We start from the raw sequence: 62,125 nt of genomic DNA, 5'->3' as shown, positions 1-62,125 counted from the left end.
ATTTTAAATATTTTATTAGCTATATAGTGTAATATGTACTTGCATGTATGTGTGTGTTTTCATATATATATTAATATCATTAAATATCAACCGTGCAAAAATATCATTAAATATCATGATGCTGATTTGCAAAGCGTATAATTAACAAAAATATTGACAGTGTTCTCTAGTGTGTTATTAGGCAAGTTCGTATAAACTTCTAGGGTATGCCAAATGTGTCCTGCAAGTTGGGTTCATTACTAAAAATCAAAAACATGTGCATGATTTGTATTTTCATTTCAAATAGCTCATGTAAACAATTAGGGCTGTCTTAGAGGTATTATTCCCAGTGTTCGTAAGTTTTCCCATTTGACCATCATTCATTCTCATATGTGTAGAGGTGGGTTGTCCTAAATGTCTTTGATGTGAGGACTGGTAAAGTGATGTGGAACTTCAACGAAAGATGTTGTCATATATGTTTCAATGACTTCATCACCGGTGGAAGAAACTGTCATTCATGGCCAATCTTCAACTAAAACACACACCGACAATCCGCTTTTTAAAGGAGCGCCCAACTTCTCATTAAGTTGTCACATATAGTCAGATGCTTAATGTATATAGTTCTGTATGTTTGAAGGTGGAGCGGTGAAGGAGATGATCAATATTTTTCCACGCTTGGAAAGGGTACCATATCTGTCTATGAAACCGAAACGTTCTCCCTTGTTGACAACACATCCTTGGAGGTAGAAAACATGATAGACTTCAGTTGGTCACCGATTGATTCCATCTTATGCCTTTTTGTTCAGGATCCGAGTAATAGAATCAAGCTTGCCAGTGTAAGCACAAATCTCTACGGTTCACATTATTTAAGATTTTCATTTGGTAGATGGTCCGGTGCAAATTCCCAGCAAAGTTGAGCCGTGGTGGAAATACCTTTTCAGCGTCAGCAATTGCAAAATGCACTGGCAAAACAATGGAGAGTATCTTGCCATCCAGGTAGATCGGTACGCAAAATCAGAGAAAATAACTTGCACTAGTTTTGAGTTGTTCATGATCAAGGAGAGGGGCATCCCAGTTTTTGAATTGGACACCAAGAATGACAATATAATCGCCTTTGCGTAGGAGCCCAAAGGCCGCCGGTTCGCAGTTATTCACGGCGATGGGCTTAATCACAATATGTAAATGTTCTTTTTATTTAATTTATTAAGTCACTGTTATTCAAAGTTCAATTCTTCTTTCTTTTGTTCAATTCAATTAGGAGTCCATGTTTTGTTTTCTCATGCCTAGCTAGCTACTTCTGTTTGCTGAGTTTGGTTGATGTTGCTCATGTTACTTAGGATTCAGTTTGCTTGGTTTGGTTTCTTATTTTTTTCTGTTTGATTTTGTGTGTGCAGGAGGACACCTGAGCTGAGCTGACCAGGAGGCCATGGTGCAATGCAAGCAAGCGCGGGGGAAGCCCCGGGAGCCCGCCGGCGTACCCGCGGTGTCGGTCACCGGCTACATGAGGCCAACGAGCAGCTCCGTCACCAGGGAGATGGCACTGATGGAGCGGGAGGCGGTGTTCCACGGCAGCACACCGCGCACGGCCAGGGCGACGTGCTCCTCAGCATAGAAGAGCGCCCGCCGCTGCGGTGGCGAGGGGCACTGCACCTGCCAGTACGGCTACTGCTCCTTCAAGGGCCTCCAGGGGTCGTCGTCGCCACCACAACTCCGCCACTCCTCTACCACTACTGCTCCTGACCTCCCACTCCCAGCAGCTGCGACCCCTGTCCTCCCCGGCCTCCCGAACGAGATAGCCATCTGGAAGATCCTCGTCCGCGCACCCCCCCCCCCCCCAAACCCCTCCTCCGCTGCCGCGTCGTCAACCACGCATGGCGCCGTGCCACCACCACCCACAACTTCCTCCTGTCCCACCACGCCCACCAGCCTGCCCTCCCCCTCCTCTATAGCGTCAGAGGGTTCGCCGACGGCGGCACGTCCCTAGACATCGTGCCCTTCGACCACCGTGCAGTAGGAGTCGCCGACCAGTTCCAGTCCGTCACGCGTCTCCACAGTCCTTAATACTATTATCGGCTACGTGCCTCCTGCGATGGCCTCCTCCTCTCCAACACCTCTGACAGCATCAACGTGTGTGACGACCTCTACGTCTGCAACCCGGCCACTCGATAGTACGCTTCCTTGTAGCAGCAGCTCCATGGCTTCGATCTCCTGGAGATGTACCCTCACCCCCCACCGGTGAGTACCGGCTGTTGTTGTACCGACCGAATGATGATCAACGTGGCACCTACGTCTTCACAATAGGCTCCAGCCAGCCGCCAAGGCACATAGGGTGCCCTGATCTGAGCGAACTAAGAGATGACCCCGGACTCCTGTTTCAAGGTAACATATATTGGTACTTAGGCCATTGGATAATGGTATTCAACACCAACAATGAGTCATGCTGGCACATCTGCGCCCCCGTTTACCATCCCCTCGCTCATCTGTTTGAGATGGATGACATGCTTGCCATCTTCTGTGATAATTATGAAGAGACGGCCATTGACATCTGGGTGATGCAGCACAACCACCAACGTGAGGTCTAGGATTTCAAGTGCTGGGTTGAATTGCCGGTTGCAGAGACCAGGCAGCAGTGTCAGTGTCCTTACTATGAACAGCATGTGATGGTTGTGCCGGGGAATGGTGAGTTCATCCTGCTGCTCAAATGTGATAACTGCCTCTTTCAGGGTGATGCCGATGGCAAGTTGATTGATAGTTTCCATCATACCTGGAGAAATGCTGGTTTTGTGCTCAAGCAAACTCTTGTTCAACATACCTTCTTTCCGGCACTAGAGGGTTATTGTCAATGCCTTGCCTTTCATCTGACCCGATGATTATGTTGGCAACGCTTCGAGGGCTGCTTAGTGTGCTGGTGTTTCTTATGGGCCTAACTCTCCGTACCCACATGAGCTGCAGTATGTATTAACTAGATCCTTTGGGTTATGTTGTGAACACTTAGCCTTTTATCTTAGAGGTGTCGAGTGCGCTTGTGTTTCTTATGGGCCTAGCTCTCTGTACCCACCTTTTTTTTTTTAAAAGGAGGATGACCCCCGGCCTCTGCATCTGTGAGATGCATGCGGCCACTTTATTGATTATTCTCGAGGACCTTGCAAAGTATTACAACAATATGCCTGAATCCGCCATCTTGACAACATATGCCACTACTCCTATCCATATGATGAAGGGGTGCTAGCTGGGCCAAATACCCAGACCACTCACCTAAGCCTATCATCAAAAGCCAGAAGCCCCAGCCGAGCCACATACCGGGTCTGGGGTATAAACTGGTCTGACGCACTCACATGTGTCGTCGCCGCCATCTTCCACAGGTCCGTCTTCAGAGCAGATATTGAGGCTTCTACCTTGTCAGGCCACTCTGCCATCGACGCCACCATGACGCCAGACAACTACCTCCTCCTACGCGAGTCCATCACTGCGCATCGGGCGCCGAGTCTCCACTGCGCCACGCTGCCGAGATCCGCCGTCATCAATGTGTAGGATGAAGCACCGCTCCACCAAAAAAGCCGCCCACTGGTCCCTCGATCCCGTGTACGCCTCCAAGAATGACGCCCCCAAGGAGGAAACGACACCAACGCGCCACCGTCATCCGATCTACTGACCTAGGGTTTCCCCCAAGGTAGCGGATAGAGGTCTGGAACTTCTCCACGGCGATGCCTTCAAGAAGGTAATGACACAAAAGAGTGCCGCCAACGCCGGTCTTGAATCAAGCCGACAACGAGGTTTTCACCCGGATCCGCTCAAAGAATCTCCATCAAGCATCGTGTGCACGGGTCGCCATCGATCTGAGCCGCCGCACATCGAGCAAGCTGCACCGGCCAGATCAGATCTGTCCGGAGGGCAAACCACGCATGGCGCCGACCCACCACTAGGCCCTCCATGCCGCCACCGCCGATCCGAGGTCAGATGGTCCGTCGCCGCAGACTCGGCCGCCGCCGCCGAACGCAGCCAAGGCCACTGCCTGAAGCAGGGCCGGCCGCCGCACCCACCACCATCGCCGCCCTAGGCTGAGGCGGCCGCCGCCGGTCAAGGCAGGCCCGCCATGCCACCAAGGCCAGATCGGCCGTGCCACCACACGCCGCGGGGCTCCGCACCGCCCCCATGGCGCAGGAGAGAGGGAAGGCCCCCGCCACCGCCGTCAGCCCCCGGGCTATAGGCCGGCGGCGTCCTTCGGCGGCGGCGGAGGGAGGGAAGGAAGGACGGGGAGCCCCCGGCCGCTAGGATTGCGATCCTCCCCGAGTCGCCCAAGCGGGGGCGACGCGGGGGGCGCGGGGGAAGCTCCATACACACATGAGCTGCAGTATGTATTAACTAGATCCTTTGGGTTATGTTGTAAACACTTAGCCTTTTATCTTAGAGGTATCGAGTTTATCGGCCTAGCTCTCCGTACCCACATGAGCTGCAGTATGTATTAACTAGATCCCTCGTGTTATGTTGTGAACACTTAGCCTTATCTGATATGTGTCGAGTGTGGTGGTGTTTCTTATCGGCCTAGCTCTCCGTATCGACATGAGCTCCAGTATGTATTAACTAGATCACTGGTGCTATGTTGTGAACATGTAGCCTTTAATGTAAGAGGTGTTGAGTCTGGTAGTGTTTCTTATCGGCCAAGCTCTCCGTATCAACATGAGCTGCAATATATGTTAACTAGATCCACTATTAGGCTTCATTTTGATGTATAACAAAAGGTATGCTTAAGAAGCTGTGACTTTTAGATGTAAGTTTTCTGTTATATTTCATTGAACATCCTTTTGGGTTGGAGTGTCTGCCGTGAATGTTGATGCTAAAATTACAAGTCATTTGCCTATCAAAAAAAATACAAGTCATTTGGGTCAGGCTTTAAAATGTTTGTCAATTGATATAACTCATGTTTTCTTCACCTCAATACTGGATTACTTTTCCCCCATTATATATTGTTTATCTTTGTATACTTACTAGATTTGTTTATTGACGTAAAGAATTGACTTTTCATTTATTGAGGTCTTTATTTTAGATAGTATCTGGTGCTCTTAATAATACTTAAATTTTCTAAATATACATGTGTTTCCTATTTTGTGTTGTGTTTGAGGTGATGATGGAACGAGTCTAATTATCCTCAGCACCTGATTTTTTTATAAGAGCTCACAGAATTAGTTTAATTGAAAGATTTCATTATAAGCAATTTTTCCATTAAATATTCTGTTTGCAATCCATTCTTATTCATGATTCCATTGTCTCTGGGTAGGTATTGAAATATACTTCTAGAGTTCTACCTTTGCGTTGCATCGTTTGTATTGTATCAATCACTTCACTTTAGCTGCTAACCACACTAAGGAATCAATGCTGCATGTGAAACTTGTACTGATAAGGATATCATGGTCAGGCTCATCAGATTGTGCTCCCCTTTTGATTCTGTAAGTTTCAGAACATGCTCTTTTTTAAATTTGACGGGCGCAATATGTATGGATTAGGTCCACTATGAGCTGCTTCGTTTCGTTTTGATGTAGTCAAGTTATGATCACAAGAAGCTCTGACTTTAAGTCCCAGCCATGCTCTTTTTCTCTTTGACCGGCGTAATGTGTTTGAATTTGGTCCACTATGAGCCAGATCGTTTCTTTTTTATGTAGACGAGTAATGATCACAAGAAGCTCTGACTATTTCATGGTTGCTTGAGATTTATACTCGTTAGAATATCCTTTTGGGTTGAAGTGGCTAGCATGTTGATGCTAAAATTATTCAGTCGTTTTGGTCAGCGTATGAAATATTTGCCTATTGATCTGCCTCATGTCTCTGTTTTTACCTGAATTGAACAATTGCCTTGGTTTTCTTTTATCGAATCTTCTTCTTTCTTAAAGATCATCCTGTTGTTTTCTTGATGTAAATATTTGCTATAATCTGTCTTTGCTGCTGCATTGTTTGGGACTATCTCTGTCACGGTCAGGCTTAGGTCCCAGATTGTGTTCCCCTGGAAATACTCTTCAGACAGTCTTAACTGTCAGCCATGTTCGTTTTTTCTCTGTGACCGGTGCAAGGCCACGTCAAGAACAGCACGTATTATATGCCATTCCTTCAGGGTAATTTGCTCAGCTCATCACATCACTTGTAGGCTACTCACAGTTAATTATCTGTTACTTGCATCCCCCTTTTGGCGTGTGTGATAAATATACCTGCTGGAGACAAAAGATATATGAGTGTGTGTGGTTACAGTTTACCCTGTAGATTCAGTATACAAGTTCCGTAATCTTCATACCAATTCTTGATTATTGATAAAAGAAAAGGAAAAAGTAGTCAAATTTTGGTGCAACTTCACGATATGATTTGGGTATGCAGCAGTTCATCTTCCTGTGTTCTTCATAGTATTATATAGCCTCTGCCTCTAGGACGCATCTAATGTTGTTGTCTGTAGACATCTAATTTTTCCCAAGTCATCAGTTTGCCATAGCAGAGGATTTTTGAGAGCTCCTCTTACTGAGCCCGACCCCCGCGTCGCCTCCCTGGCGGCTCGGGGGAGACAACCCTAGCCGCCGCAGCTTTCTAACCCCTCCTCTTCTCGTCCCGCCGCCGCAGCTTTCTCCCCCCTCTTCTTCTCGTCCTACCGACGCCAGAGGGCTCATCCCAGCGAAGCTCGGGCTGGCCCAAGGAAGGTGGCGGTTGGGCAGATTTGGGAGCGGGGCACGGGCGCGAAGCGCTGGGCTGCAGCGAGGTGTCCTTCAGATCTACGCGGCGACGCGACGGAGGCATGGAGCTGCGGGCGGCGGTGCTGCGGCAAGGGCTCCGCGCCAGGAAGCTGGGGCGGCGGCCCCAGGGGCTCTCAACGGTGCCGCCGCAGCTTTCTACCCCCTCCTTTTCTCGTCCCGCCGCTGCAGCTTTCTCCCCCCTCCTCTTCTCGTCCTGCCGTCGCCAGAGGGCTCATCCCAGCGAAGCTGGGGCTGGCCCAAGGAAGATGGCGGCTGGGCAGCTTTGGGCGCGGGGCACGGGCGCGAGGCGCTGGGCTGCAGCGAGGTGTCCTTCAAATCTACGCGGCGACGCGGCGGAGGCATGGAGCTGCGGGCGGCGGTGCTGCGGCAAGGGCTCCGCCCCAGGAAGCTGGGGCGGCGGCCCCAGGGGCTCTCGACGGTGCCGCCGCAGCTTTCTACCCCCTCCTCTTCTCGTCCCGCCGTCGCAGCTTTCTCCCCCCTCCTCTTCTCGTCCTGCCGCCGCCAGAGGGCTCATCCCAGCGAAGCTCGGGCTGGCCCAAGGAAAGTGGCGGCTGGACAGCTTTGGGCGCGGGGCACGGGCGCGAGGCGCTGGGCTGCAGCGAGGTGTCCTTCAGATCTACGTGGCGACGCGACGGAGGCATGGAGCTGCAGACGGCGGTGCTGCGGCAAGGGCTCCGCGCTAGGAAGCTGGGGCGGCGGCCCCAGGGGCTCTCAACGGTGCCGCCGCAGCTTTCTACCCCTCCTCTTCTCGTCCCGCCGCCGCAGCTTTCTCCCCCCTCCTCTTCTCGTCCTGCCGCCGCCAGAGGGCTCATCCCAGCGAAGCTCGGGCTGGCCCAAGGAAGGTGGCGGCTGGGCAGCTTTGGGCGCGGGGCACGGGCGCGAGGCGCTGGGCTGCACCGAGGTGTCCTTCAGATCTACGCGGCGACGCAACGGAGGCATGGAGCTGCGGGCAGTGGTGCTGCGGCAAGAGCTCCGTGCCAGGAAGCTGGGACGGCGGCCCCAGGGGCTCTCGACGGTGCCGCCGCAGCATTCTACCCCCTCCTCTTCTCGTCCCGCCGCCGCAGCTTTCTCCCCCCTCCTCTTCTCGTCCTGACGCCGCCAGAGGGCTCATCCCAGCGAAGCTCGGGCTGGCCCAAGGAAGGTGGCGGCTGGGCAGCTTTGGGCGCGGGGCACGGGCGCGAGGCACTGGGCTGGACCGAGGTGTCCTTCAGATCTACGCGGCGACGCAACGGAGGCATGGAGCTGCGGGCAGTGGTGCTGTGGCAAGGGCTCCGTGCCAGGAAGCTGGGACGGCGGCCCCAGGGGCTCTCGACGGTGCCGCCGCAGCTTTCTACCCCCTCCTCTTCTCGTCCCGCCGCCGCAGCTTTCTCCCCCCTCCTCTTCTCGTCCTGCCGCCGCCAGAGGGCTCATCCCAGCGAAGCTCGGGCTGGCCCAAGGAAGGTGGCGGCTGGGCAGCTTTGGGCGCGGGGCACGGGCGCGAGGCGCTGGGCTGCAGCGAGGTGTCCTTCAGATCTACGCGGCGACGCGACGGAGGCATGGAGCTGCGGGCGGCGGTGCTGCGGCAAGGGCTCCGCGCCAGGAAGCTGGGGCGGCAGCCCCAGGGGCTCTCAACGGTGCCGCCGCAGCTTTCTACCCCCTCCTCTTCTCGTCCCGCCGCCGCAGCTTTCTACCCCTCCTTTTCTCGTCCCACCGCTGCAGCTTTCTCCCCCCTCCTCTTCTCGTCCTGCCGCCGCCAGAGGGCTCATCCCAGCGAAGCTCGGGCTGGCCCAAGGAAGGTGGCGGCTGGGCAGCTTTGGGCGCGGGGCACGGGCGCGAGGCGCTGGGCTGCAGCGAGGTGTCCTTCAAATCTACGCGGCGACGCGGCGGAGGCATGGAGCTGCGGGCGGCGGTGCTGCGGCAAGGGCTCCGCGCCAGGAAGCTGGGGCGGCGGCCCCAGGGGCTCTCGACGGTGCCGCCGCAGCTTTCTACCCCCTCCTCTTCTCGTCCCGCCGCCGCAGCTTTCTCCCCCCTCCTCTTCTCGTCCTGCCGCCGCCAGAGGGCTCATCCCAGCGAAGCTCGGGCTGGCCCAAGGAAGGTGGCGGCTGGGCAGCTTTGGGCGCGGGGCACGGGCGCGAGGCGCTGGGCTGCACCGAGGTGTCCTTCAGATCTACGCGGCGACGCAATGGAGGCATGGAGCTGCGGGCAGTGGTGCTGCGGCAAGGGCTCCGTGCCAGGAAGCTGGGACGGCGGCCCTAGGGGCTCTCGACGGTGTCGCCGCAGCTTTCTACCCCCTCCTCTTCTCGTCCCCCCGCCGCAGCTTTCTCCCCCTCCTCTTCTCGTCCTGCCGCCGCCAGAGGGCTCATCCCAGCGAAGCTCGGGCTGGCCCAAGGAAGGTGGCGGCTAGGCAGCTTTGGGCGCGGGGCACGGGCGCGAGGCGCTGGGCTGCAGCGAGGTGTCCTTCAGATCTACGCGGCGACGCGACGGAGGCATGGAGCTGCGGGCGGCGGTGCTGCGGCAAGGGCTCCGCGCCAGGAAGCTGGGGCGGCGGCCCCAGGGGCTCTCAACGGTGCCGCCGCAGCTTTCTACCCCCTCCTCTTCTCGTCCCGCCGCCGCAGCTTTCTCCCCCCTCCTCTTCTCGTCCTGCCGCCGCCAGAGAGCTCATCCCAGCGAAGCTCGGGCTGGCCCAAGGAAGGTAGCGGCTGGGCAGCTTTGGGCACGGGGCATGGGCGCGAGGCACTGGGCTGCAGCGAGGTGTCCTTCAGATCTACGCGGCGACGCGACGGAGGCATGGAGCTGCGGGCGGCAGTGCTGCGGCAAGGGCTCCGCGCCAGGAAGCTGGGGCGGCGGCCCCAGGGGCTCTTGACGGTGCCGCCGCAGCTTTCTACCCCCTCCTCTTCTCGTCCCGCCGCCGCAGCTTTCTCCCCCCTCCTCTTCTCGTCCTACCGCCGCCAGAGGGCTCATCCCAGCGAAGCTCGGGCTGGCCCAAGGAAGGTGGCGGCTGGGCAGATTTGGGCGCGGGGCACGGGCGTGAGGCGCTGGGCTGCAGCGAGGTGTCCTTCAGATCTACGCGGCGACGCGACGGAGGCATGGAGCTGCGGGCGGCGGTGCTGCGGCAAGGGCTCCGCGCCAGGAAGCTGGGGCGGCGGCCCCAGGGGCTCTCGACGGTGGCGCCGCCGCTACGGCTGCGGGGGCAGCGTGGTGGCCGCCCATGGTGCCTGCTCGCGGCGGATCGGGCGTCCCCTGCTCAGATCTGGTCCGGCGAGGGTGGTGGTGGACTGGGTGCTCGCCGGCGGCCCTGCTCGTCCGGCATGATGCTGGGACGTCGTTGGTGCTACGGGCGTGGTGGATCTGGAGGTGGTCCAGATCGATGGCTGGCGGTGTTGCTGGGGGCGCGGGCAGGGGGCGGCCTCTGGCCTAGAGCAGCCGGATCCGGAAGTTGGCGGCCGGAGGCCCGGAGGTGAGTCGGCCGGCGACTGTGTGCGGTCAGGTTGCATGGTGGCTCCTGGTCGAGATGGTGGTCCGCAGTGGCATGGTCGGGGCATGGCCTTCGGGTTGCTCTGGCTTGCGCGCCAGTGTTGCTTCGGCTGGTTCTTGGGCGGTGTAGCAGGTGGCGTATGCTGCTCCGTTTTGGTGGTGGTGTGTTGGAGACGCCGTCTCCGGCATAGGTGCTCGGCTCCTTGATGAAAGGCATGCTCGACTTCGGTCTGGGCTGGTGGCGAATGATGCCTTCTAGTGTGATTTTGCCTTGTTGGAGGTGCCATCGAGGGGATCTCACACCTCTCCCTGCTTCGAGTTCTTGTCTCCCGGTGAAAACTGTGTGTAATGGTGGCGCCATTGGCGTCATTACTTTGTTGGAAGCATTGCCTTGGAGTCAAGTCGGATGCCGGGAGCACTTGGTAGTGGTGGTGCGGTGGATCTAAAGTGGGCAGCATATTGGTATGCTTGGAGCCGTTGGTGGTGCATCCATCTGGGGCCGGTCGTTGGTCGGCAGGAGTGCGACAGGAGCTCCCCTCGGTGGCATGTCCATCAGAGGCGATGGTGGTGGGCACTTGGAGCACACACGACATGCTTGCAGCGCCATGCGAGTCAGGTTGGGCGCCCTCTCGGGATCGGAGAGGCACATGTTCGCTCCTCTTTCGTCGGACATGTCGTTTCTCTCCGGCGACGGTGTTGTCGCCTTACATGCTCATGGCGGTCTTTTTGGCCTTTAGGCGTTTCCTGTATGTTCTGTTGTGCTCGAGCCTAGGTGTGGTGTGCTCTATGTAAAGGTTTTAGCTCGGTTTCTTAATTACCCGAGCATCGGTTTCTTTACCGCTTCTTCTAATCAATCAAAATACGCAGCTCTCCTGTGTCTATTTCAAAAAAATCAGTTTGCCTTAGCAGGCAAAAAAACAAGCTACTGAGGAGAAAAAGAAAGTTGGTACTTACTGGAAGAAAAGAAAGCCGGGGGAGAAGAAAGAAGAAAAACTTGGCAAATAGGGGGCAACAATTCAGAGCTAGCAAATAAATTGAAGGCTGAAGAAAAACAGAGGATTGCTGATGAGAAGAGAAGAATTGCAAAGCCCTCACATGAACAAGAGGAGGCCACATTTCTTACAGAGCAAGACGAGTAGTTTGAGAGGCAAGAATTTTTGAAGAAAGAGGAGGCAGCAGGGCAGCAGGCTTGGGAACAGCAAAGTCATCAACAGGAGACAGCAAGGATTGAAGACTTTTTTTTTGGAAAAGGAGGTTAAACCCCCAGCCTCTACATCAATCGATGCATGCAGCCATCTTTATTAATTATTTCACAAAGGTCTGACAAGAATATACATCAATCTACCCGAAGCCACTAGTCACACCTACAAACTCGATAATGTGGAGTGCTCTCACTCCCCATATTTAAAATATGTGTCGTCGTCGATCCATCCACATAATGTATTGGGACCAACAACCGGTGCAGCCTACCTAAAGCGCATGCCATATGCATACGTTTTAGAAGCCACCACCATCATCGGACCACTGATCCATCTTCAGGAGAGAGATCCGCATCTTCCTTGCCAGTCCGGAAATCTGTCGACGCCACCACGACGCCCAACGATGCCACCGCCCTGCGCTCGTCCGTCCAGACGTGAAGACTCTGAAAGATCCATCGTGCGTAGCACCTGCCAACCAGGCATGACTCAGCGTAGCACCTGTCGGCCAGGCATGACTTGACAGCTCCATCGAAGCTCCATGTAAGACGAAGCCGCTCCACCTCCTGCCTCTGTCTTCTATCGCTACTCCACAAATGATGCTCCCAAGAGAGAAACGGCACCATAGTACCGCCATCGTCCGATCTGGAAGACCAGATCCTAGGGTTTCCCCCGAAGCAGCACGAGTGGGTCGACAACAGTTACGCGACGATGCCTTCATCAAGGTAACGGCGCAAAACGCCGCCATCGCCCGCCAACGGCTCGGTTTTCACCGGCAACCATGTCTTCCCGACTCGTAGCCGGGACTAGATGACGAATCTCGAGATCCAACCACCCAGCCGCAGGTCGGCCACCTCTGACGAAAGAGATGACCCCCACCGCCGGCTGCACCGGTCAGAACAAATCTAACCGGAGGTGCCGCCGATGAGACCACCAGGCCCTCCACACCGCCGCCGCCGATCCAAAGGCAGATGGCGCGCCGCCGCCATCGCCGCCCGAACAGGGCAGGCCGCCGCGCCCGCAGCCCGCGCCGCCTTCGACGCTGCCATGCCACAGCCATCGTCGTCGCCAACACTGCCACCATAGCCGCCATTAGGACGCCGGCCGGCCGCCACACCGCAGTAGTCTAGATATAGGCCGTCATGAACCAGATCGGCACCGCCGCAGTCCAGATCGGGGTCACACCCTCTAGCCAGGGCGCCCCGCGTCACCCTATGACCCGCGAGAGAGAGTAGTGCCTCCGCCGCCGACGTCGCACGCACAGGCTAAGCCCGACGCCGAGCACCGGCGGCGGCGGAGGGTAGGGAGAGGAAGGAGCGGTGACCCGACGGCTAGGGTTGGAGCCCCTCGGTCGCCCGCGCGGGGGGGGGGGCAATGGAGGGGAGGGAGAGTCAAGGTACCGTTATGTATTAAACTCTGTGGTTTGTCCACAAGCAAGTGATTCTCACCAAAGATAATTTACTAAAGCGACGGTGGGTAGGCAGTACACGATGTTGTTTTTGTGATCATGATGAAACAATACAACACCTTTTTTTAGATTGCCCTCTCACGAAATTACTTTGCCGAATGATTCATATCTCTACTCTTATAAAAGACTGAGTTGGTGATGATGGTGTGTCTGCCATCGTGTAATATAGACCGTCTGATCTATATCTAATGGATCGAAAGCAAACTATGGTAATTTTGCAAAAAGACACCCGCACCTCTCTCCACACTTGTAGATAAGCACTTCCCTCGTTCATCCTTTTCTCTCACAAGATAAACTACTCATACAAATGCATTTTGATGTTTCGTGCAACGCACGGGCATCTTGCTATTAGCCTTTAACATTACTCCTCCAGTTAGCATTGAAGCTTTATTTGGGACGTGGTTAGCTGGAGTTGAATATACTACTGCGTCTCGTATTCGGATTGGAATATGTGTGCTTATTTGGGCTATATGGAACTGCAGGAAAGCTTTGATTTTTAATAGACAACATACTTTAACTTTCTTGCAGGTCATCTTTAGAGCTACATCATGGATCCGCACGTGGTCCTTACTCACTCCTACGGACTCTAGGAAGCCTTTGGTTACTGGGTGCAACCAATGAGAGATGGTAGCATGGGCTATATTCTACCGGTTTGGAGGACGGTCTCATGACAGGATAGGAGTCTAGGGAGCTTGTCCTTTTATACATCCCGGTTGTCATATGGAGCTTTTCTACTTTTGTTCTTGCTCCGCTTGCGAGCTATATTTTTTTTATGACTTTATAATACTTTGAGACTTCTAATAATATGGCTACATGCATCGTTTAGATGCAGAGGCTGGGGGCAAGCCTCCTTTTCCAAAAAAAAAAAAACCTCCCGGAGGCTCCATTTAGCCAGCGTCTTCACGACCTGTTCTCCATTTAGCCAGCATCATGGTATCTCCAAAGCTCTGATGAGCTCCTGAATCAGTTGCATCTATCTTAGTGGCTGGAAGGTTTCTTCATTATGTGTATATTTATTCCTGTTATGCCATATTGCCCACATGACCACTAGATACAATGATTGTGGCACTGTCTTTATGTGATTCAAAGCATACTGGGCTAAATCTCTTATGTGACTCAAAGCACTGTTGTTCTTTCATTGTATGAAATGCTCCTGATGTTGTCGTCGCCGTCGTCTCCGTCCTTCCAGTCCCGCTTTAATGAAGCAACCATCAACAGTATAGCTCGCATCTAACTGCATGAGCCGATGGCACATACCGTGCTTCGTAGCGGCTGTGCGCTGAAAATTGGTCCGATGTTTGTTACCCTTGATTACATGCTGGACTTGGATCAATTCTAATGTATACGTAATGCTATTAAGCACTTCCAAGTTTCTTGTGTACTCTGTCTTTCCTATAAGAAAATTTTCATATACTAATTTAAGTAATTTTCTCATGATATTTTCACATCCAATGTGTATTTTTTTATTGAGGATAAAACCAAATGTTGCATGTTTTAATATTACTCTTTCTGTAATATGGACTAGATTGTATGCAACACACGAACATTTCCGCTAGTAATAATTAGTTAATATGGCAACCCACACTTGAGCGACAAGGCCACCGTTGTACGCCGCCTCGAACATTGCACCGACCCCCAATTGGTAATTAATAAGCTCTTACTTTTTTTGGTCGGGCTTGAAGAAAAAGGTGTGCCCGATAACCTCGATGGGTGTACTCCAGGATCTGCCACAATCTATCAATCAAGAGTTCAAAACAAAGGCAACGCCGCGCGCTGCTGAATCGGAGACAGACAGAAATTAGTCATTTTCCTTCTAGTCTGCAAATGTTTACTCCAGTTCGTATGCTGCTAGATAAGTTGTACTCTTAGAGGGTGCTTGGATCCAAGAGATTTATTTTAGTCTGACTAAAAATAGTCTTTTTAAAAGGCTAAAGTTTCAAGCACCCTTGACTAAAGAGGGGCTAAAACTAGTCTTGAGACTAAATTTTTTTAGTCAGGGTACCCCTACTAAAATATGGATTAGTCCTCTCTCTCCTCATTTAACTCATCTCCTTTAACAAAGACGAGTTCTGGATTGGAGGGTTTGAAGGATAATAAATGCTCATTAACTTGATTTTAGTCTCTTTAGTATTTGAATCCAAGCATGGGTGAGGCTAGCAAGTTTTAGTCCCACTACTTTTAGTTATGGGACTAAAACGTATCCAAGCACCCTCTAAAGCAACAACAGGTAAAGCATACATACGTACGTACGCTGCTGATATATTTATTTTTGCTACTACTATACGTAGGCTAGCTTTAGCTCCCAACTTCTTTATATTAGGAATCAATTCATGTTTGCCTCGACAGCAGGTAAAGGCGTTAACCACGCATGCAAGCAAAGCATCTGATTCATTCATTCATTAGGAATCCAGGCTGCTTTCTTACTTTAGGCAACATGAGGAATAAAGCAACATGCATATGATGCCCAAGCCAATAGCAAAAGCCTAACATACATATCAAGATCAACATCTCCTCTGCACGCACCTCGTAGGTTACTCTCGCGCTCTATTATCCCCCACAGGCCACAACCAATCCACAACTCACCAATTAATCATGGAGGCGACGGCGCTGAGCGTCGGCAAGTCGGTGCTAAATGGGGCGCTTAGCTACGCCAAATCGGCGGTGGCCGAGGAGTTGGCTCTGCAGCTGGGCGTTGGACGCGACCAGGCCTTCATCACGGGGGAGCTGGAGATGATGCAGTCTTTTCTCATGTCGGCGCACGACGAGGGAGACGGCAACAACATGGTGGTGAAGACCTGGGTGAAGCAGGTCCGCGACGTGGCCTACATCGTCGAGGACTGTCTCCAGGATTTCGCCGTCCGTGTCAACAGGCAACCATGGTGGCGCACGCTGATCCACCGGCACAATGTGGCAAATCAGATGAAAGAGCTCAGGGCCAAAGTGGACGATGTCAGCCAGAGGAACATACGCTACCAGCTCATCAAGGGCTCGTCAGCTGCTTCAACTTCCTCCTCCAACTCCAAGCGACCAGCAGCTGGCAAATCTGGATCAACGTTAATGTTTGGCATCCATGGCGCCTCCAAGCAGCACAACCAATCAAACGTGGATCTTACCCAGTTGCTCATGGTCAGCTGCAATAATGATGATCTTGGGCTTGGGGTGATCGCCGTGTGGGGAACAAGTGCTGATCTCGGGCAGATGTCCATCATCAGGGCGGTCTACGAGAATCCAGATGTCACAACAAAATTCACATGTCGAGCTTGGGTCAGGCTGACACATCCTTTTAATCCAAAGGACTTCATCCAGAGCTTAGTGGAGCAGTTTCATCATACTACAACAGCTGCTGTTATGTTGGAAATGGACCAGAAGACGCCGCAGCAGCTGGCTCAGGAGTTTAATGGGTATGTGAACAAGAAAAGGTATCTGATTGTGATCAATGACCTATCCACCATCGAGGAGTGGGATCGGGTCAAAAGGTGCTTCCCAAACAACAACATGGGGTGTAGAATCATAGTGTCCACACCGCAAGCTGAAGTTGCGACCTTATGTGCAGGGCAAGAATACAATGTATCAAAGCTCAAGCAATTGTCAGCTCATCAGTATATCTATGCTTTCCACAACATGGTAATATTATTCAACTAAACCTCTCCTCCTATATATGTACATCCATCATTGCTGAATCAATATGTTATGCCTATAGCTAGCTAGTTCATCAGCCAGATAAAATATACTTCTTAGTATTAATAGCAGTCGTATTAATTATCAAGTAATTAACAGGAAACTTAATGGATTTATGAAAAATATGTCCTATAAAAGTAGTAATTCATCTTTATACTCCTTTTATCAATAACCAGAAAAAAAATCAATAATACTAGTGGTTTTTGGAATGTGATGTGCATGTCGTACATAAACCCCTGTTTTACAAGTTAATTATTTTACAAGCTAATACATGTGTTTGCTTGTGCACAGCGCTCTGAGCATGAAACATTAGACTTAATTGGGACAAGTTCATGCTCAAACGAAGACATTATGAATAATACTGACAACTCAACAGTGCCAAATTCTGAGATAATTGAGGATACATCTACAGAAGCTGCTGATGGAAAGAGCCTCACATGGAACAGGAAGATGGAATCTCATATTGTTGGACGAGCTCAAGAAAAAAAAGATATTATTGAACTAATATCTCATCCAACTAGAGAAAGTTTTGAGGTGATATCCATTTGGGGAATGGGTGGTCTTGGGAAAACCACTATAGTGAAGGACATCTATCAAAGCCAAGAACTCATTGGCACGTTTGAGAAGCGTGCTTGTGCCACAATTTTGCGTCCTTTCAGTCTTTTAGAGCTTCTCAGGAGCTTATTTATGCAACTTGACACGGAAACTTCTGAAAAGAAGGCTGATGTGGGTTTGCCTGCAAGCAAAACGGAGAGATTAACATCCTCGAAACAGGCTCTCGCCCCTGCAAGCAAAAAGGAGAGATTAACATCCTCGAAACAGGCTCTCGCCCCTGCAAGCAAAAAGGAGAGATTACCATCAGTGAAAGAGAGATTACTATCAATGACAGTTGATGACTTGATCAATGAGTTAGCAATATTGGTAGACAAAAAAAGATGCCTTATTGTTCTTGATGATGTATCATCTACTGCAGAATGGGATCGGCTACAACCAGTAATTTTCCAGAAGATGGGAAATACAAGCCGAATCATAGTCACTACAAGGTTGAAGAGTATTGCTCTACATTGTTCAGAGAAGAAACAAGAAAATATATACAAGCTTGAAGATCTAGCGTACGAGTATGCGCGTGAGCTCTTCACTAAAAAGGTAGTTGCTAAGTATTTTCATGTTCATTTGTTTGATTCAATATGTCTTATTTCCATTTGTGGGGAAGATTTCCTATTCTACAACCATGGTCCATATTTCCCCGCAAAAATAAATACATTGTTCTTTTATGTTGTGCTTCATCGATCTGTTGAGGTGACGTAGGGATTAAGAAAATAATTCATCTAGGCATATTTTAGTATTATCTTTTTCTCAAATTTTCTGCTAATCGGTTTCAGTCTGTCCAACAGACATGACTTATTTAAATACAATTTTACTATTTCAATGCAAAAGGAATACATAATGTTTTTCTACAGCAAGTAGAACTTCATTTAAAATACATGAATTCTTCATGTATATAGTGGCACATATCTAGAAAATGTATTTCGAACATATAATGACAGAATGTTTATGTGAACCATCTGAACAATATCTTGAGTTGCACGACCGTGTTTCTAATATGGAGGAACGTTAACGTTAAAGATGAATGTCAGAGGTTTATTATATTTATTTGACATAAAGTATGTTTTGGGAACTATAGGTAGAATTCTTGCAAACTAGATAATCATTCTAGTTTTATTAGTGTTAAGATAGTAGTTTTCAAGTATTTTTGACAAGCTTTTCTTGTTTCACTTGTATGTTATTTAGTTGTTAGAGTACTAATATACGCATTGTACAAATTTTCAGGTATTTAGGAAGATAATAGATTTGGATAAGCATTATCCAGAGCTAGTCGAACCAGCCGAATTGATCCTGAGGAAGTGTGGCCGACTACCCCTTGCAATAGTCACCGTAGGTGGCTTTTTAGCAAACCAACCAAAGACTTCTCTGGAATGGAGGAAATTTTATGATCATATCAGTGCGGAGATGGAGATGAATCCTGAGCTTACAACCATAAGAAGTGTTCTTATGAAAAGCTATGATGGTCTACCCTTCCACCTCAAGTCCTGTTTCTTGTACACATCCATATTTTCTGAAGACCGTAAGCTTGAGCGGAGACGCTTGGTGCTTCGGTGGACTGCAGAGGGGTACTCAAGGGAGGTGCGTGATAAGTCGGCGGAGGAAATATCAGATAGCTACTTCCTGGAACTTATAAGCAGGAGCATGATACTGCCATCTCAAAAATCATTCCATAGCATAAAAGGAATAGATTCCTGCCAAGTCCATGATCTCATTCGTGAGATCAGCATCTCAAAGTCTATGGAAGAAAACCTTGTTTTGAGACTAGAGAAAGGTTGTAAGCTGAATAGCCAGCAGGGTAATGCACGCCATCTTGCTATAAATGGCAATTGGGAAGGAGAGCAGAGTGATTTTGAGAGGATGGTGGACATGCCCCGTGTACGGTCAGTAACTGTTTTGGGGAAGTGGAGGCCATTCTTCATGTCGGTGAAGATGAGGATGCTACGAGTTCTGGACTTGGAAGACACGACAGGTCTCGTCGATCATCACATTAAGCATATTGGGAAGCTTCTTCACCTAATATACCTATCTCTGAGAGGATGTGAAGATATTTATCACCTGCCAGATTCAATCGGCAACCTGATGCAACTGCAAACACTTGATATCAGAGGTACCTCCATACTGATACTGCCGAGAAGCATCGTCAAGCTTCGGAAGCTGCAATATCTTCGTTGCAGTAATAATAACAAGCTTAAATGGCGTGTTGGACCGATAGACTACTATGATTCACATCCTTATTTGAAGACATGCATGGTTTTTTGTACTGGATGTTGCATACCTCGGGAAGTAATACAAACTGATGGCTTCAACCAGCGTGATGTATGCACCTTCACATGTTGCGCGGCAATCCCTTTTCTGATGAAGGGGTATGGCAATGGTGTTGGCGTGAGGGTGCCAAGAGGGATTAGGAGAATGAAGGCCCTGCATACATTACAGGGTGTAGACCTGGTCGCGTCCAGAGGCATTGCTTTTCTGCGGAACATCAAAGGACTCATGGGGCTACGTAAGCTAGGAGTGGTCCGCCTACAAGCTAGGAATGCTTCAGAGTTTTGTGCTGTCGTTTCCAGTCTCAACCTTCTAGAGTCATTGTCAGTGACTCCAGAGGGTGGACACGATTTGCGTCTGGATGGCATTTCCTCGCCTCCAAGTAACCTCCGGAACCTCAAGCTGAACATGGCAACTTTCCCCATTCAAAGCATGGCCAAATTGCCGGAATGGGTCAAGAAGCTTGAGAACCTTGTCAAGCTGAGGATCGAGTTCGCAACATCTGGCCAAGAGGAGCAGGATGCTGCTATAGGAGCCCTGGGGAATCTACTGAACCTAGCCGTCTTGCGTCTCAATGTGGTTAGTTTCCGTGGTGAAGAACTACATTTCGTGGCGGAGGCATTCCGGAGCCTCGTCGTGCTGGAGCTTTCACGGACAACTAAAATGAGGTTGGTTGAGTTTGAGCAGGGAGCAATGCCCAAACTCCAGCAGCTTCTCCTCCAGTATCTGAATACCGAGACTAGGTTTCTTGGACTGGACTCTCTCGGAAGCATCAAGGAAGTAGGGATCACCGAGCACCTTATCACCGAGGAGTTGCGGGCCCAGGTCGCTTTGAATAGAAACAAGCCCATCCTAAATACAGTCCCACCAGGTCGCTTTGAATAGAAACAAGTCCATCCTGAATAAATTATAAGCTCTCTCTCTCTTCATGGCAGGGCAGGCATCTGTTGTAAACATATTTGTATTATTATTTTTTCTGTATCTTAATTTGGTCGATACAATATGCGTACCTGTATATTGTCATGGGTAGGGTAATACTAATACATGCATCCTTCTTAATTCTCTTGTTTGCAGTGTGTATTTAGATATACATCAAGGACATTGTTTTTACATGTACTCTACTACTCCCTCTGTCCCAAAATATAAGAACGTTTTTGACACTGGTATAGTGTAAAAACCGTTCTTATATTTTGGGATGGAGGGAGTACTTTTCTTCTTAATGTGTCACATGACACGTACAATGTCGATCTTTCGAGCAGCATCAGCAAAAACAACAACGGCTCAACCTGATAACATCCAACAAGGCATCATCTATGCTGATTTGTCTGAATTCTTCAGACAGAGGCAACCACGTGTTCAGACAAATTCCTCCCATTCACGCTCATGTCGCACTCGATCGCCCTCAGGTTTTCGATGCTGAAATGGGTTTTTCACCGCTCCATTTTCTGAAAGGGGAGGTGCGGCACGCGGTGTTCTGGATGGAGCGACACCCGCCCAGATGGTTTTTGGGCAGAATTCTTACAACATTGAGGTGATTAAAGGCGGCCGGTCTTCTGACTTGTTCAATCAACTTTGTGAAGAAAACCTAATAAATTTTGGTGGTCTGAAGGAGGTGTGTAGCAACACAAAGACGAACATAAACTAGCTAAGATGCATGACACCAGTTGTGTATATGTTTGTGCCTTCATACCCAGTCTTCCACAACATGCAGCAGACAGGATGATGAATTAAACTGACATGAATTCACAACAATGTGTTCATTACCTTGGAATTAAAGACACGACGAATCCAACACTTGAAAAAGGGCCTGAAGTACATCCTTGCAATCATCCTTTGTCAGCTTGTTCTGTCTAAGAAGCAACTCTACTCTTGTCCTCATCCTGTGGTAAGGCTCCATCAACGACATCATCACAAGCGGCAATCTGGAGAGTAAGGAAATACACCATTGCATAAAGCTGGAATTTCTGAAAGGAGCAGCTAGCTAGATCGGATCAATTAATTGCAGACCTATCACTTAACAACAATGTGTTCATTTTAAGGCCCATCGCTCACGGCATTGTTTGGGCACAAAGCCTGATAAATCAAACTGAATTTTAAAATTTGTATATTCGCAGTCAAGACATCCGTTCTATATTCGAATTTGTAGTTAGGGAATGCTAAATACTGCTATCATGTAACTGAGATTTTTTCAACAAAAATGAAGATTTTTTTTCCACAAAATACACACCTCTGTATTAGATTTTTCCACTGCGCCTTCCAAACTACATCTTTGTTTTTTTCTTCTAAAAAAGAGACATAGGTGCAAACGCAATGGAACTATATCATGCAGCGCAGTGTGTTAAATGCTTCAGCAAGCATCACCATGTTGAGTGAATTGCAATTTCATCACAATATTTGCAAGGCTACTGATGTCCGTAACTATGTACCCAAGTTCTCTCAGTCATACAATCAGAATCAGGTTGCATAATCAGAAAAGAAACAAAGAACAGAAGGAATAGAAATACGACATCACCTATCACATATTGTATTACATTAAAAATTGAAAGAGTGCAGGACATACCAGCTGGATGACATTGAATGAAATGGTGATCATGTAGAAAAAATCTGCAATAACATCATGGTTCTTTAATACTGCCACAGTAACCAACTAGAGTTGTTGAACAAAATATTTGCTTTCAAGCCATTGAACTCACCACGCATGTTGCTTGCCCGATCATAGTATTGTTCTCCGACCTGCTATATGCCTAATGCAATATTAGTGAATAATTTTTCAAGAGTAAAAGTTGATGATGTTTCCATAACATCTTCGACTCCAACTAACCATTCAATGATAAATCAATGCTTGCTAAGGTATCTCAAAAGAAATGTCATTTATCTGATATATGTTCATGTTCAGAGGTTGTTGCGCTATGATGGATGAATATGATATACTCCCTCCGTTCCTAAATACTTGTCTTTCTAGGCATTTCAAATGAATATCACATACGGATGTATGTAGACATATTTTAGAGTGTAGATTCACTCATTTTACTCCGTATGTAGTCACTTGTTGAAATGCCTAGAAAGACAAGTATTTAGGAACGGAGGGAGTAGTTGATTGTAATGTATGTCGATGCTCACGGTTTGATTTACATGGAATAGAAAAGAGTGCCAAAGTTTTGACGAAATGTTGATTCACTTCCATATCATCGAATTTCTGGCATTCTATACGTCCCGCTTTTAGCAAAGGTTATGCCAAAGATTCAGAAGCATATTCAGTCCAAAGGGTCGACAAATATGCCAGAAATGGTGGATACACCCACAAAGATCAGAAGCCCCTCGGTCATTAATGTCATGCATGGTCATGATGGGTCACCACATTCGTTGGAGGAAAAAATTTCCTTGTACTCTCCTAGCTAGAGTGAGTACTAGTGGCGACTTGTTGGAGGTTGCAAAAGCTAGAGTCTTTACAGGAAATATCACGCACAACATCAAATTAAATGAGAACGTGCGGAAGGTTTCTTTGCTTAGGGTGTTCCCAGAATAACACTTTGATTCTGCCACAGAACATTATACAAGAGGGTAATGAGCCGCAGCCCCTTTCGGAACGCTTTGCTGGTTACCTCAAGTGGCCTGCAATGCGTCAGGGTGGACGCGGTCCGGTCCGGTCCGGGCTTTGACCGAGCCAGCCTTTGGACCGGCCGCGGCCGGTCCGGTCCGGACCGGACCGAGGTGGCCAGCGAGCCTAATTTCCAAGACCGGACCGAAAGGAGCAAAGCTCGGTCAGCCCGAATGGACCGAATGGGACCGATGGCTGGGACTCTGTTTAGGCTGTTTTCCAGCCTGAAAGTGCTTTGTTGGCCACTGTTTAGTCCTGGGAGTGCTCTATTAAGCGTTTTGGCCATTATTTAGCAGTGCCCTGTCCAAATTTAGTGAGTGCTCTGTTTCTGTATAGTGACAAGTATGGCATAACTAAATTTGGACAGCATTTTATTTGTATTTTGGACATCAAAACAATTGATTTTGAGAGGAACAATATCACAAAAATCACATGCACAAACATTGATCACAGCCACAAACAGCCACAAATTTTGGACCAAAACAGCATGAATATGACAACCACAAACAACTAATTGGACAGCAAGCACTGGACTAAATTTGGACAGCAAGAATAACTAAATTTGGACAGCATTTCCTTTGTTTTTTGGACATCCACAAACTGATTTTGACACGAAAGATGGCACAAATCAACTCTCCCGTTGGGGCATTGGGAAAGTCTTTTGCCTTCTTAATCTGCACCTTAGGCTTCCTCTTCTTCCTCGGAACCGGCGGAGGCAGCGCTGAATCTTGCCTAATTAAGTAATTCACGCTCTTCTCCTTTGTCTTCGCCTTCGCATTCTCCTTACCATCACCCTTTCCCTTCTCATTCCCCTTCTCCTTCACCATTATCTACAAAAAAACAGCACATAATATCTGCAGTCAGTACATCAATCAAGTGCAAATAATTCATCTTCTTCTTTTTGTAGCATAGAAAATCATCTAGTACTAGTGCAAATAAACATAATTATCTCCTGACCATTATCTACAAAAAAACAGCACATAATCCCCCTCTCATTCCCCTTCTCCTTCACCATTATCTCCTGACCAAATCATCTACTACTAGTGCAAATAAACAAAATTAGGCTTACTAAGTAGTGCCCCTTGACTCATACCACTCGCTGTTATACATACACAAGTATATAACTCCATGGTTAGGCTTACCACTCAAGAGACAACAAGCTGTTCAACTATTCACTCAAGGAATGCGTTCTAACTAATTGTATAAGCGAAGCTACTTGTCACTGACAAAACAGAATGTCTACAGTGTACAAGAGGAAAATTGCTGATTATCATTTTGTAATTTGGACTTTGGATTATCACATTGTAATAACCTTCGAGTTTCCAGTAACACCAGTATTTCAGTAACAGTCAAAGCTGAAAGCTTGGAAACTTAACTGCTGAATGCACGGGGCCTGCAAGCGTTCCGTCCAACAGAAGATTGTTCAGCTCACTAAACTACAACATCTACTCTGTGACTTAGATTGGAGGAAGATACCAATCGGGATTGGGGCTTGGGAGTATGAAAAGCTTAAGAACAGAGATCTCAGGAGGCTACCTTTTCCTCTGCGTGGCGCTCGGTGAGGAACCAGGGAAGGACGGACCGACGGCGTGCTGGCCTTGCTGCCTCCCCGACGTACACGTGCTCCTCCAGCTCGGACTCGGACGAGATGGCGCCGTCGGTGAAGGGAGGGCCGCGGGCAACGGCGCCGTCGCCTGGGTTAGGGTTAGGGATAGAGGAACAGAGGAGGCGCTGGAGGGGCAGAACGCAGAAGGAATCGAGCCAGGGGGAATGGAACGAGGGGAGGGGGTCGCTCGGCTCGGGGTGGGCCTCGATGGCTTGATCTGTACACTTGATGGGCCGGTCGGCCCGGATAAAGACCGGACCGGACCGAAAAAATTTCGGTCTCCTTTTCTGGGCTCGGACCGGCTAGTTTTTCTGTCGGGCCTGGACCGTACGGGCCGGTCCTAAACGGGCCACGAGCGGGCCGGAAAGCCCGCTCGTGCCGTCCAGGCTGAGCAATGCGTATCATAGTGGAAAAAGCCATCCCCAAACAGAACACCGTCTCCGACCATCCCCGGCATTGCAGCGCCATCACCATCTCCCAACATCCAGGGCATTGGACCGCCACCTAGATGATCTCCTCTAGGTCTTTGCAACCCCGTATCGGCTAAGGATGTGCAGGAAGAGCACATGCTTGAAGAATCACAAAATCCTAATTATGCTGCGAATGAGGAGATGCCGCCAGCCCATCCCGAGACGCAACCTTGCACAAAGATGAGCTGCAAAATTCGCCCTTCTAGGAATAAAAACAAGAGAAAACCCCTGAAATTTTGAGAGATATGTTTTCATCTCTCGAAAGATATGGGCTGCGCCCGGTCGGTCTTCCACCATCTGGCTATCAGTCTCAAGCACTATAAATTTTCTATAACCCCCTCTCCATAGCTGCTTGAACACCATCTCTGCAGGCTAGGGCCTCGATGATGAATGGGCCATCGCCTGCGCTGCAACAAAATTACCCAAGTGATCTCGAAGCACAACCCCAGTTCCTGCCGTATGTGTTGCCGCAGCGACAGCACCGTCAGGGCAAGGATTGAAGACCAGGATAGATCAAGCATCAGCAATTAAGGCAAGGGCCGAGGAGAGGAGGGATGAAATCTCATCCAAAAATCCAAAGAGAAATGGAATAAGTTGTAGTCAAAACATGAGAGGTCCCTTTTAAGAAACCAAGAAAAGCTAACATGTTTGATGAACTCAGGGGTGGCTGAATGTCTTTTGTGTTCTGCTGGCTTATGATCAGCTGCACAACATGTAAATGCTTAATTATGTTCTGTTCATGATCATGCTGCTCAACATCTACTCAAGTACTTCGATCATGTCTCTTTATTTGTACTGCTGCTACTATACTTTATATGATGATGATGAAGTGCTGCTGAGTTCTGTGCAAATTTCGTTAAATCAGTGATGTGTATGTGTGCTGTCAGTTATGTGTACGTGCTTATTTTAATCCAGTGAAATATGGCACTCAACTGTAGCTAGCTAAACTGTAGTTTTGTGAAATTTGGCACTGAACTGTAGCTAGCAATGCAAATATCTCAATGATTTTCTGTGTGAAACTGTTGTTGTTAAATGAAGCCACATTCCAGTCCAGTTTGAGCAATGCAAATTCTTTCCATATGTAACCATTGCAGCTCAGCTCAGTTTGAACAATCCATCAAGAACAGAAACTTAAATACTCCCTCCGTCCCATAATATAAGAGCGTTTTTACACTACACAAATGTAAAAAAAAAAGGCTCTTACATTATGTTGGGCAGCTGAAAGAACTGCACAGAACTAGCAAAAGTCAGTTCACTCGAACATTACATACCATTTCACTGAATATCACTCTAATGAAACTCACTACATATTACAGACCGTTTCACCCACAAAAGAGGCACATCACCATTTTAACTTTCGACTACGATTGTTTCGACTTCTATCCAATAATCAATACCCATGTTGGGCAGCTGAAAGTTAATTACCTGTCAACTCACCTGCCAGGAAGCCGAAGTTGCCTGTACGCACTAGACATGTTCCACACATTGCAGAGTTAATATGTTCGATGACTTTGACAAGTACATGGAAGTCCCTGATGAATGGACGCATGCTGAAACCAAAGCCATACACCCCTCAAGTTTGTCATCCGTGCCGGTACCTCTACCGTGGTGCGCTAGTACCTGAGCTTGTGTAGCAGAAGCAGGTGCCCGAATTTTCTTCAGGACTTGTTGCTTACAGTCTGATTGCTGAGAAGTACAGTTCATGGCCTGTCACACTTCTAATAGTAGAACTAACTAAGTATCATAAACATACTTACCTTGCCCATTTTATTTTGCTTGCCAGCACTGAACGGATAGTTTTGTTCAGCGGTCTCCTCTCGGTAAACGCAGGGCGCCCAGGCGTGGGGCGGCGATGGCGAGTTTAAGCGCCTAATGCGCTTTTCTCATCCACAGGTACTGGTTAATTTGTGGTATAATACTCGCTGTTCCACATAATCACGAGTTCTTTCAACACAATATTTCTTGATGTTTACAATATCAATTGTTGGACATGTACAGAATAGCTTAAGTATATGAATTACTTCAACCTGAACTGTTGAAACATATATACACCCCTCAAGTGAAACTCTAAACAGTTGGCTACATGTATAGTTCGTTCCAAGCACATTTAGATTGATTCCCATCCAGTTTAGTTAGTGGAGCCGAAATGATTTTGCTCAGATTTCGTTCCAAGTGCATTGGTAGGCCATGAGATGGAAAGCAACATTCAAATCCGGTCTTCCATTGGCAAGATGGTTCGGTCCATGGTTCTTGTTGTTCTGTCATTGCAATGCTCTGCCCTTCATTTGCTGACGACTGAATGAACGATTGTTGCAGTTCCGGTGGCGGCCAATTCCACCTTCAGTGCCTACTCCTGAGAAGAAGGAAATCTCAGCCTCCATGGAAGGCCGAGTTGCTGGCAAGTGGAAGCAGCTACAGACCATAAAGGAGAAGAATATGTATGATGTCTCCAAAGATGTCGAGGTGGAGTGAAGGTCATTGGGAAACACTCAAGTTTATAATTTGTGTTTCTCTTACATGCACTTCACCTTGTACAGTACATTCTTCTTATTAGCATTTCATGGGCATTTACATGCCTTCATCCAACCAATAATCTCATCAACGCTACATGAAGACACAACTGAATCCTGAATTTTCCAGACTCAATCACATCAATGAAATGTCTAGGGTTCCTACTTCTACATACGACTTTTCTCCATAAAACTGGTGCTTGCTGGTGAATGGCATCCTTCCAGAGCAATACAATGAAATGAAATGGTGGCCTCTAAAGGAGGGGCAACACAACTAGAGCGCTAACTGATCGCCAGAGAAGTCCCTCCTCCACAAACGGGTTCCTGGTCGATCACATATCGAATCTGACATCCCATTTTCCATCCATGTAACCATTAAGCGTCCAGTTGTTCTCCCTCAGCTGGAAATAAGGCATCTGCAATCACAAACACGTTTTCAGATGAAAATTACAGCCAGGTAGGAAACATAAATCTAACCTTGCTTGGTAATGCTTTGGTCAGCAGTGAACCAACCGAAAACCCAATGTTTTGCACTAAATTGATCCGATTAATTGTGGTATAAGGTATGCAGAACATATACTCCTCAGATTATACAGTTATATCAACTACTAAATCAGATAAACAGATGGCCAAAAAGGAAGGGATTACCCTGCATCTGGAAAAAAAAAGTGTAAGAACAAACAAGACACGAGGAGGAGATGTGTATCAGGCACTGACAGGTATTAAAGGCACATCAAGTTACTCGGAAGTCTGAACTTTTTTTGCCTTACAAAAGAGAAACTGGCCAATTTAGTGATATTGTACAAGAACTAATCTGACCAGTGGTACTGATATGTGGTAAGGTTTGTTGAGCGAATGTGACTGGTGAGGAACAAGTGTGTGCTGCTCTGAAGCTTTTTGCTTTACGAAAGAGAAACTGGCATGCACTTTCCCAGTACATTTGCATAGGCATACAATATTTAGTGCTGTGCTGATATCTCCTAAGGTTTGTTCAGCTACTGAGTGGTGAGAGTAACAGGTGTGTGCTGCTCTCAACCCTTTTTTGCTTTAGGAAGGAGAAACTGGCATGCACTTTCCCACTGCACAGGCATATACAATATTTAGTGCAGGTAGCAGGGTACAATCGGTGGTGATCTTAATGGGAACAATCATCAAAAGAGAAGCAGCAAATGGATCCCAGCAGACCATCTCAGAATAATGTATTTGCATTATAATTTAGCATTGCAGTTGTGTAGATAAGTGCATCATACAGGCGTGTGCGCACACATAACAAACTGGCGATTGCGAAGCGGCTCATGTATATTCAACGGCACAAAGGGAAGTAGTCGGCACCAGTACAAGTACCTTGCGGTATAGCTCGTAGCCGGCCTTCATCCTGACGTCCTGGCCCTTTCTGAAGTCGAGTATGGTCCAGGCGAGCTCGATGGCGCCGCTCTTCCTCCTCTGCAGGCAGGCAGGCAGGCAGGCAGGCAGGAACAGAGGAATGGCAAGGTTCAGTGTATACAGGTATACAAAATTAAGATTGGTTATTATGGCCATGACGGCAAATGCTGATGGTTGGGGCAGTGATTCTCCTGTACCGGCTTGAAGTTCTTGTCGGCGAGGAGGCGGCCCTTGATGTTGAGGCCGAGGAGGCCGTCGTCGGTGAAGGAGACGGCTTTCTTCCCCCGGAGGGTGTACCTGAAGATGTTGCCCCTCTCCAGCTGGACTCCGGCTCCAACATTGGCCGACAGCTGGTGGAGCAGAGCAATCAATCAATCAAATCAGTCATTGGATTGGTTCCAAGAGAAGAGAAGAAAAGGAATGCAGGGAGAGCAGAGTAGGACCTGTGGGAAGAAGTGCCTTGCGAGGACGGCGAGTAGGCTGGGCTTCCGGGTGGCGGTGTCGATCTCCGCGTGAGCCTGATTGATTTGGTTGATTGTTGGGGCAGGAGTCAGGTCACCGGAGGAGGATTGATTCATTCATTGTTGAGTAAAGAAAGAAAGAAAGAAAGATTTGCGTTTGCCTGGAGGAGTGCGTTGTAGGCGAGGGGCAGCTTCTGCTTGGCGTGGATGCGGAGGCCCAGCTGCTGCCCGGTTGTGTTGTCGGCGCCGCGCAGCCGCAGGGAGGTCTCCATCGCTCCCTCCCTCCCTCCGGCGGCTCCTGACCTGCAGAGTGAGAGGTGGATAGGGTTGGTTGTGGCTGCTGCTCCTGCTGCGGAGAAGACGACGACTTTCCTTCCTTCCTTCCTTCCTTCCTTCCTTGGGTTGGGTTGGGCCCAAATCTCTTCTCTGTCGGTCCACTGTTGTGCTTGAGAGAAGCCCATTCTAATTCCTCCTACCTACCTACCGCTAAAACAAATAAGGACATACAAGGACCTCCTACTTGACAAAACAGCCCAGCAAATTTCCACCCATTTTTCTCACTAGGGATTTTGCATTTTTAAAAATAAAATTTGAATTTTTTTAATATATTGTTTTGAAAACGTGATTTTTTTTAAAAAACTAAAACTTTACTATTTATTTTTAATTTTTTTGCGTTCAAAAACAAGATTTTTATAAATTGTAATTACCTATTAGAATTTATAAACGCTTGCAACTTTGAACTTTTTAAAATATAAATAACAATATTTAAAATCCAAACGATTTTTAGAAATAAAAGACAAAAAGACAGAACAAAACTATCTAAAAAGTACAGTTCCCAAAACAAAAACTCTATCAACACGTTTGGTAGGGCACATATACCTCAGCCAGGCCCGCGCAGGAAGTAGATGCCCCGTTTGGTTACCCGCATTCATCTCCACGACATGTTGGAGATGGTTGCAGATATATTTTAGGGATTAATATATATATGAGTGATTGATTGGCTGAAGCTGCCTCCAGGTCCAGGTAGTTTATCGATGATACAATAGTTGTCTTGTGTGATGAGTTGGCATGAAAACATGGATGTGTGTGCGCGTGTGTGCGTGCATGTGTTTAAAAGCAGCCAAATCGTGAAAAAAATTGTTCAGAAGGCTTCCGGAGCTTAGGGTTGTAATTTGAAGGAGCAAAATCAAAGTTCTTCAAAGGATTTTATTTCCTACAAAATTTCCATAGAAATCCTATGAACAAAAGGAGGCCTGAAGGTTGTAATCCAAACCTGGGGACAAAGTGTAGTTTAGGGGCAAAATTGGTCTTGTCTGGGTTAGTGGGTGGATGCTTAATTGACAGTGCCATTTGTACTAGTGCATGCTATGTGTTAGCACCTAGGTGGAACGAACAAGTGAGAAGACGGGTATGCATCCGCCGTTACTATGCATCATCATCATCCCTAATCAGGGAAAGAAAGAAGATTAGATTGAGGGATGGTATCGATGATGAGTAGATTGAGCACCCAAAGGAAAGTCTTAGCTTTCTCCTCCTCTTTTCTTCTCAAAGTCTTTTTCGGCTGTGGCCAAGGCCAGCTCAGCAGATCCATCTCATGGGGAGGGGTGTTTTGGCTTTGGGGGTCCAAATGCACCCTAAATTCAGGGCGTTCAGCTTTACTTCATGATTTGTGCCATCATTTACTAACTCTCATATATGCAAGTGCAGTCCTAGGAATACAGGGAGACAAAAAGTGCAGATACGTATCGTACTTGCGGATGGCGAGCGGTCGTCGGACGTGAGCACAGGTTTTGGAGCGACGGGTGTTTGCGCCTGGAAAGTTGTACCGATGGAACATGTGTCAAGCCCGAGTACTTGTGGAGAAGGCCTATATAGACCAAACTCTCAAATCGATATAATAGGAGAAAGAGATACACTCTGAAACTGCAAAGAAGAGCACAACTATGTCGACTACAACAGATTTTTTTAGAACACATCGATTTAGAAGATGGAGAAAATGATCGTTGGTTGCCTTTAATTTGTTTCGGGCTCCGGCGTCTATCGTCATGGATCCCGTCAAATTTCTCTGCCTTCTCCGTCAATTCTTGAGCAAAATTCCCTTAGCTACTACTCCTAATGTATCGTCATGGATCCCGTCAAATTCTTTCTACCCAACAAAATCCTATAACCAGGCATCTTTACAGCAAATACAAAACCATGATTATTTCACTGCATTGCAAAGTCTCCTGGACGATGGAGACACGAATAAACAAGGAGTATTTAGTTGACACCACCAGGAAACAACACCCAGAAAAGAAACAAGCAAACAAAAGATGAATCATTCGAGAGATATCTCTCATCTTAGCTACTACTCCTAGTGTATTTAAATGCTTCGCCACTCCACATTTGTATCAAACTTCATCCGACAAGTTTTGGGGCTCATTAAAAATTTATACCGAACTTTTATACTTTGATTTAGTTTATTAAAATGTAACATAAAACATTATTTTTGTATATTTCTTAATTTAATTAGTATACGTAATCAAAGGAGACCGTGTTGTGTCGTTCTCTTATGTACGGTTGAAATATTCATTGTTCAAACATGGTATAATAATTTTTGACGTGCTTCAAACATTATACAGAAATATGATGTGTATCTCTGTTTCGTGTTTGTGCATAATTTAATAACCTTAAATACTTCAACTGGGATCTGTGAAACATGCGATGTAAAATAGATGCCAGTACACGTTTGCAATGTATGATCTAGATACAAGCAAACAGAAAATTCTAGAGTTTATGACATGTTTATGAGGATCTTGTCATCTACAAGTTTTTCTCATACTATTTATTGCATGCTTCCGCTTATCATCTACGACCATATTGTGCATGATCACACAAGCAGTCATCATCTCTTACAATTTCTTGGTGCTCCAAGTTGTAGCAGGATACCGAACATGCCACATCGAGACTGCAGAACACCAAAGGCATGCTCGACATCCTTCCTAGCACTCTCTTGCTCTTGGACAAATCTCTTCCTCTTCTCTCTGACAGGGTTGGAGATCGTCTTCACAATAGTGGTCCACTGAGGATAGATACGTCAGCTAGGTAGTATCATTTGTTGTAGTTGTGGCCGTTGATGTTAACATTCACCGGTGGGCAGTTGCCTTCGGCAAGCCTTGCAAACACCGGCGAGGGTTGAAGCACGTTGATATCATTGAGCGATCCGGCCATGCTGAAGAAAGGGTGCCAGATCCAGAGATCATGTGAGGTCACGGCCTCAATTATGATAGTGCAAGCCTTCACAAGGCCCCTATGATAGTGCAAGTATGATTTTAGTTTTTTTAAAATTGTAAATGTCTATTAAAATTCTAGACAGTTTTTTAACATTTTTTGATATCTTTGAAAATTATAAATACGGATTTAAAAAAAGAAACAATTTTTAAAGATAAAATATGAAAATAAAAAATAAAAAGACAAAACCAACAAAAAAGGGTTTCGAAAACGGGAACTCTATATACACGTGGTACTGTTGAATGGGTATAAGCGGAGGGGGAATATTTTGCGGCTTAGTATGAGTGATCGATCGGGCAAAGCTGCTTCCAGGTCCAGGTAGTGGGCTCGTGAAGCAATGGCAATCTTGTGTGATGAGTTGGTATGAAAAGGTGGATCCGTGTGTGTATTTAAAAGCAGCCAAACCGTGAAAAAAGAAGTGTTTGAAACGGTTTTCGGAGCTTAGGGTTGTAATTTGAAGGAACGAACTCAAAGTTCTTGAAAAAAATTCTTATAAAAATCCTATGAACGAAAGGAGCCCTGAAGGTTGTAACCCACACCTCGGGACAAAGTGTATTGGCCATGTCTCGGTTAGTGGGTAGATGCTTAACTAACGGTATCCATTTAACCCCTAGGTGGAATGAATGAGTGAGAAGACGGGCATGCATCATCATCATCCCTAATCAAAGAAAGACGATTAGATTGAGAGATGGAATCGACGACGAGAAGATTAAGCACCGAAAGGAAAGGCTCAACTTTCTCCTCCTCTTTTCCTCTCAAAGTCATTTTCAGCCGTGGCCAGCTCAGCACTCCGTCTCATACAAGTATCTATCAACTTTATTATGTTTGTTAGTACTACAAAAGCTAACATTCTATTATGTTTGGATTATTTTTTTGCGGGGAATTCTATTATGTTTCTACTCCCTCCGTTCCTAAATATAAGTCTTTTTAGAGTTTCAAATAGACTACCACATACGGATGTATATAGACATATTTTAGAGTCTAGATTCACTCATTTTGCTCCGTATATGATCACTTAAGTATATTATTATTACTACTAAATGCGCATGTGCAATGCATGTTAATATGATGGGAAATTATTTGTACGCTTATATTAGGTAGGATAACAATTATTCATTAAGTATGTGATTAGCACGGATGTTTTAATATTTTGTATGATATTAATTGCACGACAAACATGTTGAGCACTCACCATTGTAGCAATTTAGATCGTTTGATTGACATGGTTTGATGCCGAGATTAATTGGATCTGCCCATTTGGGTCTTTATATATTGGTATAGATATAGATACTCTTGTCCTCGACCGACTGTCAACAAACAACGGATCCATTTCGAATTTGTGAAGTTTTCAATTTGTTAACATTTTTCAATTCATGATTTTTTAATTCTTTTTTTCGAGCTAGTGAATTTTTGACTTTTGGCGAGCAGGGACGGGGCTGAGCAGAGGTTTTGCGGGCCGCTGTAGGGTGCCTCCCGCAGCACGCTCGGGGTAGGGAGAGCAGCGTCGGCAGCGGACGGTCGACCATGACAAGGGCTGCTGGGAGTTGGGGCTCATGAGAAAATTCTTCTAGGATGCTTTTTTTTGTGTGTGAATCTTCTAGGATTGTTTTAGCAACAGGAAAAAGAATTAAGAAGAAAAAACGAGGAACTCAGGATTGCATTTTGAACAAACATTATCAAAGTTGAAGGTTGTGATTAAACCTGGGGACAAAATTAAGGGACTAATTTGGTATTGGTCTCGCTTAGTGGCCTAGTGGGTGTGTGCTTAACTGACGGTGTCCATATGTTTAGCAGTCATAAACAATAGACTTGGTATCATCATCGAGGAATCGATGATGATGATGCTGCTGAGTAGATTGAGCACCGAAAGTAAAGCATAAAGCAAGACACAAAAGGAAGGAAGGGCCCAACACAAGACACGACTTTCTCCCCTCAAATTCTTTTCTTCTCATGCAACTATCAGCTGGTGTCTATCGTCGCTAGTTTAGTGTGCTATTATTATTGAATAACTTTAATGTACTACTGTACAGAGAATCGAGCTTTATTCCCTTTGTATGCCTAAAATCATTATGCTGGCTGCAGCATGGTGAAGTTTACCGGGCATCCAAAAAATAAAATAAAAAAAATGTTTGGTGAGAGAGTGTTGAGGCGTGCAACTGAAACCCTTGCCGCCGCCCACTCTTCTTCCCCCCTTGGCCATCTCCAGGGTGCGTCTTCGGCAACGGCGATAACAAGGTTGTTGATCATGGTGGGCCCCTCCTGGTATGTAGGAGTTGGTGACTTGTCGTGTGTCGGCGGTGAAGATGAGCGGCCAAGGAGCGGACTTGGGTAGGCGATGCTCGACGACGGCGCTGGCGATCTTCAACGGTGGCCCAGTATGTCTGGGTCATCAGAGAGAGAGAGAGAGAGAGAGAGAGAGCGCAGAGAGAGAGAGAGAGAGCGGCGGTGAACTCAACATCGGACTCGGATTTGCGGTGCAACGACATCGTGATTATTTGTTTGAGGTTTTTCTTTAGGGGCGTCGATGTGTCGGTGCAGGTAACAAGCGGCACACAAGGATTTGTTTGGTCCGCTGGGGCGTAGGCCTAGGCACGGCACCGAGCCATGGTCCACACGGCGCGAGTCGCCTATGGACGCGTAGGAAGAAGGCCCCCAAGGATTCCGATGCAATTTTATTTTTCTGGAAGGGTTTGTTTGTAAGGGCATGCGATACTTAATATACGGATCCCGTGTAAGAGTATTTTTTATTAATTTGTTGTCAATCAATTGATCTTCTCCTTGTGAAGAAAGAAAAAAAGGTTTCTTTTAGCAGAATTTATCACTAGATACTAGTAGCAATGAGAAAAGGAAATTCAAAAAGCAGTAGCTATTTCTGTGTGGGAGGGGTTGGATGGGTTGGACTGGTGAGCGTCGTCCCCCTTTCTTCTCCATCTCCAACGAACAGAAAGTGAAAAAGAATCCAAATTTATCTATCGATCAGCTCGCTCGCTCGCTCGCCCGTCGCTCTCCCACCTCCCACCTCTGCTTTGCTTTCCCCCAAACCCCCACTGCCTTTTGCTCTTCACTGCTGCTGCACCATTAATCCGTTCCCCAAAATCCATGGATCGGTCGATCTAGGGTTTGCTTCCTCCCTCTCCCCCTCCGCCTCCGGGTCCGGCACACAACTGAGGGTGAAAAAGCAAGCAACCGGCGGCTCCTCCCCATTTTACTCCACCGCCCCACCAAACCCGAGCGTGTTGAGCGAGGGAGGCGCCTTTGCTAGCGAAAGTTCCGTCCTTTCCTTCTTCCCCACCGGCCGGCGGGCGGGCAGGCGGGCGGGATGGCCTCCTCCTCCGGGAGGCGGCCGGGCGCGGGCCCCGGCCCAGGCGGCGGCTCCTCCACCCCGGCCCCGGCGTCCGGCGGCGGCAGGAGGATCCTGCGCACGCAGACGGCGGGGAACCTGGGCGAGTCCATCTTCGACAGTGAGGTGGTGCCCTCCTCGCTGGTGGAGATCGCCCCCATCCTCCGTGTCGCCAACGAGGTGGAGGCCAGCAACCCCCGGGTCGCATACCTATGTAAGTCTCTCCTACTCTTCTTCCTCGCACATTCATCCATCCTCTGCTTGTTAATTTTTACTGTTACCAAGGAAGGAAGGCACAAAAGCAGAGCAGAGCAGAGCAGATCCTCTTCTTCTCTCTTTGTTAATTACACTTACTACTCACTGCTGCTGTATTCTATTAGCTCCATCCAACTCTGCTCCTGCCTGCGTATTATATATATTCATCTTGCTCCATGGACTAGAAGACCAGTGCTATCTTATGGCTCCATGGACTGACTCTCTTAATTTATTCCAGAGCAGAGCAGCACAAGAGCAGCACCACATGCTGCTCTCTTGTCCCATCCACAACTCCAATTTACTAGCAGTATGTAGTATGTCTCTTGGCTTAGCTTAGGTCCCTCCCTTCTACTACTACTCCACCTACGTAGTAACTTGTCTGTATTCTATCACTTTGTACCTGTGTGTATGCGCTGTATTATACAGTACTATCCATCTTCCTCAACTACTAGTACAACACTAGTGCCTGTCTTACTGCCAGTGACAGTCTATCAACTTAATTAACCCCAATACAAGTGAAGCGAGCATAATTCCCTAGCCGCGGTACAGAGCACTACTACTTGTCTTGTTGTCTCACCAATACAATTGTTATTACTGATTATAATTTGTACCTGTGTACTAGCACTGTGCTATATTCTTCCACCTCAAGTACAAGGCTAGTACTAGTAGTGCTATCTATCTTTACTGCATTTGATAGTCTATCGAGGTCATTGATTCCAACTCAAGTGGGCATAATTCCCTACCTGTGGTACAGAGTGCTATCTGTTTCCATGTTCTCACACACACAATGTGCTAATATGTCTCTTGTGGGATGCTAGGTCGATTCTACGCCTTCGAGAAGGCCCATCGACTCGACCCCACCTCCAGCGGCCGTGGTGTCCGCCAGTTCAAGACCGCGCTCCTACAGAGGCTCGAAAGGGTACGTACATGTGCCTGCCTGCCTACATGCGCCTCTCCCGCATCCTTGCACGGCATTAAAACTTGCAGCATGTTTGATTGCGTTCCGTTTCTGCTCCTCCCCGCGATTTAGTCTTCTATTTATAGCTTCCAAATCATGCCACCATATTAAGTGCACACAGAGCCTACTACTGGTCATTTGTTTTTACCCCAGCAGCGAAATTAATTGGACGACATCCAACGTATATATATATGCCATATTAACTGTGCTCTACTCCCTTGCCACGCACGCGTTTCCTTCCTCAGGAAAACGACCCGACGTTGAAGGGGAGGGTTAAGCAGAGCGATGCCCGCGAAATGCAGAGTTTCTACCAGCACTACTACAAGAAGTACATCCAGGCGCTCCAGAATGCCGCCGATAAAGCTGACCGGTCAGAGCAACCAACCCATCTTCTTTTCTTAATGTGCCTGCCCGGTATGCTGTTGCTGACTCATCTATGGCTTGCCTGACGCCTGCTCTGCTTTTCTGTTTGCTCAGTGCCCAGCTGACAAAGGCGTATCAGACTGCGGCTGTTCTGTTTGAGGTCCTGAAGGCCGTCAATGTCTCACAGAAAATCGAAGTCGATCAGGCGGTAAGTTTTAGTAGAGAACATTGCGGCCTTTTCTTTTCTTTTGTTTCTTTCACACAATGCACATGTTATGTTTCCTCACAAAAAAGACCCACTAAAATATAAGACCTTTTAGCTATTTTAAAATATTGACTACATACATATTAAAATGAGTTAACATACATACTAAAATGTGTCTAGATGCATACAAATCAAGAAAAAGCTAACAGGTCTTATATTATGGAGTAGAAAAGTAGTTGGTTTAACCTCTCTGCTGTGGTTGTTGATTGTTGCAGATTTTGGAGACGCACAACCAAGTCGAGGAGAAGAAGAAGCTGTATCTTCCTTACAATATCCTCCCGCTCGACCCTGACAGTGCTGCTAATCAGGCTATTATGCGATACCCTGAGGTTCCCATCTATCCTGATTCCCATCCCGAATTTACTACGAGCTTATCATACTCTGGTGAAATGTCGAGATGGTTACAGTAGGGCTTATGCGCTGCTTCCCATTACTTCATGTAGATCCAAGCCTCTTTTCACGCTCTTCGTAACACAAGGGGTCTGCCATGGCCCAAGGACCATGAAAAGAAGGATGATGCAGATCTTCTTGAGTGGCTTCAGGCACTGTTTGGGTTTCAGGTTATGACAACATGGCTACTGCCTACCTTTTGTTTTCATATCTTATTTCTTGCTCTCATATCAAACATATTTGTACCGATGATTTCATTTGTGAGCTCTGATACATCAATGCTTATTAACTCCAACAACCACTCTGCAGAAAGATAACGTGTCCAATCAACGAGAACATCTCATACTCTTGCTTGCCAACGTCCATATAAGGGAGATGTCCAAACCTGACCAGCAATCAAAGGTACTGCATTTCCTGACATGCATTCATCTGAGGTGCGCACACATGGATCCTTGAGCAGTAATGTCATTTACTTGTTTCTTCTCTGGTGAAATTTTCAGCTAGACGACCATGCGCTAGATATAGTAATGAAGAAGCTCTTCAAGAACTACAAAAGATGGTGCAAATACCTTGGCCGCAAAAGCAGCTTATGGTATGATGTTCAATCTCCACTGGAAAATTTGGAAGTTAACCATGATTATTTGATTTAATTAATTCAAGCCTGCAATCATAAGCTCTTCATAGTCGCTTGGTCCACTAATTGATTGATCATTATCTTTCTAGGCTGCCGACAATTCAACAAGAAGTACAACAGCGGAAGCTTCTCTATATGGGCCTTTATCTGCTCATATGGGGCGAGGCAGCTAACTTGCGATTTATGCCAGAGTGTCTTTGCTACATCTATCATCATGTATGGTCAATTCCTTTCTTTGTCAAATTAAACACATGATCTATTTACTGATCTGGCAAACTGGGTCTTAAACTCTTAGTTCAAGGTCGTAATTTGATTTTCTGGTTACAACGAAAACGATGCAAATGATACTATGATATTTGGGCATGTCTGGATAGTTCCCAAAATTGTACCCTACCAGTTTTTATGTAGGTGACCGAAAGTTTCAATTGTTTGGTATGCCAAATGACCTTTTGTACACTAGTACATTTTTCTTGCCAACATTAGCCAACTCATGGGCAGGCAAAACCATGACCAATATTTTGGTAGGGTAAGCTTAGGCATCAGGACTTACCTGCAAAACTTTGAGTTAAAAAGAACAGTCTCTCTCGAATCAGGACGCCATTTACCTACAAAGTATGTTAGTACGCCATTTGGTAAAGAGTTTCTCTCGAATCAGTCTCTCTCTAGGTGCATGGCTGCACTGTTGTTTCCGGTAGCCAAGACTGTTGAGGTGAAAAGTCTTCGATAATCTGGCTGCATGATGCATGTTCTAAGCACTGCAGTATCAAACAATGTTGTGTACACGATAATTTATGCAAAGTATATGTCCCTACTGAGGTGATCCAGTAAACACCGATCAAGAAAGTTCTAAAATGATCCCTATTTTTGCCTTCCCCCTTTTCTCACCCTCCTAATATTTTGGACCATTGTAAATGGGCGGAAAGTTTAGGTTAGTACATTATATTTCTGTGCAGTACAAGTTTATACCATTTATGTTTTTATTGTCCTTTTATACTTCTCCACCTTTAGCAGTTGTGAAGTTGTGTTCATGGGCATGCCGGGTAAAAAGTGATTGATTGGCTTGGGGCATTGCTGTATTTTTAGGCCATAGCTCTTGCGTTGAGATGATTTTGGCAAGTGATGGTCGTGTTTTGTTGTTGTTCCACTGCAGATGGCTTTTGAATTGTATGGCATGTTGGCTGGAAATGTGAGCCCAACAACTGGTGAAAATGTTAAACCAGCCTATGGTGGTGCCGAAGAAGCCTTCCTGAAGAAAGTTGTGACCCCAATTTACAAAATCATAGAGATGGTATGTTTCTTATTTCCATTCTCATGTTTTAATTCCAAGCCCAATTAACTTATGTCCGTTGGGATTTTTACATAGGAAGCTGAAAGGAGCAAGACCATGAAATCAAAACACTCACATTGGAGAAATTATGATGATCTCAATGAGTACTTTTGGTAAGTACAACATAATTTGTTATCTTACTTGTAATTTCCTGAGCCAGTTTTGGAGGACACCCATGCAATTAATTTTACATTGCTTACAGGTCAAGAGATTGTTTTCGGTTAGGATGGCCTATGAGAGCTGATGCTGATTTTTTCAAGACTCCAAATTTTGTTCTCAATCCTCGAGATCAGACGAATGGGGTAAGTTCATTTTGATATGAATGTACTTGCATTACCTTCATGCAAATGAGTAGATTTGGCTTAGTACTAGCATCTCAGAGCAAGAACGTTGGTAGCAATCAGCTACCTTATTTAATCTTCAAATAAACCATTCAGTAGTAACAAAATAAATGTATTCAACTGTCTGATAGGAAAACAAATAAGCTAAAAAATTTGCAGTTTAATATTCATAGTCTCTTTTGGTATTGATATTTCTTATTCTGCTACAGGAGCACAGACCAGCTGGTAATGACCATTGGATGGGAAAAGTCAACTTTGTTGAAATACGGTCATTTTGGCACATCTTCCGTAGCTTTGACAGGATGTGGAGCTTCTTAATTTTGTCCTTACAGGTTAATTGTGATTTCCCACCTTCGTGTTCCTCTTCTTCTTTCGACTACACTTTTGGATGTTTTCTGTTTACTTGAGATGAACCTTATTATGTTGGTTTTCTCGTTCACTCAGGCCATGGTTATAGTTGCTTGGAATGGTGGCACACCAGGTGACATCTTTGATGCAGGAGTGTTCAAACAAGTTTTGAGCATATTTATAACTGCTGCAGTAATGAAAATGGGCCAAGGTATGTTGGCAATACCCCCCCCCCCCCTCCCTTCCTATCCTAATGTTATGGTATGCACATTAGTATCTTTTTTTGGTTATGTTTCTTCGTTGTGTCCACATCCCATTAATTATCAGCATGGTTACACATGATATTGATTTTGATAGTTTGAATGGTTACCACAATTAGCTTAAGTTCTGAACAGCAGGGGCTTTTGCTGGTCTACAGACAGTGATATTGCAGCCAATGCTCGATGAAAGTACTTCTGTTCAACTTGATTTTACTTGACGTTTAGTTTTCCTGAACATAATATTCTTAGCATGAAACCAGAGGAGCATGGCGGTTGTTGGTTTGGTACAAATTGGAACACCGAACATTGCTACCATTGGTTAGGTTTCATAAATATATTTTAATGCAGCAATTATGGACATTGTCTTGAGCTGTACCAGCTCGATGAAAATACTTGTGTAATTTGATTGACTCGTTCATATGTTGCTTGTTCTTTTTGTACACACTAGGCAATGTTTATCATTGGTTAGGTTTACTAAATATATCTTAATGCAGCAATTCTGGACATTGTCTTGAGCTGGAAAGCAAGAAGAAGCATGTCTCTTGCTGTCAAACTCCGGTACATCTTGAAATTACTATCAGGAGCTGCATGGGTTGTAATTCTACCAGTAACTTACGCATACACCTCAGACAACCCTACTGGACTCAATAGAACAATCAAAAGCTGGTTCGGTGACGGCCGGAACCAGCCATCGTTATACATCTTGGCTGTTGTGATATATTTGTCACCAAATATGCTGGCGGCTACGTTATTCATTTTTCCTGTCCTGAGGAGATTTCTTGAGAAGTCAAATCTTAAAGTTGTAGCCCTCATAATGTGGTGGTCACAGGTAATTTTGCTTTGGCAGTTTTATTCAAGTTGTTGATTCTTGGTACCCTGTTTATTTATACTAAGATGTAAAACATTGTACAGCCTCGCTTATTCGTTGGCAGAGGAATGCATGAAGGCGCATTCTCCCTTTTCAAGTATGTTTGCCCGTCTAAGCATTTGTTATTCTTTATGAATTTCCATTGCACGGGCTCTTTCTGAGCGTTGTTGTTCTTCTAGGTATACAATGTTCTGGGTCGTTCTTCTGGCCACAAAATTGGTAGTGAGCTTCTATGTGGAGGTATTATTCTGAACTGATTTCACCACCATTTTGCTAGACATGAAATCCGAGTATATTTCTGCATTCTTAGTGGAATATGTGAGATGTTTGGTCAATTTCATAGACCTAAGGTTTATATTATAGCACTGACAATTAAAGGAGATCGCCATAACAGAGATTTAACTTGCCAGAGTGCCACACACATATTTGAAAGCGGAAATTGCAATGTAGGTGAACTTGAGACATTTAAATGTCCATAAGTAACGTACCTAGGTCAAAAGTATGCGTGTCCAAGAGCAACATGACTTAACTAAGTGAATGGATGTTTAGGTCCCAGTATTTCCAGAGGTGATTCAACTCTATATATGTTGTATAATTTTGCATCAAACTATTGCTAGCCATTTCAACGGAAGTTTTGTTCCATTAATGTCTTGAGGGCTAGTAATAGAAACCTATGACGGTTCCCACTACTCATTAGTACACTTATGCTGGCAAAAGGTTATCGAGTGAATTTTCCTAGCTGTTTCCTTTGGTTGTTACGAAATCATAATTTGGTTGCTCATCTTGTCATATGCTCGACCTGCAGATCAGGCCACTCGTGCAACCAACAAAAGATATAATGAAGGTGCCAATAACAACATTTCAGTGGCACGAGTTCTTCCCACATGGTCGGTCTCTCTCTCTTTCTCTCTCTAACCTGGTTGAGCTCGAACATGTTCTTATGTTTGGTTTTATCTGCAGCAAAGAACAACATCGGTGTTGTCATTGCACTTTGGGCTCCTATCATTCTTGTACGCCTTCTGTCCTCTTCCTTGGGTAGAACAGAAGAAGTTGTTCATCCGATTTTGACTTGACTTGGTTTAATGGTTCAGGTCTATTTCATGGATACCCAAATATGGTATGCAATTTTCTCAACATTAGTTGGTGGTATCTATGGGGCATGTCGTCGTCTTGGTGAGGTTAGTAAAGCCGACCAATATTTTACTTAGCTATTCCGTTTAGGTCTGGGTCAGTACATGAAGTTGTTCTTTAATTAAACACCCTTAAAACTTCCAATTTTTTGTGAACCTTGCTTATTACTCAATATTTCTAGATGATTCTACTCCTCTGAAATTTTGTACAAGGGAATAAAGTAACTTACAGAGTATACTGTTGTTGGTTTCACTAAATCAGATACGGACCTTAGGAATGTTAAGATCTCGCTTCGAATCTTTGCCAAAGGCTTTCAATGATCACTTGATTCCAAATGACTCAAAGAGGAGAGGATTCCGCTCCGCTTTCTCCAGCAAACCTTATAAGGTGGGGATTTCTTGATTCTCACATCTTATCTGAGGCCACATTAGGTGTGGATCTCTGCTATGATAGAACATCTATGTATTTTCTTTTATCTAACCCTCTTAAGTTACTTTAGAAACCTGAGGATGGCAAAGAAGAAGACAAAATAGCTGCAAGATTTGCTCAGATATGGAATCTAATTATCACAAGCTTCCGCCAGGAAGACTTGATAGATAACAGGTGTGGTATCTGACATCTGTTCTTACATATTGACCGTCTTTCTTTTGCTTCCTGCTGATCTGTTGTTTGTTGCGCTTTTTTCGGTCAGGGAGAAGGACTTGTTACTTGTTCCATACTGCAAGGATCGTGAAATGGATATGATCCAATGGCCACCATTCCTGCTTGCTAGCAAGGTACGCATTCTCATTCAACTCCTGCTTGTTGTTTTGGTGGAATGAGGCGTTGTTTCATTTTATTTTATTAACTGCATTTCAGATCCCAATAGCATTGGACATGGCAGCAGACAGTGGAGGAAAAGATCGTGATCTAAAGAAAAGGATGAATTCAGATCCATATTTTACTTATGCCATCAAGGAATGCTATGCTTCATTCAAAAACGTAATATATGCTGTAGTGGTTGGTCCACGGGAGCGCGAGTATGTTCTACATTCTCCTCGCTTCTTTAAAAGTCTGCACCAAGTCTTGATTGTTTCTATTCTCAACACACTTCATGATGTATATATTTCACTTTCAGTGTCATCCAAAAGATTTTTAAAGTGGTGGATGATCTCGTAGCAGCCGATACCCTGATAAAGGATCTGCACATGAGTAACTTGCCTACCCTGAGCAAGAAGTTTATTGAGCTGCTTGTGATACTGGTATAGAATTCAATTAGTCGTCATGGCACGGGTCATGTTGAATGAATGTGTATACCACCTAATTCTTCTTATTATTCTTTCCATGCATGCAGCAAAAGAATAACAAGGATGATCTGGGTCAGGTCATCATTTTGTTCCAGGATATGCTCGAGGTGGTTACGAGGGATATAATGGAAGACCAACTCACCGAGTGAGTGACCTAACTATCATTCTACTGTCGAAACTAAAAGAATGGTCTTTTCCCACCCAGTGGGAAATCACATGCTTCAGATTCTTGGTTACTTATATGTATTGCTATCCCTTGATCAGGCTACTGGAACCGGTACATGGTGGAAATAACAGAAAACACGAAGGGATTACACCACTTGATCAACAGGAACAGGAACAGTTGTTCACTAAAGCCGTTGAATTTGAATTTCCTGTGAAGGCATCAGATGCCTGGAAGGAAAAGGTTATATCTCAGATTTGTTATTTATTTATTTATTTATTTATTTATTGTTGTTTGAAGCAATAGGGACATGTATATTTGAAATAAAGATAAGCTTCTAAGATTTGTGCTCATCTTCTTGGCTTCAGATAAAAAGGCTTCACCTTCTGCTCACAGTGAAGGAATCTGCTATGGATGTTCCTACAAACCTGGATGCTAGAAGGAGGATATCTTTCTTTGCTAATTCTCTTTTTATGGACATGCCAAAAGCTCCAAAAGTGCGCAATATGCTGCCCTTCTCGTAAGTTTTTCTTCTCTCTAGAATTTATGTGTATGATGTATTCTGTTCTATGCTTGAATCGTCGTGTACTGGATTAGCTTCCTTGTGTATTTTACGGGTAACCAATCATCATTCCCTCCATGGAGTTTTGCTTCTTTGCCTTCATATATGTAAATATTCACACTTCCGTTACTTGCTAAACAAAATGCATGCACCGTTACGCTAGTATAACTCGACGTAGAACTGCATTTCATGTAGAACTGCCCTTTCCAAATTCTGTTTCCAGCTCATGTTAACTGGGGTAAGAATGACATCCTAATGATCAGTTGGCTTGTTGCTTCTTTACGGGGCAACTTGTGTACTGCAGTGTCTTGACTCCCTATTACAAAGAAGACGTCCTTTTCTCCTCACAAGCACTAGAGGAAGAGAACGAGGATGGGGTTTCTATCCTTTTTTACCTGCAAAAAATCTACCCAGGTACATCATCCCATCCATTGAGTCGGCATCTCCTAGTAACTCCAATCCCCGGACACCAAAGTTACGTTTGTCTCTCCTTGTAGATGAATGGAAAAACTTTCTTGAAAGGGTGGACTGCAAGAATGAAGAGGAACTCCGTGAGACTGAACAAACGGAAGATGAGCTTCGCCTTTGGGCATCATACAGGGGCCAAACTTTGACGAGAACTGGTATCCCCCTTCGCCTCTTCTGTCATAGGCACTGTACTTCTCCAAAAAAAAAGCATTGGTATCGTGTTTTGTATTTTTTTTCCTTCAGTAATGCTCGCTCAATCTTACAGTAAGAGGGATGATGTACTACCGACAAGCTTTGGTGCTTCAGTCTTGTCTTGATATGGCCCCAGAGAATGGTATTTCTATGCGACTGAGCCTGTTTCCTGATTGTGATTTTTCGGAACACAGTATGATGATGTATCAACTAATTTGCCTGTTTTCCTCAGATCTTATGGAAGGCTTCAGGGCTGCAGATATACTATCTGAGGAATCACACTTGTTGACTCAGTCAAAAGCTGTAGCCGACATGAAGTTTACATACGTTGTATCATGCCAGTCATATGGTATCCAGAAACGTTCTGGTGATGCACGTGCACAGGATATTCTGAGACTCATGACAACGTATGTCTTTAGTCAAGAATATAAAGTTCTATAGAGGGTATTGCAATCAATGATTGAAAAGGAATGTTTATTTGTTAGTTATCCATCACTTCGGGTTGCCTACATTGACGAAGTCGAGGAGACAAGCAAAGAGGGCGAGGCAAGCAAAGATAGGAGCAAGAAGATAGAGAAGGTTTACTACTCGGCGTTGGTGAAGGCAGCAGTAACTAAGCCTGATGATCCTGGTCAGAAACTCGATCAGGTACTGTGAAATGGTTTTAATTCAGCGTTGATTATGTTTTAGCCATTAGTTGCCTGCAAAAACTTGTTTGTCTTTAGTGGATAATCTGTCGATCTGTGATGCTTAGTACAGAATTGCATCCGACCAAAGTTAGTTTTTCTACTTTTGGGTCCTGGAGCTGAATTTCATAGCAGATGTCGCACGGGGTGTATAGCTACGTATATATGTTAGGCAGCGGGAGATGCATTAACGGGATTAATCTTGGGGCAATGTTGTGAAAAAGAATGTGGTATGTGGAAGAAATGATCCACAGAAATCGAGCTTTTATGTTTTGATTTCTATGTTATTTGATCATTATTCTTCAAGCATGCATAGAGACACAATAATCATCTCTATTTGGAACAGGTGCATTTCGTGATCTCACCAGTGCCGATTTGATCTAAATTTACTTGTGTCATTTTGTCGTGTAGGACATATACAGGATAAAACTTCCAGGCAATGCAATGTTGGGTGAAGGGAAACCAGAAAATCAGAACCATGCGATAATTTTTACTCGAGGCGAAGGCCTACAGACCATAGACATGAATCAGGTATGCGTCGTTTGTGCTTCTTGTGATGCTAGGATTTTTGGGCCATTTAGTTAATGGCGTGATGCATGCCATGACAGGAGCATTATATGGAGGAGACATTGAAAATGAGAAACCTGCTGCAAGAGTTTACGAAGAAACATGATGGTGTGAGGTATCCGACAATACTTGGTGTAAGAGAACATATATTCACTGGCAGGTATATGTCATTTCTGACTGCCTCTTCACCCTCAAATTTGTGATTAATGTGTGACTTCATACACCTGTTGCTATTTGCTTGGATAAATTAATTTACTATGATTGCTTTTGCAGTGTTTCTTCGCTTGCGTGGTTCATGTCAAACCAAGAGACAAGTTTTGTGACTATTGGACAGCGTGTACTTGCCAATCCTTTAAGGTAAATCATCTTGACTGAATCACAATGTAGTGCTCTCATCTGTGCATTTACTACGTTCAGTTACTCACTCTCTATATGTTTCTTTCTACAACTTGTCGTTAATTCTGCAAGTAACAAGTTATTGTTGATTATTTCAATTTAGTACTCCTTTTTTGTTCATTTGGTTGAGTTGTCTTGGTTTTGTTTCTTTCTGTTATTGTTACTCCTTTTTTTCCAAAGAAATTTACAGAATGTCCGTTTAAGATTTCTTTTCCTGGTCATTCTCACGTGCAGGGTTCGATTTCATTATGGACATCCTGATATCTTTGATCGACTTTTCCATCTCACAAGGGGTGGTGTAAGCAAAGCATCTAAGATTATCAATCTTAGTGAGGACATATTTGCTGGTATGCATGCAGTCAACATCTTGCTGTTGTTGTGTGTGTTTCTTGGAAATGTTATGCTAATACATGTCTCTTTGTGACAGGATTCAATTCAACGCTGCGTGAAGGAAACGTTACACATCATGAATACATGCAAGTTGGCAAGGGAAGAGATGTTGGTCTCAACCAGATTTCACTATTCGAGGCAAAAATTGCGTATGGTAATGGCGAACAGACACTGAGCCGTGACATCTACCGACTTGGGCATCGTTTTGATTTCTTCAGAATGTTGTCCTGCTACTACACTACTATTGGCTTCTACTTCAGCACAATGGTACTGATGCCTTTGCCCTGCTGGACTTTTCAGCTTTCTAAATAAATTTGGTTAATATTCCTAACCTCTGTAGCTTTGCTGTTCTTTTTCCAGATTACGGTATGGACCGTGTATGTATTTCTCTATGGGCGTCTGTATCTTGTCCTCAGTGGGCTTGATAAAGGACTAGCCACTGGAAGAAGGTTTATACACAATGACCCTCTCCAAGTCGCTCTCGCTTCGCAATCTTTTGTTCAGCTTGGCTTCTTGATGGCGCTCCCTATGATGATGGAGATCGGTCTGGAGAGAGGGTTCAGGACCGCGTTGAGCGACTTTGTGCTCATGCAGCTTCAGTTAGCGTCCGTCTTCTTCACATTCTCCCTCGGAACCAAGACTCACTACTACGGAAAGACGCTGCTCCACGGAGGAGCCGAGTACAGAGCCACCGGACGTGGATTCGTGGTGTTCCATGCCAAATTCGCCGAGAACTATCGACTGTACTCACGGAGCCATTTCGTCAAGGGCATCGAGCTGATGATCCTGCTTATCGTGTTTGAGATCTTCGGGCAGTCGTACCGAGGAGCTATCGCGTACATCTTCATCACCTTCTCCATGTGGTTCATGGTTGTCACCTGGCTCTTTGCGCCGTTCCTGTTCAACCCTTCTGGGTTCGAGTGGCAGAAGATTGTGGACGACTGGACCGACTGGAACAAGTGGATCAGCAACCGCGGGGGTATCGGTGTTTCGCCGGACAAAAGCTGGGAGTCATGGTGGGAGAAAGAGCACGAGCCACTTAAATACTCCGGGAAGCGTGGCACCGTTCTTGAGATAGTGCTGGCGGTGCGCTTCTTCATCTACCAGTATGGGCTTGTTTACCATCTCAACATAACCAAACACACCAAGAGCGTCCTGGTAATTTATCTGCTTGATCTTATTATCCTGATGATGCCTATCATCTATCTAAACATGATGACTTGATTGTGTTCTACAGTCTCTGTTTTACTAGTAAGCCTACTGACTAATGAATGCGCTGTCTTTCCAGGTGTATTGCTTGTCATGGGTTGTCATCTTCTTCATATTGCTGGTGATGAAGGTGAGCATTAACTAGTGGCTGGCCATTTAACTGCAGTCTTTTCAATTGTGAAACGACAGAGATTAGGCCGGGCCATTGCTTGTCTTCTTGTGCTACAACAGACATTAGGGTGTCCTCTTGTGTGAACTTGGCTGTTGACTGACTGTTTATGGACGCACGCACGCAGGCTGTGTCGGTTGGTCGGCGGAAATTCAGCGCCGAGTTCCAGCTTGTGTTCCGGCTGCTCAAGGGGCTGATCTTCATCGTCTTCATCTCCACCATCGTGATCCTGATCGTGATCCCCCACATGACGATCCAGGACATATTTGTCTGCATCCTCGCCTTCATGCCGACGGGATGGGGCCTGCTCCTGGTAATTTTCTTTCTTTTACTTTCTTCATGTATCCTGCCTGCTATGATGTGATTCAAACAAACATATATAACACTGTGTGTGGTGTGGTGTTTGATTGCAGGTTGCTCAGGCGCTGAAGCCTGCGATCATGAGCGTGGGGCTGTGGGGGTCGATCCGGGCGCTGGCTCGTGGGTACGAGATCATCATGGGGCTGCTGCTCTTCACCCCGATCGCGTTCCTGGCGTGGTTCCCGTTCGTGTCTGAGTTCCAGACCCGGATGCTCTTCAACCAGGCCTTCAGCCGTGGGCTGCAGATCTCGAGGATCCTGGGCGGGCACAAGAAGGACCGGGCGGCGCTGAGCAAGGACGATAGGTAGATAGATCGATTGCTGTAGTAGCTAGTAAGGTAGGAGGATGATTGCCTGCTTGCTTGCTTGCTGTAGAATATATATGTATTCCAGGCTGCACATTGCATTGGCAATGTAGTGAACAAGAAAGTCATATGGATGCATGGTATGGTTTGTAGTAGTAGTAGTAGTAGTAGTACTAGTGGAGCGAGGAGGCATGCATGGTATATGCTCAATTGACCTTATATTGGTGATTAGGAATTATAACTGTGGTGCCTGCTTGGTGTGGTCTCTTCCATGTAAAAAGGAGAAGAATGTGTAATTTTTTTGGCTAGTGTCTTCTTCTCCAAGTAGATTATATCGTTGAACTCTTTCTTCCCCCTCTCGCAAGGCGACTAGGGCGAAGCCTTCCTCTCCTTAATTTCCGCCGGCGAGGCTCGCCTTTGCTTGCCGCTCTAGCGGCAGTGGTGTGGAGGGGAATCCTAGTGCCTCTATTCTGGTTAGTACATACTCCCTCCGTTCCAAAATAGATGACCCAACTTTGTACTATCAACTTTATACTATTAGTACAAAGTTGGGTCATCTATTTTGGAACGGAAGGAGTAGGTTACAACTAGCAAAAGGGCTGTGCGTTGCAATGAAAAAATAAATCATAACCTTCAATGGCCATGACCATATTTTGTTGCACCACTGAGATACACTATCATTCTCAAAATTTTGAAATCATGAATATTTTTTTAACTCGTGAATATATTTGCAGTCGTGAACATATTTCAAATTCGTGAACACTTTTATAAATTTTCGAACATTTTCTAAAAACAAGAACATTTTCTAAATTCATGAACATTTTATACTATTTTCACATTTTTCTAAAATCTGTGAATTTTTTTTGAAACAATTTTATTGAATCGGCGAACATTTCTAAAATCAACGAACATTTTTTTGGAAGTACGTGGAACAAATTTTGAAATTCACGAACATTTTTTTGGATTCAACGGACATTTTTTGAAATGCATGATCATTTTTTTGAATCAGAGAGCATCTTATGAATGAATAAACTATATTGTAAGTTACGAACAATTTTTGAATTTTTAGGATATTTTTCCATTCATAATTTTTTGAAAATTGGTGAAATTTTGTTCATCAACATTTACCTATACATGAACTTTTTTAAAAATCATGAATATTCTTTCATTTCCGGAAGATTTTTTTTCAAAATTTCTATCATTTTAAGCAAACAACTTTTTACAAAATCATGCATAGTTTTTGAATCGGCAATCATCTTATGATTTATTAAACATTTTATTTAAAATTATTTTTTAATATTTTGGAACTTTTTAAAGTCCCAAATTATTTAAAGTACAAAAAAAAAACGGAAAAGAAAAAGGAAAAATAAAAACGGAATTTAAGAAACAGGCCGCCCGGACATGGGCCAGCCCAAACGGACACGCTGCGCCTTCTCCTAGCGTGCAGAGCGCAGTATAGGAGGTCATTACTGCACGGGCCGGCCCAAGCAGGGGATTCTCCTGTGTGAAACGTTCTTAATCACTTACCAGTGGCATTGGTGGTACAACTTTGGAGGCAATTTCCGTGACGTACCGCCATAAACAATAGCCCCTTTATTATTATTAGGTATAGGTATAGATTTCAGTCCTTCTAGGTGCGGCGTCTGGGTGGATGGTGATGCTTCATCTTTGAGTCGGTTTTTCATGCTACGATCCTCCTTGAGTTTGTTCGTCGGGATGGATTTGACGGATCTTTGTCATAGATCCTTGCCACCTCATCTGGGTGGTGAGGTTAGGGTTTCTTGATGTGCATACACAACGACAAGATTTGGTACCAGTTGGTTCTTTGGATTCATTCAAGGGTTCAACGGCGACAATCTACGGTTTTGTGATGCAGGTTTACAAGAGCACGTGCACGAAGACTTCCTAGACTCCATCGACACGGTTAGGCACTTAAGTTGGCTCCAGAGTGGCGATGTTGGTGGTCGTTGGGTAGTCCGGCGATCTCGATGTAAATTTTATTATATTTATTTTATTCTCACAAAACTAATGACCACCAAAACGGAAAGAAGTTATTAGCCAGCAAGCCAGCAAAATCTTAGTAAAAGATTTGTTGTTTTATTGAAGGAAATAAATGCCCCAAACAAAACAAAACAAAACAAAAATGGAAACAAGTTATTATTAGCCAGCAAATCCTTAGCCTCCGTTCAAACCCAGCAAAACTCCCTCCTTTAATTTTCTTCCCTCCCGACAAGCATCCAGCTGAGAGTGCCAGCCGGCGGCGACCGGCGGCCAATCCATGGGCATGGAGTCGCACACCTGGCACCGCTTCTTCGCCGTCCTCGCCTGGATCATCGCCGACGCCGACCTGGCCCGCCGCACGCTCGACCACGCGGCGGACGAGCTGGAGGGGGCCGTGGACCACCACGCCGCCAACGCCTACGCGGCCAGCGACGCGCCGGTCCGGCGCCTCCTCCGCCGCTACGTCTTCGACACCGCCCGCGACCGCGTCGCCGCCCTCCGCAGCGAGGAAGCAAAGGCCGGGGACGACGCTGCCCTGCCCTTGCGCCCCAACCGCGGCCTCCTCGTGAACGTGCAGACGGGCATCGACCTGCTGCTGGGCTCGGTGCCGTCTGCCGTCGTGATGCGCTCCTTCTCGCTGCGGGACCCGCGGCAGAGGAGCCGCCACGACTGGTACCCGGCCTGGCTCGCCGGCGTCCAGTCGGCCGTCGCCAACGCGGTCCGCAGGCTGTCCCGGGCGCGGTTGGAGCTGGGGGCTGTGGTCTCGGAGGTGGACGAGTTCCTCGCCGTGCCGGCGCCGGCCCATTCCCAGGGATCCGCCGACGCATGCGCCGCCGCGGCTCGGCATGCCCGCCGGGGCGTTGCCAACCTGGACGCCCTGGTCCAGATCCTGCGCGTGCTGGAGGAGGAGCTGGAGGACGAACCCCCTACCGCCCGCGTCAGGAAGTTCTTCGGCTACGTCTACGTCCCGCCGCCACCACCGCCTCCGGCCAACGGCGCAGGTTAGCTTGCCTGTCCCCTCCACAAAGACGAAGACCAACTGGTGCTTGAGGTTGAATCATTATATTATTTTGTGTCCATTCTGCCTTGCTCACATGCTTGAGTCGACGACGTCCAGGTCCAGCAGGAGGCGCAGCAGCAGCAGGCGCCGTGTAGCCGGCCGCCGGACACGGTTTCCAATTGCTTGGCCTCAACTTTTGCTTTTCTCCTGCACCATATCGATCGATCCCATGATCCCATCTACAAATTGAACAGTCTTGGTGAGATAACTCAATCAGATCGTACCCGAGTCCCTGACTGCCATGCATCTTCAGTTCCGGTGAGACAAGTAAAATTTTATGTGACAAGAACTCAGACATGCACCAAATTTCATGTGATTTTTATTTTTATGTCTGAAAAATGGTTGGATATATGGTACATGTAGTTTGGTGACATTTACCTTGCTTTAATTTCTATGTGTGAGAACTGACGACATGGTTGGGTTAATTGCATATCGATCGCCATGTGATTTTTCTTCTTCTTATTATGTGCAATTCGATCATAGCTGTCCGAAGTAAAAGTTGGATCGCTATATATGTGCCTGCAGTTTGGTGCTATATATTTAGCTTTCTTCATATGCATGGATGCTTTTATTTCTTCAGCACAAGAACGCTAGTTTTCCTCGCTGCTTAATTGGTTTCAGTTTATTTTGCAACACCAGCGGGATGAATGAAACTACTCCCTCTATTCACTTTTATAAGGCCTTGTAGACATTTCAGACATGGAAAACATGTCAATTTCAGTTGTCCGAAGCGACTTATAAAAGTGAACGGAGGGAGTAGTAGGGCTTCTTTTGTTTGCAGGAATTTAGAAATGCAGGAATAGGAAAAACGTATGATTGAGATGCCATGACCTATAAATTCCTACATGATTTCAAAACACATGAATTTATAAGATGTGTTTCTGGATGGTTCACAGGAAATGAACACACGAATTTTAGAGGATTGAGGAATGAGAGTAGAGAGAGATGGATTGCGACTACATTGAACTTCTGAAAATAAAAAATAAATGAAAATGAGGTTTGAGCTCATGTTTATATTCCTATGGAATGGAGGGTATAGGAATGGATTCCTTATGAATTTGGTTCACCCATTCCTAGCTATGATCCAGAGGCTTCCATAGGAATAGTTTATATGGATTTAAATCCTACGATATTCCTACAATTCAAAGAGGGCCTAATGGTGAGGAAAAGCAAACAGAAAACATGACATTCATCTTAGGCACGTAGCAGTGCTAAAACGATGGATATGTTGTCTAGTTAATTAGGCTCCCTTGGTAATCGTTGGTTGTGGTTGTCTTTTTTTGGTGCTAGCTAGCCCCTTTTTTGCATCGGAAATCTCTTTTGGCCATGGGGTGAAATTTCAAAGAAAAAAAAATTAAGTTCCAAGAAATTCTGAAAAACACATTTTTTGCATATGGATGTTTTGTAAAGGGTCATGATGAAATGCATTTCATGCGAGCTATACAAACATCATGTATTTCTAGCACATCTACTGTTCACTATATAATTATTTTGACCTTCTGAAATTTTTGAGATCGATGTAGCTCGGAAGCCAAATATTCTCACTCCCTTATTCATATGTTTTTATACCCGTTCCGCCTTTGTTCAGTACAAGAATGATAGTCTCACTACCTGTTTGGTTTCTGTTTATTTTGCATGGCTAGATGAATGAAACCATTCATGACCAGGAAAATGTAGGGATGTCCAACGACCTGCTTGCTAAATAAACTCATGGTTAGGTTTGTGTTGTGTTGGCTGTATCTACATTTGCTCAACGCCAGTCTGTGTTCTCTAGTATACATAGGTTATCAATTAGACAGATCATCTCTTGCAGCCTTAGTTGTGCTCTCATTCTCATAGTATATTCACTATGAGTGGCATCGAACAACTCTTCTTCCCACAAATATGCACGACCCCATGTTGTAGATAGATAGATATGTGCATTCCCATTAATTCTGCATGCGGTTTATAACTATGGAATGATGCAACAGTAGATGGTGTTAACTGGCATAGGTTGTATTTCATGAAAGAATCCTCTAGGCCATATTCATTTCGAAAATGTCTTATGTTTTCCTTCAATCATTGGTTGATACATACCTTGTTTCTCCAAAACAAAATGCGAGCATCAATTGTTTATTGGAACTGAAGACAAGAATTTAGAGGATTGATGGGTACGGAATTAATGGAGCTCATTTTTAGATTCCTACGGAATTAATGGACGGTATAGGAATGAATTCCATAGGAATTTGGTGTACCCATTCATACAATCCAAAGGGCTTCGATACGAATAATTCATATGGACTAGAATCCTAAAAAATCCCTATGGAATTCCTTAAATTAAAAGAGGGCCTAATTGCAAGGAAAAATTCCTTCAATTCATCTTAAGGGAAAGTAGTGGCTGCACCCATGAAGTGAACTGTAAATTAAAAAAAAAGAAAAAAACTGAAACTTCATGGATGTGATTATGAGAAAATGTTTTAGGAGCTTGCAAAGTTTGGTCACCAAAAAACATCAAATGATCTCGATACGAAAGGAAATACAAATGATGCTCTGCACCCACGTTACTGTTCACATGTTTTCAGCACAAACTTTGTTTTTTTTTGTATAGAGCTGCTTGGATGTCATTTCGCCCCAAATTTTGCAAGCACCTAAAACATTTGGTCAAAATCACATCCACACAAAGTTTCAGATTAAAAAAAATGTTTTGCTAAGTTTTTTATCGTGGGTGCACCAGGGGTGCAATGTGTGTGGGTGCACAAAAACCACTTTAGGAGGCACAAATAATCTAGCGATTGCCTACCAAGTCTATGTGTGTTGTGTTCGAATTAAGCCCATGGTTAGGTTTGTATTGTGTTGTTGGTCATATGTACACATGCTCAATGCCCACAGGTGTTTTCTCGAATATACATAGGTTAATAATTAGACGGATCATCTCTTGCAGCCTCAACGGTCCTCCCAAACTATATTCACTATGAGTGGCATCGACCAGATCTTTTTCGCCACAAACATGCATGACCCCATGTGGTATATAGATAGATATGCATTCCCGTTAAGTGTGTGTGTGCGGTTTATCATAATGGAATCATACAATGGAAATTGCTAACAGACGTTTGGTTGCATTTTATGAAAGTATTCTCTAGACCATGTTCATTTTGAAAATGGCTTATGTTCTTCTTCAATCCTGCGTTGATATACCTCGTTTTGTGCTTATGCCATGCCTTCTATTTCTCTAGGGAAAATGCAAGCCTCAATTGCATCACTAGTGTGAGGAATTATCCAATGTACATTGCTTGAGAAGACCGAGCATATGTGCCTTCAAGATAAGGATGACTAATCTTCTGTTGGGGAACGTAGCAATAATTTAAAATTTTCCTACGTGTCACCAAGATCAATCTAGGAGATGCTAGCAACGAGAGAGAGGGAGTGCATCTTCATACCCTTGAAGATCGCTAAGCGGAAGCGTTGCAAGAACGCGGTTGATGGAGTCGTACTCGCGGCGATCAAATCATGGAAGATCCGATCTAGCGCCGAACGGACGGCGCCTCCGCATTCAACACACGTACAGCCCGGGGACGTCTCCTCCTTCTTGATCCAGCAAGGGGAGAGGATAAGTTGAGGGAGAACTCCAGCAGCACGACGGCGTGGTGGCGATGGAGCTCGTGGTTCTCCGGCAGAGCTTCGCTAAGCACTACGGAGGAGGAGGAGGAGTTGGAGGAGGAGAGGGCTGCGCCAGGCAAGGGGTGCGGCTGCCCTCTCTCTCCCTCACTATATATAGGGGGAAGGTGGGTGGAGGAGGCGCCCTAGGGTTCCCTAGGGGAGGGGGGCGGCCACAGGGGAAACCCTAGATGGGTTTGGGCGCCCCCACCCCTGGGAAACTTGCCCCCCAAGCCGGGAGGGGTGGCTGCCCTAGGGGAGGCGCCCCCACCTCTCCACGTTACGTGAGAGGGGTTGGGAGGGGCGCACAACCCCTTAGTGGGCTGGTGTGCCCCCTCCCCTTGGCCCATAAGGCCCCCCAACGCTTGCCGGGGCCTCCGAAACACCTTTCGGTCACGCTGGTCGTCACCCGGTACTCCCAGAACAATTCCGGACTCCAATACTCTTCGTCCAATATATCGATCTTCACCTCCGGACCACTCCGGAGTTCCTCATCAGGTCCGGGATCTCATCCGGGACTCCGAACAACCTTCGGTAACCACATACTATTTCCCATAACAACTCTAGCGTCACCGAACCTTAAGTGTGTAGACCCTACGGGTTCGGGAACCATGTAGACATGACCGAGACGTTCTCCGGCCAATAACCAACAGCGGGATCTGGATACCCATGTGGGCTCCCACATGTTCCACGATGATCTCATCGGATGAACCACGATGTTGGGGATTCAATCAATCCCGTATACAATTCCCTTTGTCTATCGGTATGTTACTTGCCCGAGATTCGATCGTCGGTATCCCTATACCTTGTTCAATCTCGTACCGGCAAGTCTCTTTACTCATTCCATAACGCATGATCCCGTGACTAACTCCTTAGTCACATTGAGCTCATTATGATGATGCATTACCGAGTGGTCCCAGAGATACCTCTCCGTCATATGGAGTGACAAATCCCAGTCTCGATTCGTGCCAACCCAACAGACACTTTCGGAGATACCTGTAGTGCACCTTTATAGCCACCCAGTTACGTTGTGACGTTTGGTACACCCAAAGCATTCCTACGGTATCCGGGAGTTGCACAATCTCATGGTCTAAGGAAACGATACTTGACATTAGAAAAGCTCTTAGCAAACGAACTACACAATCTTGTGCTATGCTTAGGATTGGGTCTTGTCCATCACATCATTCTCCTAATGATGTGATCCCGTTATCAATGACATCCAATGTCCATGGTCAGGAAACCATAACCATCTATTGATCAACGAGCTAGTCAACTAGAGGCTTACTAGGGACATGTTGTGGTCTATGTATTCACACATGTATTACGGTTTCCAGTTAATACAATTATAGCATGAACAATAGATAATTATCATGAACAAGGAAATACAATAATAACCATTTTATTATTGCCTCTAGGGCATATTTCCAACAGTCTCCCACTTGCACTAGTCAATAATCTAGTTCACATCACTATGTGATTGTAATGAATCCAACACCCATGGGGTTTGTTCATATCTCGCTTGTGAGAGAGGTTATTCGTCAACGGGTCTGAACCTTTCAGATCCGTGTGTGCTTTACAAATCTCTATGTCATCTTGCAAATGCAGCTACCACGCGCTATTTGAAGCTATTCCAAATAACTGCTCTACTATATGAATCCGGTTTACTACTCAGAGTCATCCAGATTAGTGTCAAAGTTTGCATCGACGTAACCCTTTACGACGAACTCTTTTACCACCTCCATAATCGAGAAAATTCCTCAGTCCACTAGTTACTGAGGATAAATTTGACCGCTGTCCTGTGATCCATTTTTGGATCACTCTTGTGCCCCCTGACTGACTCATGGCAAGGCACACTTCAGGTGCGGTACACATCATAGCATACTGTAGAGCCTACGTCTAAAGCATAGGGGACGACCTTCATCCTTTCTCTCTCTTCTGCCGTGGTCAGGTCTTGAGTCTTACTCAATACTCACACCTTATAACACAGCCAAGAACTCCTTCTTTGCCGATCTATTTTGAACTCCTTCAAAATCTTGTCACGGTATGTGTTCATTTGAAAGTACTATTAAGCGTTTTTGATCTATCCTTATAGATCTTGATGCTCAATGTTCAAGTAGCTAAATCCGGGTTTTTCCATTGAAAAATACTTTTCAAATAACCCTATATGCTTTCCAGAAATTCTGCATCATTTCTGATCAACAATATGTTAACAACATATACTCATCAGAAATTCTATAGTGCTCCCACTCACTTCTTTGGAAATACAAGTTTCTCATAAACTTTCTATAAACCCAAAATCTTTGATCATCTCATCAAAGCGTATATTCCAACTCCGAGATGCTTACTCCAGTCCTTAGAAGGATTGCTGGAGCTTTGCATACTTGTTAGCATCTTTCAGGATTGACAAAACCTTCTAGTTGTATCACATACAACCTTTCCTCAAGAAAATCGTCGAGGAAACAATGTTTTGACATCCTATCTGCAAGATTTCATAAATAATGCAGTAACTGCTAATATAATTCCAACAGACTCTTAGCATCGCTACGAGTGAGAAAGTCTCATCGTAGTCAACTCCTTGAACTTGTCGGAAAACATCTTAACGACAAGTCGAGCTTTCTTAATGGTGATACTTACCATCATTGTCCGTCTTCCCTTTTAAAATCCATCTGCACCCAACAGCCTTATGACCATCAAGTAGTTCTTCCAAAGTCTATACTTTGGTTTTATACATGGATCCTCTCTCGGATTTTATGGCCTCGAGCCATTCGTCGGAATCCAGGCCCACCATCGCTTCTCCATAGCTCGTAGGTTCATTGTTGTCTAGCAACATGACTTCCAAGACAGGATTACGTACCACTCTGAAGTAGTACACATCCTTGTCGCCCTACGAGGTTTGGTAGTGACTTGATCCGAAGTTTCATGATCACTATCATAAGCTTCCACTCCAATTGGTGTAGGTGCCACAGGAACAACTTCTTGTGCCCTGCTACACACTAGTTGAAGTGACGGTTCAATAACCTCATCAAGTCTCCACCATCCTCCCACTCAATTCTTTCGAGAGAAACTTTTCCTCGAGAAAGGACCCGATTCTAGAAACAATCCCTTTTGCTTCCGGATCTGAGACAGGAGGTATACCCAACAGTTTTTGAGTGTCCTATGAAAATGCATTTATCCGCTTTGGGTTCGAGCTTATCAGCCTGAAACTTTTTCACATAAGCGTCGCAGCCCCAAACTTTTAAGAAACGACAGCTTAGGTTTCTCTAAACCATAGTTCATACGGTGTCGTCTCAACGGAATTGCGTGGTGCCCTATTTAAAGTGAATGCGGTTGTCTCTAATCCCTAGCCCATAAACGATAGTGGTAATTCGATAAGAGACATCATGGTATGCACCATATCCAATAGGGTGCAGTTATGATGTTCGGACACACCATCACACTATGGTGTTCCAGGCGGTATTAGTTGTGAAACAATTTCCACAATGTCTTAATTGTGTGCCAAACTCGTAACTCAGATATTCATCTCTATGATCATATCACAAACATTTTATCCTCTTGTCACGACGATCTTCAACTTCACCCTGAAATTACTTGAACCTTTCAATAATTCAGACTTGTGTTTCATCAAGTAAATATACTCACCATCTACTCAAATCATCTGTGAAGTAAGAACATAACGATATCCACTGCATGCCTCAGCACTCATTGGACTGCGCACATCAAAATGTATTACTTCCAACAAGTTGCTTTCTTGTTCCATCTTACTGAAAATGAGGCCTTTCAGTCATCTTGCCCATGTGGTATGATTTGCATGTCTCAAGTGATTCAAAATCAAGTGAGTCCAAACGATCCATCTGTATGGAGTTTCTTCATGCATATCTACCAATAGACATGGTTCGCATGTCTCAATCTTTTCAAAAATGAGTGAGTCCAAAGATCCATGAACATGGAGCTTCTTCATGCGTTTTATACCAATATGACTCAAATGGCAGTGCCACAAGTATGTGGTACTATCATTACTATCTTATATCTTTTGGCATGAACATGTGTATCACTACGATCGAGATTCAATAAACCATTCATTTTAGGTGTAAGACCATTGAAGGTATTATTAAAATAAACAGAGTAACCATTATCCTCCTTAAATGAATAACCGTATTGCGATAAACATAATCCAATCATGTCTATGCTCAACGCAAATACCAAATAACAATTATTTAGGTTTAACACCAATCCCGATGGTAGAGGGAGCGTGCGATGTTTGATCACATGAACTTTGGAAACACTTCCAACACTTATCGTCATCTCACCTTTAGCTAGTCTTCGTTTATTCCGTAGCCTTTTATTTCGAGTTACCAACACTTAGCAACCGAACCGGTATCTAATACCCTGGTGCTACTAGGAGTGCTAGTAAAGTACACATTAATATAATGTATATCCAATATACTTCTGTCGACCTTGCCTGCCTTCTCATCTACCAAGTATCTAGGGTAGTTCTGCTTCAGTGACCGTTCCCCTCATTACAGAAGCACTTAGTCTCGGGTTTGGGTTCAACCTTGAGTTTCTTCACTAGAGCAGCAACTGATTTGCCGTTTCATGAAGTATCCCTTCTTTCCCTTGCCCTTCTTGAAACTAGTGGTTTTACTAACCATCAACAATTGATGCTCCTACTTGATTTCTACTTTCGCGGTTTCAAACATCGCGAGTTGCTCAAGGATCGTCATGTCTATCCCTGATATGTTATAGTTCATCACGAAGCTCTAATAGCTTGGTGGCAGTGACTATGGAGAACTATCTCATCTGGAAGATTAACTCCCACTCGATTCAAGCGATTGTAGTACTCAGACAATCTGAGCACATGCTCAACGATTGAGCTTTTCTCCCTTAGTTTGCAGGCTTAAGAAACTTGTCAGAGGTCTCCTACCTCTTGACGTGGGCACTAGTCTGAAATCCCAATTCAGTCTTTGGAACATCTCATATATTCTGCGACGTTTCAAAAAAAAAACGTCTTTGGCGCCTCAATTCTAAACCGTTAGCATTACGCACTGAAATATCACGTAGTCATCAAAACGTGTATGTCAGATGTTCGCAACATCCACAGACGACGCTCGAGGTTCAGCACACCGAGCGGTGCATTAAGGACATAAGCCTTCTGCGCAGCAATGAGGATAATCCTCAGTTTACGGACCCAGTCCGCATAATTTCTACTATCAACTTTTAACTAAATTTTCTCTAGGAACATATCTTAAACAGTAGAACCAAAGCGTAAGCTACGGCATAATTTGCAAAGACCTTTTGACTATGTTCATGATAATTAAGTTCATCTGATTATTTAATGAACTCCCACTTAGATAGACATCCCTCTAGTCATCTAAGTGATACATGATCCGAGTCAACTAGGCCGTGTCCGATCATCACGTGAGACGGACTAGTCATCATCGGTGAACATCTTCATGTTGATCGTATCTACTATACGACTCATGTTCGACCTTTCGGTCTCTTGTGTTCCGAGGCCATGTCTGTACATGCTAGGC

At 45.6% G+C, this 62,125-nt stretch overlaps 3 protein-coding genes, 1 long non-coding RNA gene and 1 pseudogene across 5 annotated transcripts; 3 read left to right on the top strand and 2 right to left on the bottom strand.

The window, feature by feature from the left end:
• The first annotated feature begins 1,405 nt into the window (after nt 1–1,405).
• On the top strand, nt 1,406–2,849 carry LOC123142830 (uncharacterized; annotated as a pseudogene).
• Nucleotides 2,850–15,336: 12,487 nt separating this feature from the next.
• On the top strand, nt 15,337–20,435 carry LOC123146376 (disease resistance protein Pik-2). The gene is made up of 3 exons (XM_044566035.1): nt 15,337–16,448; nt 16,794–17,648; nt 18,333–20,435. Exons 1-3 carry the CDS (start codon nt 15,417–15,419, stop codon nt 20,253–20,255), a joined length of 3,810 nt encoding a protein of 1,269 aa, XP_044421970.1. The 5' UTR covers nt 15,337–15,416; the 3' UTR covers nt 20,256–20,435.
• Nucleotides 20,436–23,387: 2,952 nt separating this feature from the next.
• On the bottom strand, nt 23,388–24,749 carry LOC123146378 (uncharacterized). Its single transcript, XR_006472710.1, has 2 exons — nt 24,505–24,749; nt 23,388–23,798 (listed from the first exon to the last, which is right to left on the bottom strand). It is a non-coding gene; the product is annotated as an uncharacterized lncRNA (long non-coding RNA).
• Nucleotides 24,750–27,562: 2,813 nt separating this feature from the next.
• Nucleotides 27,563–29,777, bottom strand: LOC123146377 (outer envelope pore protein 21, chloroplastic). Its single transcript, XM_044566036.1, has 5 exons — nt 29,560–29,777; nt 29,381–29,455; nt 29,135–29,287; nt 28,899–28,997; nt 27,563–27,970 (listed from the first exon to the last, which is right to left on the bottom strand). Exons 1-5 carry the CDS (start codon nt 29,668–29,670, stop codon nt 27,887–27,889), a joined length of 522 nt encoding a protein of 173 aa, XP_044421971.1. The 5' UTR covers nt 29,671–29,777; the 3' UTR covers nt 27,563–27,886.
• A 5,841-nt stretch (nt 29,778–35,618) lies between these two features.
• LOC123146375 (callose synthase 3) lies at nt 35,619–50,208 on the top strand. Of its 2 annotated transcripts, XM_044566034.1 has the most exons (42): nt 35,620–36,222; nt 37,082–37,182; nt 37,467–37,591; nt 37,699–37,792; nt 38,065–38,178; nt 38,293–38,409; nt 38,549–38,641; nt 38,740–38,831; nt 38,963–39,089; nt 40,024–40,161; nt 40,237–40,313; nt 40,403–40,502; nt 40,751–40,873; nt 40,986–41,100; nt 41,644–41,978; nt 42,062–42,114; nt 42,197–42,257; nt 42,823–42,904; nt 42,978–43,027; nt 43,109–43,195; nt 43,410–43,535; nt 43,648–43,751; nt 43,840–43,924; nt 44,007–44,167; nt 44,266–44,389; nt 44,482–44,579; nt 44,699–44,840; nt 44,966–45,117; nt 45,464–45,573; nt 45,657–45,782; nt 45,893–45,961; nt 46,052–46,226; nt 46,305–46,467; nt 46,917–47,036; nt 47,114–47,232; nt 47,346–47,429; nt 47,703–47,815; nt 47,896–48,125; nt 48,219–49,016; nt 49,147–49,197; nt 49,364–49,549; nt 49,650–50,208. In XM_044566034.1, the coding sequence occupies exons 1-42, from the start codon at nt 35,988–35,990 to the stop codon at nt 49,902–49,904; spliced, it is 5,910 nt and encodes a 1,969-aa protein (XP_044421969.1). In that variant the 5' UTR covers nt 35,620–35,987; the 3' UTR covers nt 49,905–50,208. The 2 variants fall into 2 exon arrangements, with proteins under 2 accessions (XP_044421968.1, XP_044421969.1); XM_044566033.1 differs by having other exon boundaries at nt 35,619–36,222; nt 45,893–46,226.
• Nucleotides 50,209–62,125: the final 11,917 nt, after the last annotated feature.

Source organism: Triticum aestivum, chromosome 6D, assembly GCF_018294505.1.
Source record: "Triticum aestivum cultivar Chinese Spring chromosome 6D, IWGSC CS RefSeq v2.1, whole genome shotgun sequence".
Lineage (NCBI taxonomy): Eukaryota > Viridiplantae > Streptophyta > Magnoliopsida > Poales > Poaceae > Triticum > Triticum aestivum.
The sequence above is the reverse complement of the archived record's forward strand: the minus strand, read 5'-3'. Positions and strand labels throughout refer to the sequence as shown.

Excerpts from the sequence above, each read along its gene's own strand:
- LOC123146376 (XM_044566035.1), top strand. The coding sequence starts at position 15,417 with ATGGAGGCGACGGCGCTGAGCGTCGGCAAGTCGGTGCTAAATGGGGCG. Across the intron at positions 16,449-16,793 it reads TCTATGCTTTCCACAACATG|CGCTCTGAGCATGAAACATT; the intron begins GTAATATTATTC and ends GCTTGTGCACAG. Across the intron at positions 17,649-18,332 it reads GTGAGCTCTTCACTAAAAAG|GTATTTAGGAAGATAATAGA; the intron begins GTAGTTGCTAAG and ends ACAAATTTTCAG.
- LOC123146377 (XM_044566036.1), bottom strand. The coding sequence starts at position 29,670 with ATGGAGACCTCCCTGCGGCTGCGCGGCGCCGACAACACAACCGGGCAG. Across the intron at positions 29,456-29,559 it reads CCTACAACGCACTCCTCCAG|GCTCACGCGGAGATCGACAC; the intron begins GCAAACGCAAAT and ends CAAATCAATCAG. Across the intron at positions 28,998-29,134 it reads CCGACAAGAACTTCAAGCCG|AGGAGGAAGAGCGGCGCCAT; the intron begins GTACAGGAGAAT and ends GCCTGCCTGCAG.
- LOC123146375 (XM_044566033.1), top strand. The coding sequence starts at position 35,988 with ATGGCCTCCTCCTCCGGGAGGCGGCCGGGCGCGGGCCCCGGCCCAGGC. Across the intron at positions 43,925-44,006 it reads CATTCCTGCTTGCTAGCAAG|ATCCCAATAGCATTGGACAT; the intron begins GTACGCATTCTC and ends ACTGCATTTCAG. Across the intron at positions 44,841-44,965 it reads CAGATGCCTGGAAGGAAAAG|ATAAAAAGGCTTCACCTTCT; the intron begins GTTATATCTCAG and ends TCTTGGCTTCAG.